We start from the raw sequence: 72,089 nt of genomic DNA, 5'->3' as shown, positions 1-72,089 counted from the left end.
AAGGTTGTGCGTGTTTGCCGAAACCGCTTCTCATTGGAATTTGTCTACGAAATGTGAAGAGGTCCAAACATTAGTAAAGGATTCCGGTCTATATCCTTTGGTTGAAAATTATGTGAAGCCAGATATTGTGACGGTCAATTGCTTCGTCGAAATGTATCATGGTGAATCAGATACCATGCACTTCCCTTTTGGCGAGATGACCTTGATCCCTGATGATGCTCAGAACATTCTAGGCTTGAGTGTTACCGGAAAATCAATTGCAGAAGGTGATCATTGTCCGGATATAAAATGGTCTAGGTTGCACGCTCTTACTAACAAGCCGTTTTTTTGGGACTACAAAACTTCTGCGGAAAGCTTCTATGTATCTAAGACTAGTAGGACAAAGACCATCAAGATGACGCTGCTTAAGAAGAAGTTTGAAAACACGGCGCAGAGAAAAGACAAGGATGGATGGGACCCCGCACAGAATCGGTATACACCTTCTACGTACCTGTTATTCATCTTGGGCCTAGGGTATTCCCTGACACTAGTGTCAACAGGGTTGGTGCAAACTACCTTCAATACTTGTATTTGTTGGAAGATGTCTATAACTATTCTTAGGGCACCGTGGTAATGACACATTTGATGACGGAGATGAGAAGGGCCTCTAAGGCGGTTACAAAAAAATTTGTCGGGAATTTCACTCTACTCTAGGTAATTTTATTTCTAAACTTATGTTCTTATTTATATGATTCACATGTACCCTTATCATGAACTTAGAAACAAAATTTACTGATTTTTATATGTATCATTTCACATTTGTATAGGTGTGGGCTTATGAACATTTCCCAACATTGTTCAAGGACAACCTCTTCTTGAAGATTATACCCATTGACGACCCCGAGGATCCTAGAGCCAAGAGATACCAGTTCAACAGCCATCTGAAGCCCGTTAACAATCGTCGACTGACAAATATGAGATTGGCTATGGACGCGATGACTAGCAAAGATGTTGTGTTCGACCCTTACAGGGAGGCTCGAGAAAACGGCCAATATTTGAGGTTTCATAATGTTTCATTTTACAATGGGCCTTTGTTCCACCCAAAAGGATACGTTATAGCTGATCCTCGACGTGTGATGCAGCAACTTAGATATAAATAATTACCCTGCTTCATGACAGCCTCTACTGAAAGGTATTGGCTCGACCTTTCTGTGTCCATGACAAGGTTGAGGGTAGAGTATGATCCAATTCCAGAACCAACACATTGGACGGATAGGTAACCACGTCGTTTGGTAGATGCTAGTAATTAGGAGCTTGTGAAAAACGGTGATGAAGTCGATCCCGCCTACATTGATAATTACTTGGAATGGTCACATCCTTTTTTCGTGCACCCGGACGACGTCGAAGTTCCACCCCAGAAAAACCCTCCCGTTCCAACTCCTACAAAGGCACCACCTACGATGGCCCAACTTAATAAGACCGTTGGGTTGTTAATAAGTATTGTTAATTGCTTAGTCGTTTAATTTACACATAATTTTATATTACCATATATATACTAATTATGTGTTGTATGTGTGAAACTAGTGGCGTCGTGTTGGCAAGTTGAAGAAGATGCTTAGTTGCAAGTACGACGAAGGAGAGGTGCTATCCATTGAAGAAATGAAGGAAGTCGTGGAAAATCTTGATAAAATTGAAGACCCAAGTGTAAGAGCTTTGAACATGTTTAAGCACGATTCAGTTGTTTGGTTTATGTGGAACATGTTTAAATTTCTAGTAAAATGTTTTCTCTGTAAGTTTTCTTTACACGAGAAGCGTCGGCATTCAAATGTTTAAGTAACACAACACCGGTATTGGTTCCAGCAATAAAAGAAATTTAAATTTCATGCCGCCATTTGTACCGGCACGGAACAATTTTTTCCAAAACCATGTCGGGCACAATGGATGAAAATGACCAAGTTTATATGTAGATTATGGGTAGTTCCGGCATTGAAATGTTTAAGTTCCACAGCACCGGTATTGGTTCCGGCAATAAAATTAATTATAATTCTATGCCGTCATGTGTACCGGTACGGAATACTTTCTCCAAAACCATGCCGGGCACAGTGGATGAAAATGACCAAGTTTCTGTGTAGATTATGGGTAGTGTCGGCATTTAAAAACATCATTGAATCTATGCCGGAATTCTAATTTTCTTACTCTTGCATAGTTTTCCAGAATTCCGGCATTGGATTTGATAAATATACAATGCCGGTATTGTTTATAAATTGGTTACAAATGCTCCATTTATTTCATTCCTAGATAATCTATTACATCTTTTTTGAAACTTTAAATTAAAACATACTAAAAAACATGGAATGGAGTAACTTTGGTTAAAGATGATTTCATAATCTATTTCCATTCCTTTTCAACAATTTCGGAACCTCTGAGCCTTTCGCAAATATCTTCGAAGACATCGTCTGGAATGGGGGTGTCAAGGACCATCTTCATTGGTTCATCTTCTCTTTCAACATATTCCTTTCCCTTCATATAACACCCATCACACCCATCAATAGGCTTGCATTGGCCCTTGTGGTTTTCTCTTGATTCAAAAACCTTGTCAAACCATTGAAATTCATCACACTTTGGGTAATTCAAACACCTTAGAAACATTCTTCCATTTTCAGCATCATCAGTTTTTGCAATCCAAAACCGGCGTGTCCCATTACAGCTTCTACATTTTGAATAAATAAAAGGAAATTCCATGGCTAGATGAGAAGGTGACTTGCAAATTTGACAGCTGTAATAATGACTATGTAAGAGAAGATTATATTAGTGATACGTTATAGTAGAGAAGATTTTAACTGTCCATATATAGTTAATAATATTGAATCTACTTACTTTGCAGGTAGAGCTTGATGGCGGTTTGGAAATAGAGCTTGTTGATGAATCTCCCATCGCTTGTGAAGCTTGATCCGTGCTTGCTTTCTCTATTTTTTGAGGCTTGCTTTCTTGAGAGAAAGATTTTTGTTATTTGGTGGGTGCTTTGTGTAAAATTTTCCAAAGGAATGGGGGGGTTTTATATAGAATGAAGCTCCAGCGGTCTTATTTTTCAAAAAACTAGCCGTTTTTTTTTTTGAAATTCACAGGTACCCGCATGGTCGCAGAATAACACTCACTGTCGGTAGTTTGTCCAGGCGTTGTACGATGTTATTGTATCGGTGCCGGCATAAACTGCAGATTTGGCAAAATCTCTATAAAGAAAATGTCAAGTTCCGACATTGATTGGTAACAGTCATCAATACCGGAAACAGGTACCGGTGTAGTAATTCATATTGGCTTCAATGCCGGTACCGTTGATTTAAAAAAAAAAACTAGACGTTGAGGTTTTTCTATATATAAAGAGAGCTAATACTTGGACCCAATTTACCAAAACTCATGTATTTTTGTGAAACCGTAAAACCTAGAAGAGTCATTTATAAATACCTTAGTATATAACCTACTCCCACATATAACAAATGGCATCGTTTGACTCCGAGGAAGATTTAGCAATCACCCAAGCATGGTACGCCGAAACTCGTCCTTCAACTATAGATAACAGTACGGGGGATTCCATGTGGTTGAAGATTTTTTACAAATTTACTCACGATTACGGTAACCCGAAAGGACGAACTGCTAAACAAATCGAGCAACGACATGACATCATCCTAAATGCGGTGGTTGAGTATTTAAAAATGAAACACCTAATCGAGCATGCTACCCGCAATATATTGTCCCCTCAACAACTCGTAAGCATCTTCATGATTAATTCGACATGATCCATTCTTTTCAATTTTAATGTAACAAACTAAGTTTGTGGATCGTGATTTTGTATAATGAAGCCGTGAAAGCGCGTTACTTACAGGAAAAAGGGGGAAGCATTCATGTTTGATGAAAGCGTGAACCACATGGTAACCAAAGTCACGGAGTACCATCAGCTGGTTGAATCAGAGACAGATTCTTCTTAAGAAGATTGATAGGTTTAGTGGTTTTTTGTTAGTTTTTTAGTGGTTTTTTGTTAGTTTTTTAGTGGTTTTTGGTAAGGTTTTGTGGGTAGATTTCTATGTAAACCCTCGCGATACTATAACTCGTCTACTTGGGTCACCAAGTGGTTTAAAGGCTTGATGCACGTGTTAAGTGCATTCGTGCTTCCTGCGACAAGGATTACATTTGAAATAAATTATAGTCCCGACTTACTTATGTTAACATAATTCAATACCGTCAAGATTCCCGCATAGATAGTATATATTTTACTATGCCGGAATCTAGTGTCAACATTCTGTGTGTAATAAACCATGTTCCGGCATTAAAATTATAAATACAGTGCGCCGGTACCCACTACCGGTGTGGTCGAACTTCCTCCGTTCAACGCTGGAGTTGAACATTCAATGCATAACGACTATTTTTTTAAACCATTAATGAGTAAAGAGCATTTCCGGCGTGGGATCTAAGTTAGTGACAACGCCAGAATGATAAAGTGGAAAAGAACCGTTGTGTCCTCATCTATTTAAAGGAATGGATACACCCATTGCACTTCATACCTCAAAAAAAAAAACTCCAACACATATCTCCAATGGCAAATCCATCACCAACTAACGATTTCATCATTAACATGGAAAAAGAAAAACTTAAGAAGAACAAATTATCCACTCCGATAGGAAATCAATCATCATCCACCACCAACTATATTGCGCTTATACAAGAAAAGCTTAAAAGGAAGGAACAAACCACCAAGTCAATTGCAACAATGGAAGAAGAGATACTCAAAAGGAAAAGAGAATAAGAGGAGGCAGCAATAGAAGCTAAATATCACAAAGAAACTAAAGAGATATACGAACGTGTAAAACAAGCAAAGATAGAAGCGGATGTCGAGGAAGAAACCGAATGGATTAAAAATTTCTATATAGTATCGGATCTCCCGAAAGATCACCGCCCTTTAAACATTTTTTGGGGTCTTGTTAAGAGTGGTCCTTATATGCCGAAGTTTGATGACGGTAAGTGCAAGAAACGCAAAATGAATTACGGGGATGAGTTTGTAGCGAATCGAACAATTGCCCTCATAAAATTATGTCGCAAATATAATGGGTTTCTCGCAAGATACGGAGGGAATAGGTATCAAGCTTGAGACGCATATACCAAGTGGAGAAAAGAGCCTTTTAGGCATTTCGAAGCTGCTTTGTTTCTTGAATCTCGTCCCAAGAAATGATGTTAGTTGTAATTAACTTAAGACCTTTCATTTTATGTGGAATGTTGTTTATGTGCTTAATGTTTTTATGTTTATTTCCTTAGTATTAATATGAAGGCCAATTTGGGTCAGTTTGCTTGCTTAAACCTTTTGGTGGTGCGTTAATAATGAATCAAGAAGATTGTTAGTAACAAAACATCGCCGGCACCGTATACATAAATTCAGTTGAATCCGTCAGACTACCGGCATAGATTATGAAAGTTCGACAACGCCGAAATTATGAAGGTTTGTTACCTTTCAACCATCATTAAAAACTTTGGAGTAACTGCCTTACCAATTGAAAATGTTTAAAAAACATAACAACTAATTCTAACTCCTTATTCTTCTTCATTGCAACTATCGCACCAATTATCCCCTATTGTATTACAAACTCCCTCATTCCATTTATGTGACGGTTACAAACTCCATTATTCCATAAAATTGACGGTTATAGAATGGAAACGGTTCCATCATTCTATTTCTTTGTTTTTATTTCGCTATTCCAAAAGAACTTCCAAAACCACTAAACTCCATTATTTGGTTTCATCCTCTGAACCAAATTCATTCAATTCTTCAATCCCAAAGAAGAATGGGTCATCGCAAACCTCCTGAAAAACCAAAACCTAATCCTAGTGGTAAGTCGAAATCAGAAGCATCTATTGAACAAGATGATGATGAGGTAAGTGATGTCTATGTTTATTGAAGCATGCTTAGGGTTCATTTCATAATATAAAAAACACAAATTGAAACTTGCATGTTTATTGTTTGTACTAGGTAAAAGGAAATTTGAATTTGCAATTTAGTGAATGTGAAATTAAATTTAGTGAATTGAAATTCCAATTTAGTTTCGGCATACAATTAAATTTGAATACAATGCCGGTTTATATGTCCTGTATCCCCCTTTTAATGCATGCAAGTTATTAGAATACCGGCATAGCAACCCTATAAATTTCAACGTCGGCACTTCTGCCGGCGGTATCGTAATGTTCAATATCCATGCCGGTTTTGATTATCTTATTTTGTTAAATCTCTGTAGACAATTCCCATATTACCGGCATAGGATTTTATTTACATACAATGACGTTACCGGAAAGCCGGCATAGAATCCTTTTAGATTACAATGCCAGAACATATGCCGGCGGTATCGTTATGTTCACCGACCATGCCGGTTTTGATTTCCTTATCTTGTTAAATCTCTGTAGAAAATTCTCATATTACAACTCATGAAACATTTTGTACGTAGGTCCAAAACAGCAAAAATGAAGAAAGGAAAGGGAAAATTTGTTGATGAAGGAAAACCTAAGTCTTCTCGGCCTCGACGTAGTCGAGATGATCCGGAACGTGGTAAGGTCATGATTCGGGAGATTCCCCCGGAGGGAGATACAAGCAGCGATGATGATGCAGAGTGGGAGAAATTTGTACCTCTTGATCCATCCCGAGCAGGTGGCTCATCCTCACATGGCTTAGGACAAACTGAAGTTGAAGCCGGTGAGAAAAAGGAAAAGAATCCACCAAAGCACCTCCCAAAAATATATGACATGATTCCAAAACGCAATGATGGCAAACACTGGGGTCATCCGAGAGATCCGAAACTCTTATTTGACTACAAGGACTCTTGGGCTTGTTATTATATTGTTTATATATGTTCAGGTGAATTGAAGTTTGGTTGGTGTGTTTTTGTAGGACCACAATAAAGCCTTTCGTGTTTGCCGCGATCAACAAATGGATACATGGCCTTTGGAATGGGAGTATGTGGATATTCAAGCGGCAGTAAGAGCATCTTGCTTGTATATCGTGGTAGAAAACTATGTGTCCACTGATCAAGTGACGGCGAATTGCTTCTTGGAGAGGTTTTTTGCTTCAACTGATACCATGCATTTTCCTTTTGGCGAGATGACCATTATCCCTGAAAATGTCCAAAGAATATTAGGTCTAGGGATCCTTGGAAAAGCCGTTAAGAAAGAAGATCACAGTAATACCCTAGAATGGTCCAAGATCTATGAGCTGACTAAAAAGTTGTCTGGTTGGGACGAGGTAACGACTAAAGAAAATATGTACGTGTCAAATAATACCATGACAAAGACCATTAAAGTCTTAAATCTCAGAGATTTGTTTGGGAATACGATGGGCAGGGAATTGAATGCCGAACAAATTCAGCAAACTATCGCTGCTTATTTGTTGTTCCTCTTGGGCATCGCAATATTCCATGACTCTAATGGTAATAGGGTGCATATGAACCACTTACAATACTTGGATCCCTTGGAGGAGGTTCATGAGTATTCATGGGGCACTGCTTTCTTGGCACATTTTTTGGCGGAGATGCGTAGATCTTCTAAGGCGATAGCCTGTCAATTTAATGGGAATTTCACTGTATTACAGGTAATGTGAACTAGTTATTTTTTTTCCAATTAGTTCTTTTATTATACATTTCATTGGAACGATCTTTCATTGGCTTAGGTGTGGGCTTATGAACACTTCCCAACATTGTTCAAGGAGTACAAATATTTGGAGTCGTCAACGTATGGTTTGGAACCACAACATCCTGTGGCTAAGAAATAATTTTTCGACAATAAACTGAAGCCCAATAAAATAACTCGGTTACTCGCCATGAGAGAGGCTTTGGACTCTATCGTTGTCGAAGATGTTGTGTTTGACCCATATAGGAACGAAAGAGGAGTTCACTCTGCAAGGCATGACAATGTAGCATTTTATAACGGACCATTGTTTCATCCAAAATGATTTGTTATGCATAACCCTCGCCGTGTGATGCGCCAACTTGGGTACAAACAGAAAAAACTTACGGGTAAATCTGATGCCAAATTCTCTCGTGACTTTCCTCAATGTCTATCAGATGAACAACATAAGCTGGTAGTTTACAAAACAACTCCTCTACTTGTACATTGGAATGAAAGGGAAGAACAACAACTAGTGCTGGATAGGGTTGGTTAGGAATCGGAGAAAAACGGTTATGAGTCAGAACCAAGCTTCCTCAGAGGTCATTCGACGTACTCCCATCCTTATATTGTACGCACGGCCACCGAAACAGTGCCTCCACAAACAGAACCTCCCTCCACAACTCCTGAAAAACTTACTGTACTCGTACTTCAAAAGACCCTCACGTTGTTGGTACGTAATTCTGGTTAACTTCCTATTATTTGAATGTATATCTATAAACTTATAAAAGTTAACATACTAATGGAAAAATATGACAACAGCGTTCGCGGCTAGGAAAACTGGGAAACTGGTTAAATGCAAATACATAAGAGTTTTCCTAAATTTAATTAACCACTAAACCTGATTAGTGAGGGGTAGATTAGGAATTAAAAAAATAATTAGATAAGAGGTGACCCTGATTTGATATTTGGATCCATTTTTTGTATTTTTCCTCTATCCCCCAATTAGTTTTGATATCCCCCAATTGCGGGTTCCAAATTAGGCACAACAGTGGTTAGAACAAAAATTTAATTATTTCCTTGAAACAAACAACTGAACAATTCCAGTATTTGCTTTAATAAATTATCTGAAGAATATTTTTTTTAAATAATTTTAAAACAAAATGTATAAAGTTTAATAAAGCAATCTAGGAGATCTATTCTGTAGAGAAAACAATCTGATATGGATAAGAATTTAAATTACCACAACAATAATAAGGTAAATCATTAGGTGAATAATGCAAAAGCTATTGAAGTTGTTCAAGCAGTTGTTAATATCTTTGACATGGCCAGAAACCTGGTGAACCATGAATAGCTTTGTTGAATAGATTTTTTGTCTTTAAAGCAGTTGTTAGTGAAAAAGATTTGTCATCTTTTTATATTTATTGGTTCCAAGCTAATTGAATGGTGACTATTGATGAACATGAACATTATTTGATGAAATTCAATGACACCCGAAGTATAACGTGACATATAAGAGATCTCTGAGAATTGCAACCTTACAATGTCCAAATTAACTAATATACAACGAAAGATTTCATGAGAAACTCATAACGATGTTAATTTCCTAAAAAACATCTATTTCCCATGCGTGTTCATCAACAATACAATTACTTATTAGTTGATTTTATTGGAAACTCTTTATACGTGGCATATCACAATGACCAATATCCTCTCATCTATATCGTTCTTTTTTAACATCGTACAACTCTTGCTTTAATGCTTGATGTCGTCAACATAGTTGAGGGTCTGACAGTCATAAACATGTGAGAACAAAAGGAACACCATCCACATTGACGCGGTAATTAAACATTTAATACATATTGGGTTGGAAAGAACAACATCTATGTGGTTTGTGATACGTCAACTGCATACAATTAAGTCTTTTCCATAATTATTCCAATGATAAATCGGATATCGATCTTCGTCAGAAAATATACAATTATCATGTTTATGTGGGTGATTCGTTTCCAGCAACCATATGGACCATGTACATTGCATTCTCTTAATGTATGAAATAGAACTGGGTAAGCTTTTTCATGTGAAAGTTTAGCACAAATAAATTCGTGAATTCGTTCCACTCTTCAGATGCTTAAACAATCATGTGAGGTAATCTACTTCTTGAAATTCAACCGTGTAGAATTAGCCAATTCAACAACTTTACCCAAGGAAATTCTTCTTTGATTTATTTTATTAGACGATATATTTTCAACTTGAAAGCGCCAGTTATTAGAGCAATAATATATGGAGCATATTGTTACTGTAGATGTTCATCGTTGTTTTTCGGTTAATTCGTATTTGTAATCACTATTGTAAAGATATATGGGTGATGATTAAAATGTGTAATGGTCATCAAATGTTAACAGATCTCGAAAGTATGTCTACCAAATATTCTTTACAATAAATACTCTTTTGAGCATCTAAGAAAATAAAATAACCTAAATTAATTAAGCTTTGGTAATAGTCATACATATGAATCTCGATGCTTTTTTTCAAGTTGCTAGTCGCCACTGAAAACAAACAAATTATTAAAATATATAGGTGAGGACGCATGGGGCGCTTTGAATTCAAATATGTATTTCCTACATTCAGTTGTAAGTATTATCGATGAGCTAATTCATGGTTAACCTTTTCTCCTTGCTAATTTATAATGGGTAATTCAACATAAAACTTAATTTCAATGTCATCTTGGTTTATCTCATTTTCTTCCTGATAATTCATAAAGCTTGCTAACTCAAAAACGGATAATCCCTAAGTTCACTTTTATATTTTGAAATTTAATTTAGTCTATAAATGATCAACATTTTTAGAAGATAAGATTCTAAAGTAATTTAGTATAATTTAGTATGAGTAACCTATTTGATTGCCTACTATTTAAGGAATTGTGACACATTTTTCTTTAACAATTGTGCCAATTGTGAGGCCCTTTTTCAGTTTTTTTTCCCCAATGGTGTTGGTTTAGCACCATATGTTTTTTATTGAAATTTTGATTAATTTTAAACTCTTAATAGACTTTAATATCCATGTATCAATGGACTAATTGTTCAATTAATTCAATTGTAGTTTTCATGTATGTCTTTCCATTTTTATTAAATAAAAAAGGTACTCTTTTGAAAGTTAATCGTAACATGATCTTAGATTACAAATGATAACTACATGATTATATTAGTCTCTTTATATTAATAGATGCATTTCCGAGCATAGTCCTTGAGTTCTATATTCTTTTTGAGACATTACCAATAGCTCCCTAAACAGAAGGACAATGGTGTGGAATAGCAAAATAAAACACTGCATGAGAGGAATTGCACAAACTCTGGTTCGCAGAACGGCAATATAACAATACAAAACACTTCAAATGCATCCCCATTCATCGTTGTTTATCTTTGAATAAACCTTATATCTTTGTCATCCTAGTCCGCATCGCAGCTACAGTCCCCTAAAAACTTCTGATGCACCAAAATGTGGTTCTTAATCCAAGTTTTGGCCAGTACAACTCTTATGTGTGTACATTTTTTTTGGCCAGATATCGAAATAGAGATACTCTTAACCATCCTGGAAAAAATCTGGATGCGGAGATCACTCAGTTCTCCATATGGGTAATTCATCTTTCCCATGGTGTAGATCTTGAGTAATGCATTCTGCACTGCCTCCCTCTTCTTTTCCCAGATACTTGAATCGGTAATGTTGGTGACTTGAAGATAAATTTCTATCAATATATAAGTTTGATAACAATAAATAAGTAAGTATACAATTTATACAACATAGTACACATATTATAAGAGGAACCCGGCGCATTAAAGCTAATAATCCTACATTAGTTCAAACATCTACCTGATTTCTACTCCAAGGGAAGACTATTCTCTATCAAATGCAGAGGTAGTGGAAGCTTGTTACCTTAATCTGGGTTAGATGTTTTTATAGTTGTAATTGACACTCACTTTAAAACGGCGAGAAGAAGAAAAGAAAAATTATCTTTCAGTATTTGTTTTTCTTCCTGAACCCAAATAAGAAACCGTGAGGATCAAGCAGGTAACAGACTAAAACAAATATTGAAAGACAGTTTTTCTTTATGTAAAAGACTAAAACAAATAGGAGATAGCTTTACCCTAGGATCAAGCAGGTAAAGGCTAAAACAAATAATTGTGGAGGTAAAGAATTCAATATTATATAGTTCAAAGTAATCATTACAGATCATAGCAGTCTCAGAAGTACTATTGAACTATAAGACATCATAGTTTAACCACGTTTGCACCTCTCGAGATTTTGATTCCTTCACTGCATTCTCGAAAATTTGAATGTCAAGCCTTATTATTCTCTCCACATTCATCAAACCAAGTATCTTCTTTGGGACAACTTCTGCATTAGAGATGGAAAATTAGTGAGATTCTCTTCCAAAAGGGCACCACATTTGAACAAATTATATTTATAGAGCATGATATTTACTGAGATATATCTTAGTCCAACAAAATTGCTACCATTTACAACCGCACTAAAGATAAAAAGTCTTCCCAATCCCTTGCAGAACCAACAAAGTTTCTACTTTGGAAGAGTTGATTTAACTGTCTCTCTCTAAGACAAAAAGAAATCTAAAAGCAAGTGGAGTAACAAAACACTAAGTTCCAAATGTAAATCAACTTTGCTTTACAGCCTTTACTACTGCAACCTAATATCATGTAGTTGAGTACCGAATGTGGTTTCCATGAGTTCAGTAAACTTTGCTGCGAAGTACCATAAGACACACAGCTTCAACAGAACAAACTTTTCTAATATCGCTGGATTGTCAAGTATTGATGTGAATTAATGCCACTGGAACAGTAAAAACCGACAACTCTTGAAGGCAGAAGAATGTACAATTTCCTGATCATTTCTTATGAAAAAAATGAAATGTGTTATTCTCGACCTTTGCTCTACTTTTAGTCCTTAGTGTATATACTTGATTAGATGACATCATTAAATACCTAAGAACAACACTAATACCATCGGTCTATATTTAGTCACACAGTGTATCAATACATATAAGCACTTCAACTAAAAGCAACTTGGAATTTAAACAATTTTCAATTTGTAACCAACTGTCATTGGTTAAAAGAGGACAAAATTATTTTAACCCTCGATAATCTTCACATGTTAATGACTTTATGATGCTCCTCAATCATGAAGACACATTTATAATGATGTGATGTATTTCATGATATATGACGATAGGAAAAAATAATGTAACACTGTTTTATTAAAAACGACATGAAAACAGCCATAAAGTTTAACATCATGGCCGACCCTATAGTTAAAGCGGGGAAAGCCTCGCTTGAGGCCACAAAATGATAGAGGCCACAAATTTTAAAATTTTTCTAAACCCAATGAATGGTATTATATATGTGTACAAGATATGGGTAACAAACGTCCAATGTGTGTCATGCCCAGGCTTGAGCACGTCATGCAATCTGTCTATGCATACACCATGTGCACATGCAATCAGGCTCCACACATACTTCTTTTTATCTTTGGAAAAGGAAAATGTTCCGTACATACATGCAAATGGTATTTGCGTATTCCCATCGTATACTATCTTTATTGTACTTAGATATACTCTACCTATGATGTATATCATCTCGTTACCTTAGTAGGGATATTCAATCTAACTTGTATAAAAGAGAAGAATTTGTGAATGCATATTCAATCTAACTTGGATTTTTTTTATTTTTTTTTGTGTAAGTTGAAATACATTCGAAGAAAACTAACGTAGAGAGTTAGAAACACTAACATCAAAAAGAATAGAGCCATTGAATGTTGGGATATTAGAGACGTACCGAACGTTTAATTTATCTACTTCTAAGGCTTGAATTGTACATGCCGGAGGTTCGTCAACCCAATCAATAACTGATCCGAAAGTTTTAGCTTCCTTAGCTAAGTTATCAGCTACATTGTTTACTGATCTAGGAATAAAGAAAAAACCCAAAAAATTTGAACAACAACTGGAGTCATGTTTCACTTCTTCCATAACGTTTTGGTTTTGCCAAGTTATTTGAAATGGTAATCCATTTAGATAGTCAAAAATATTCTTGTAGTCCCCTTCAATACTGAAATCTGACATGTTTTGCTCTCTCGCCCATTTCCCAGCTTTAAGAAGTCCTAAAACCTCTGCCTCTTCGGGTGATACTGCTGCGACTGGACCTGCTCTGCCTTGCTCAAATATACCTGCATTATTTTTAAGAATTAACGAAAAACCTGTTGGTTCATTTTATAAAATTCATGTTGCATCCGTAATGAAAAACCGGCCGGTTAACTTGGATATTAAAATCTTACATTTCCCTATTATTTACCATATGCCTATTAAAAAATCAAAAGAGAGTTGATCTTAGGTGTTTATTAAAATCTCACATTTCCCTACATATTATCACAGATTCCCTACCAGTTACCTATTAAATATCTACAGAAAAAATTGATCCCAGCGTGTTAATCGTGATTTTTTTCCCCGGTGAGCAGTGTTATTCTCCCTGTTACATTATAAAAAAAAATCGACTTAAGAGGCCACAATTTATCTTTTTTATTGAGGCCACCAAAAAGTCAGGACCGGTGCCGTTTAACATAAAACATAGCATGACATTATCTTTTAATTTTATTTGACTTCTACTAGTCATTTAACCCGAAACCAAATCTACATGTCTTTGAATTGCGCCCGACTTCCCATAGTCTTTCTTCAGTTTTTTACACATATAATACCTTCTTTGCATATTTTCATTCTATTTTGGTCCCAAATTTTATCCATGTTTATACTGTATTTTTGTTGTAGATGTTATTCGCACGTTAATATCCTGAGTTCTTGGTGTTTTTTTTTTTTTTTTACTTTTCATTCATCTTTGTGATATTGTTTTTCAAATTCTTCCGTTTGCTATGTTATGTCACCCGTTTTCCTAATAATGTAATCACTTCCCTGTCTATTTTTTTTAATATTTTCTTCTTCAAAATAATATTAGAAAATAAAATAAAACTGCCCATTGTTTTTAACGCTAAAAAGATATCTTTGTAGTTCTTTTGCATTTGGCCCCTCATTAGTCTCTAAATCTTCTCTGAAAGTTTTTTCCTGTAAATAAGCTTCTTATCAGTTGTAGAAAGTTTTCTTACATTCTCGATTCCGTTAGCGTCGTCTAATTGTAAGAATTAGCTAAACATGATTACACTCCAGTCTTTGTCTAATTCTTGATATTGTATAAACAACTCATTTTTTTCTTCACTTTTCGTTGTGCATGTAATGATCATTAATCCAATCTTTTTTAGATTCGTGTAATGATATCGTACCCATACCATTGTCCATGTATATACTATTTCAAGTCATATTTGTCATCGGAATCCATCGGTCTTCTAAAATACGGGCGCCAGGTGTAAGGTTTGAATTTGTTGTATCGTACCTAACATTGATTGTTTGATAACGATGAGTTCTTTGTCTATTGATCTATGTTGTACGAAGTCCGAACCATCTTTTTGTGGAGAAGAATTTTTCTTTTTTTATTGTTATTGAAAAGCATATTGTTTATTGTTTTCAAACTTCAGTTGTAGTACGAAACTATGTTATTTTTCGTATCTGTGAAGCAGTAAACCTTGTCCTTTTTTTTTATTGGTTTATTTCCAGGTCTATGTAGCAGTAAACCTTCCAATAGTAATACCTGAAACGGATTTCAATTTTCCAATAGTAACAATGTTGTAAATTATATGTATCTTATAAATGTCACATGGAAAATACAAAGTTAGCTCAGTTCTTACTTAGATATAATGTGGTGTCATTCACTTTTTTCGCACTTTTGAAATTTATGAAATTAAATTTGTGTTCAGGAAGCCTTGATTTCTGATTCACCAATGCATAGTTGCTTTACTTTGGTGAACCTGTTAAACCACGGAACCTGTTTATAGTCAACAATTCGGAAACTTCCTTTGACGAAGAGAGATTAACCTTTCGACGGAATATAAATTCCCTTCCATCATATAGGTTTCAAATATTTCTAACAGCTGCTTTGTACCTTTGCATTCATCTGGGTTTTCTGCGATTTGAAATAAATATATATTTCAGCATAATCATTAAATATCGTACATAATTCAAGAGATATGTATCCACAGAGAGGATTTTCTTACCTTTTCATCCATTAAGTGTCGTTTCAGTGCATACACTTCCCTTTTCTTTCGATATCCTGATTACCAAATCTTTAAGATCCTTGTCCTGACCACCTTCTTACTAACTTGGTAAGGATCTAGGTAATCAAACCAAGTATAAGCCATGTTTCCTACTGTTTTATCTGCTTAAATTATCGTAGGTAGAAGTGTAATTAGTAAATCTTTAGACCACTGATTAAATTTAATATTTATATGCATAAGAGTGATTTTACAAGAATATGGTTGGAAACCTTGGTCGTTGCTCCGGTTATTTTCTCCTGCCATGTTTACCAGTATCAACGTTTGTTTTTCTAAAATAAGCATCCTTTATATTAAGTATTATTAAAAATCTCGTAATCTAACGATTTTATTTGACATACAAAAAAATAATGAGAAGGGTACCTGGGGAATCATGTGTTTTTCCTCGCAAAAGAGTCTTTGGAATATGTTCCGAGTACGCCATCGTGTGTCCTATATATAGATTCCAAAGAGGCCTTGTTAAGGAAATCAATGTTTTCATATTAGAACTGTATTAAAATTTCCCAATAAATTAGTGTTCTAAAATAACAAAATTTGTATTAGGATTGGCATTTTTAAAGTGTTAAGTTTTGAATCCAAAAAATTGTGTTAATTGAGAAATTAGAATAATCCAATCTAATTTGGAATTATATGCCAACCAATCACATTTGTCGATATTCCTCTGCAGAGGTCAGGGTTCATAACCACCATCGTTTATTATTTCAAAACCTAATTTAAATGAATATTCGACAATTTATAGATTACTACGATTCCATATAATTTTCAAATGTATGCATACTCTGAAAAATTCAAAATTTACAGGTACTGGTGCCCACGGGCGTTATAATCTCTTATTATTCAAACAAGGAGATATGAATTTTGAGAATGTGAACCGTATTATGATAGACTTTGTTGAAGCTATCTGTAGCCTATATAAAAATGCCACATGTTTGCTAGATGTGATTGAGTTTGCATTTTCAAAACGACATAAGCTTATTGGAAAGCTAAAAGATTTTTTTTCACGCCTATTTAGTGGCAGTTTTTTTTCGATTTGATCATGATGGGAGAGAAATGATATAACTTTTAAATTAATTAATACCAACTTCTAATAGCACAGAGTATCCCCTTGATTCTGGCAGAAATATTGTCATCTCATACACGAAAACAAGTTTCGGGGAGTATTATCCGATTAAATCGAAAACATATACTCATAATAATTTCTGGATTTTAACAACACCAGTTGAACTGTAGATAATGACTTTAAAATCCATTTTTCTAAGTCCTTCAATAAAAATAAACTTGTAGTCTTCTTGATATACAAATTTAACTGAACCATGGGTTTTGTTGGTTATAGCAAAACGCATATAAAATATGCAACCAATCTCCAATGATCTATAAGGCCGACGAGATATCCATCCACCTAAGAATGAAATTATGAACACTTTATTTCATCAAAATAAATTACGAAGACTAATGAGATAGGCTAACAAGCCGGATGCGCACCCTTTGATATTTATTGTCCAATTCCAACTACAAGTGGAACTATTTTAAATTTTTGAAGATTTACCATGAGAAATTCCTCTTGGTGTTTGCAATTGTTAATATCATAATAACGATACTTTGTATATCCCTCTAAGATCGATAGGGAAAAACCAAGTCAATTGGCTTATATGATTCTTTTTAAGAAAATAAAGAGATCACTTTCGTTGTTAAGGAATCCATGGTTTCCCTTAAGAAATGGAAATCAATGGTTTATTAGTAGAAAAATAAAATCATAATTGGCAAAGGTTTGTTTAAGCGATTACCGTAAAACTACGAGGAAAAAAATTGGCTAAAATTTCTTAGAATGCCAATTTTAACATTTCCTTCTGCAGAATTGATGGAGAAAACTAATACCGGTTTGTATATACGATACAGCAAAATTGCATCAACAAAAATAAATAAATGTGCATATCGAAAATACACTTCGTGGTTGATAGGTGATTTCTTGTCTATAATATAAGGATATATTAATTAAATACCCTTAATTTTGACATCCAATAGATATATCCTTATACAACAATAAATATACCCCTCTCATTCAAAAACCTTATCCATATAAAAATAGATTACCTTTATACCCTCACTTATACAATATTTTCTTTTATTTCAAAATACAATTTTTTTTCTATCAACTTCACCGCCATTATTCCACCGCCACCATCCCATCACCAACAGCACCACCACCACAACCACCACCACTTACTAACCATCACCACCACTTACTAACCATCATTCCGCCGCCGCCGCCGCCGCTTACTAACCATCATTCCGCCGCCGCCACCACCACTTACTAACCATCATTCCGCCGCCACCACCACCACTCCACCGCCGCCGCCACCACTGCCAAATTTTGGTGTCAACAAATAAAGTAGATCCAAAATTAAAAGTTCAATATAACTTTACTATCAACAACCAAAGTTGATCCCAAAATATGGTGTCAACAACCAAAGTTGATCAATTTCCTTCGTTGGCACAATAAGTGAAAAAATACTCCAATTTCTTGGGTCAACAATGAAAGTTGATCCCTGTGAATGGGGTCAACAACCAAAGTTGATCCCAAAATCTGGTGTCAACAACCAAAGTTGATCAATTTCCTTCATTGACACAATAAGTGAAAAAATATTCCAATTATTTTTTGTCAACAACGGAAGTTGATCCAGTGAATGGGGTCAACAACTAAAGTTGATCCCAAAAAATCATGTCAACAACCAAAATTGATCACATAATTGATGTACTAAGATTAGTGAACCCAGCGTGAATCAAACACGCATTTTCTGAGTGGAGTCAGTAGTGATACCATTACACCACAGGTTCGTCTAACATTTAAAAGAAAAAACAAAAAAAACCACCATTTCTTTCCTTGCAAAATTTAATACCTACGCCAGGCTGAACATCCATGCATGCTTCCATGAAGATAATACTGGCACCAAGTTTCATGTTTGGACACTATATAACTTCCGACGAAGGGAAACCATCTCGTCCATACTGAAATAAAAATATGCATAACCTATTAAACTACAATTTCTTAAAAAGAATAATAAGCAAAAAAAGCTCGTGATGATATGGTACTATTCAAATCATCTCTAACATTTCAAGATAGTAGCTGCACTGCCTTGGCAGCTTTCAAAGCATGTGCCATTAGACATAGTAACGATCATCATACCACAACAATAATACCAACATCCTACGAACAAAAACAAAGTGCATATAATTATCTCATGACTAAAACAAGCTAGATTACTATTGTAGCAATGTTGATGTCACCATCTGCGTTATCCCTCTACAAATGCTTCTACACCAACACCACCAAATTTTGTTACCACCACCACCACTCTCACCACTACAACAAAATCCACAACCGTCACCTCCTGTGCAACAACATCCACCACCGCCACAACAAAAACAAACACCATGACACTAGTGCTCAACATCCACCCCCACTGCTGAAATAGAAATATGTCTAACCTATATACAATTATAGTTTCTCAGAAAGAAATAAAGAATGAGCACAAAAACTAGTGATAATGTTTAAATTTAATGGTACACCATTCAGATTATGCATATCGGTCATTACCTTCAACAGTTGACGGAGTAGTATACACCAATTTATAGTTCCATACCCACCAACAATCACAGATAACCTCCACCACCATCACCACCGCGACATCCAGAACCACCAATATCTTCATCACTAATTTTAAAATTTTAATTAACCTCACCACAAACAACATTCCAACCACTTCATCAAATATATCATTCCAACCAGAACCACCATAAATTTCATCGTTCTTACATCTTTCCATCTGCAATACCGCTAATCAATTTTGTTGGTTTCCGACAGTTGAAATCTCAGATCTAATAATTGATAAAAAAATTCATCCTCTCTTCCTAAACCGATGGTGACAAATCTTTAAGACCTGTATGTTATTGTTGATTTAAGGTTCTCCAAGCGAATTCCAGTTGATAACAAAATGAATCTGATATTTCTGATTCGGTACAAAAATTCAATCGTTGATTCGTCGATCTACATGGATTGTTTACGATGTGGTGATGGTGCTGGTGGTGGTGGATTTGGTGAAAGTATAAGGAGGTGATGATAGAACTGATGGCGAGATTAGTGGCGGCGACGACGATGAAGATGGTGGTGATGGGGTTTGGTTAATTTTTCGTTTTTATTGAGAACAACAGAAGTTGAAGATACGAATAAGAATATAAGGTCAAATAAGGATTTATTAAAAGTAAAGATTCCTTTTAAAACTACGAGGGTATAAATATCCATGAGTAAGTGTATTTTTGAAGCCCATAAGAAAGAGGGATATTTATATAATTCCGACGTAATATAAAGCAAAACGATTTGGTTGGTGTCCCAAGTAATTTTCGTTACTTTTTCATTGGTCATAAATGCCCTTCCGTGTTTCTGACTACATAGCCTACATCATTGCTAGATCTGGGTGAATTTTATCAAAACGAGGGGTATTTACATAATAGTTATCGTTGTTTCTTCTTCCTTCTACCATAGCCAGCGAAACACAATCACCACCATTACAGAACTCTTCCAATCTCATTTTATCCCGCAAAACACCATGACCCTCCTCCACCACCACCACCATTACCGTAACCATAAAAATTACATCGCTTCTCCTTCAAGGTTTTCTTTCTTTCTCTGCGTATTCGCAGGATGTAGATTTGGAGAAGAACCCGAGGGGTGTTCTTTGTTTTGTCAAAACTACCATTACCACGATTTCTTCAGTTTCATCTGCTCCCACAAACCACCACCACCCTCCTCCTCCACTAACATAACCGACAAACTACTACCCTCCTCCACCACCACTGACCAGTAACGCTACTACAGAATTTTTTAGAATGAAAATCAAAATTGGTGTGAATTGAAAAATTGGTCTCGAATTCAATTCAATTCATACCATTTTTGCGTGCAAACATTTGACTAAAAAATTAATCAAAATAAAAATAGTCACTTGTCTCTCTTCCTTCACCACTACTTTTGCCGACACCATCACCACCACCGTAACAACCATTACCACCAAATCATAAGCAAAACATGTAATGATAATGAAATAAATAATTAGAAAGATTCCCTGATCAACCTGTGGAGCTTCACCCATAATCCTAACAAACTATTCTTCACTAACAATTGATTGAAGCTCTACAGAAACTGGTTGGAATTAGTATCCAATGAAGAAGACGGGGAAGAAGAATCTAGAATATCTTCATTTGAAGCGGTGATTCTAACCAAAAAGTCGATGGTGAGAAAGCCTGATGAATTATAAGAAATTATCTAGGAAGAAGAAGATTAGAGGCGAGAGTCATGAAAAATGGAGGAAAGTATGCCCATACGGCGTAGCCAATTGAAAACTGAAAAATGTAGGTCTACATTACCCCTCTATAGTCTATACTCACCGCACTTGCTAAATTAGAGCACCAATTACTCTTTCGTTGACGCGTCCCGGCGTCCGTATAATTGACCAGCAGTTGATCTTTCTTGACTTATAAAATTTACGAAATCTGACACCAACCATAAGGTGAACCAGCCGTCATTTTACCATTTTACCTCTTTGGTATTCTTATCAAAACTCATCGGAAATTCATACATGCAAGATTTACATACAGTTAGGGGATGTGGGTCAAGTAACTTACCAATCAACCATTAAAAATGCCCCCGTCCAAATTGTATTTACGATAATAATATTTCATTTTTCTCATTTTTTTTTTGGTAAGGATTTACACAAGACAAAAATCACCGCCACCACTAAAAAGATATCCCATAAAAATTAAATATTTTTACAGCAATGTCGTACCATTATGGTACGAGTTATCTATTTGGAATTGACGTGATTGCTTTTCCTCTTGCCAGTGCCTAAATTATATTGTTAGACAATTATTTAATCAAAAATTGAGACATAAAAAATACAACTGATTGCGTTAGTTCTATCTTATTCAATGTCCGCTAAAAATTTGGTATTGCCGTCTTTGTGAAGATATTCCTTGCTAATAGAAAATATTAGCTATAGCACTAATACCCCTTCCGTCCCCGTGTCATTATGGCACGGGCAATCCACTAGTAAAAAAATAAATCAGAAACCGATTATAAAAATCACATGACTTTCACCGAATAGACGAAGATACCAAACTTAATTGGACGGAGGTTTTTCAACCAAACTTAAAGGAAAACAAATTACGATAGCACCAATTTTGGTGATTACAATTTCATTAGAGGATAGAAACTATAAACCATCTTTCGATAGGTTTGTTTTTTTCTTTCCCATGGTAAAAAAGAATAAGAGAAGAAAGGAAATGAACTTATTTAATAAAATTGGTTACCAAAGCTCTATAAACATAGAGCTTGTCTTTCTAGAAGAGATCAACAGACTTTAATGACACACAAAAGGAAAACAATAGGATTATCCGTAACCATATTGTCATGGTCAGGATTACCAAACTATGTAAATTTCATTAAATCCCTTATAGAGAAAAAGAAAGATACCAATCACCATAAGATATTAATGAAGTGATCAATTAAGCTGTATAAGAAAACGGGGAAAAAAATAATGAACAAATAAAATTCACTGAACATGATTCGTTGACATCGTGCTCATCCCATGTTGTCGGGATAGCAGTGCTTTTGATCTGTAAACACGAATCTACATAAACACAAAATAGAAGTCAGTAAGGAGATGTTGAATCAAACGTCCACTAAAACCTATAAAGTTAATTTAATAACAAAAGTTGAAGTATATATCATCTCTTTATATTGTTTTTGGATTTTGGATGTTTCTTTTGCCTTGCGACTCAGTGTAGAGTTTGTTGATAACGTTTCGTAAAATAGAGATAGAGAAGATAAACAAAGTAAAGGGGAAGAAGAAGGGAGAAATTCTATTCATTAGGGTATGTTAGACAAACTTTAGAGCCTTTATTTATAGGGCTAGATACAAGGACATCCTAATAATAAATGAGATTCACCCTACATATTCTTAACATAATTACACGTTTATAACAAACTGTATTAAAATTTCCCAATAAATTAGTGTTCTAAAATAACCAAATTTGTATTAGGTTTTCTATATCTAGACTAACTCAATTTTTTTATTTATTATAAATCGACTTCTCAAACCAATACACCTAAGTTGACTTGAATTTGGGTGTGCTGTATTTTATAGTGCAAACTGGTCTAGTATTTGACTTGTGGCATATGGGTGATTACCTTTATCCGTTGCATGCATTTTACCCCACATTATTTGAACCTAGTTATTATTCTTTTGTTTTTCTTTAACAATTGAGATTTTTAATAAGAATAGCCTATTGATAATTACATATTGTTCTTGAGATTTTTATCAGTAGCATTGAGCAAAAATAAATGCAAACAAAAATTTGTTGTACACTGGAAGTCAACTACATGCACACTAAAGCAAGTAACGATCCATCAAATACCTAAACAAACACAAAAAAGTGAACCGATCATAAAGTTTCCCATAACATTTATTTTGTGTGTAACTAATACGACAACACCTTTTTCACATCTTTACACCAAAAAAATTAGTAAAGAAAGGCCCTTGAAAATCTTTCATACCATAAATACCCATAATCACAGCTAAGAGAAATTTTCAAACATCATTAATTTTCCTATTCCCCACCGTCCATTTAATTTTTGATTATATATATGGTTATAATCCCATGGAGAAGATGTTTGAATACATCCTTCACATATCCAGCACTATACCTTTTTGTTTTTGTCAATCAAAATTGGATCGTATTATAGGACAATCACCCAAATCATTTTTAGAGCTTATTATGGGAATCTGGTAGCTGTTATATGGACAATTCTTTGAATAATATGTATGTGTTTGTTTAGTCCCTGGAATCTGTAATAAATGCAGTTAAATTTTGTCAGACAAGCATAGAAAGCTAATACATTTCGGTACCTCTTGCAAGACCGCATCTTTTCACTGCAAGGTCTATTTTCCACGACGTGCTTGCGAGGAAACTCGTAAATCTTGAAACAATCGCAAACATATACTAGATCACCGCTGCCATGGTGTTATAAGGCTAAAATTGATATGCATGGTAGTTTATATAAACTTCCCCCCTTTTTATGCATTTTTTTTAGTGGTTTGCATCAATTTACCCCATGTGTATGTATCTTTTGTGGTGGTTTTCATCAATTTCCCCATATATTATAATTTTTTGTGGTGCTTTGCATAATGGCTATGCATTAAATTTTAAAAGTCACCATCGGATTTTTTGTAAAAACACTAAATTATATACTGTTATTTGTACTCGTTTTGTAAATTTTTTAAAATCCTTTCCAATGACACAAAATTTGTAAAATTCCAAAGCACGGATTTTTAGATATGTTATGTTAAACTTTGGTTGCCAACTATAACCCTGAAAAAATAGGATGTATAAGGAGATATAATAATTAGACTAAAAAGAGGGACATTTTAAGTTTTTCAGCTCCCAAAGACTACCACCAAAACCAAATCCAATCTTTTTATTATATTGGACATTTATGTTATGTTTCATTTGACAAAAATTGACCATAAAATGGACTCCCTCCCTACGAGCCCTTCGGACCATCCGATCGGTCGGCCCAATAATATTTTAGGATGATACAAACATTTGGTGCAAACATTTTAGAACAAAGATGTCGCACTAATGGCATGGTTGTTCGTATATTTGATGAAGAGACTCTTGTTCCACAGTTATAATTTTATACAGTACGTTGGGAAGATGAGACATGTAGAATTGGTTGTTCTTCTTATGGAAAAGGTGCATTTGACTGCTGCGCATGATGTCCATCACTTTCCAGGAGCCTTTATCTGTTTTCTCTCTCGCATGATGTATCTGCAATCATATTGTTCTTTATCAGTGATGATCATTTTTTGGAAGCATGTCGTCTAAGGACTAAGGAAACACGGAGGAAAGCATCAATGGTACTTAATAGTCTTATACGGTGTACCCGTATCATTTTTATGGACTAGGTTACAGCTAAGAGAAAAGTTTAGGCTATAATTTTTGCCTTTCCTGTGTTGTAACCCCTAGTCCATAAAAATGATATGGGTACGCCATATAAGACTCTTGTATTATGGTTTGAAATCATTAGACGTGGCACATTTATTTATTTTCTTTTTTGATAATCAAGATATCCATCCTCATACGTCATGGGTTGTTTCTCGTCCAAAAAACACGTCCACGGTAAAGAACTGCATTTCTTTTTATTTTAAGAAATGAATTACTCCAAAGAGTCCTGGCCAAATCCAGCTGTGATAAATGTCATCCTGGAATTATCTCAAATCAAGTTTCCATGGCTCTCATTTGTTAGATGTAGGGCTGGCAACGGATAGATATCCGGCGGATATTGGCAGTTCCGATAAGGTTAATGTTAAGGATTATCGGATATCCGGTATCCGATAATATCCGGCGGATACCAAAAATTCTAATTCGATAAGGTTAAGATTAAGTTATCGGATATCGGATTTTTATCCGATAAAATCCGGTAACTAGGAAAAAACCTAAAAACTTGAAAAAAAACAGAGTCTATCTTTTTAAGTTCAAAATGTTCAGTGAAAAGTATAAACCCACACAAGTACAATGTTTAGAATTTACTCTCAGTCTAGTAAATGCAAAAGAAAGTATACAACAGGCTACAACAAAGCCAAAAAACAATGTCTCCCAGTCTTAGTGTGGTCTTGCTTGGCTGCCTGGCATATTGCATCAACTTCACCCAGTCCACGATTTCCATATTTGCATTCACAAATCACAAAGAATCGATTGATAAGAAAATTCTGACATCCAACATTTCAGTACCACAAAGATTTCACCATTATAAACAACATTGCAACACACATACCCACATGTTAACCAAGCAAAAGATATGCAATCTAATAAGTGACTACAAAATCTGGAGGTATAATACTAGTATTGCATGTCTGCATTATATTGTAAAGACTGGACGATAGGCTTTCACTAACAAAAAAACGACAGCATATCAAAAACAAACCTTTTAATCTTATGGTCTGAGTCATACATTTTTACTCATCCAACAATGCTTATAAACTGGACTCACAGAGGTAACAAGGCATAAAACCCTATTTACAGAGGTAACCAAGCTTTCACCACTTAGTGTGTCCCTATTTCACAACCTCCCCTCTAACTTTACAACACCTGTGCCCTTAAATTTGTATTTTTCATCAGCACACACATATTTGTCAACACACCACTACTTTAAGATAAACTGAGATGATGAGAAATTGAGAACATAAACTATAAATCTAAAACATAATATGGACAACATGGACATTTCAGTAAGCAAAACAACATGTCAACAACTATATGATAATCTACACAAATAGAAAAGGCTGATATAGAATCCACTATATGGTAACAAACTCATACTAAACAATAAATAACACAATGATTTTTCACATGATAGTCAAAGATATTGCATTTAAAAGTTACAGCTTTACAAACTCATATTAGTATATTACCCTATTGCTTCCTTGTCTTGAAGACCCAATGACTGACATATGGGGTTGGCTTGGGTTGGAAGTTGATTCATGATCCCAAATTTCAGAATAACATATACATAAAAATCTGAAAGCCACAAGGCAACATTGCTTGATGATGTAAGTGTTATAAGCTCCTATTCACTTAGATGTAGTGACATAACAAGATTTGAAAATACTGAAATAAAACTATAATATACACATTCTAACACATATCCCTAATTATTCTTTAAATTACACAAAGATAAAGGCTAAAGCAAAGAAACTATGGGTACTGTGACTACTGTCACTTTTTTTGTACTTAACATCAACAACTCATAGCATAACCAAGACACCTATGGTTGTTATTACATGTTGAAGGTTCAATACAAACAAATTGAACTGCAAATCACACATCCACAACATCCATAAAGCCATCCATGAATTGAGAATCTTTAAGAGACATGAGAATACAACATGTGGCTAAACTTCACAACATTTTTTTTAATCAAAATACTAACACTTGAAGATTACAACTTACATTCTTCTTCTTTGCTGCTACTGGATTTTTAACACCTTTCTTGGGATCCTGCAATAAGCAAATGAAGTAATGGATATGATACTGAGGTTACAATCTGAAAAGAGATCAATACAAATCGAAGCGAATCAATCTAAAAGATTAGCTGAACAGAAACAACAATATGACCAAGAAATCATTCAATCACTTCAATGGCTTATATTCAAACATGAATCAGAAAGAACTTTTCTTTAAAATCAATTGAAGTTGTGTAAACCCTAGAAGAGGGAGGGATTTAGATCGAGATGATATAGAAAAATTAAACCCCTAACTATCAATGGTAAGTTATTCTTCGACCTCATATTCCATCTCAAATCTTTCATCCGTAGCCCTAATTTTTTATTGCAACACATAAACCCTAATTTCGTAAGAATTGAATATATAAATTGAACAAAAATCATTAACAACATAGAGGGGGGAGCGAATCAATACCTGATTAAGAGATTAATTACTGGAGAAGTGAGAACTGAGTGATTAATCGAGAGGGGGGAGAGAGACTGAGACTGAGAAGAGAAGAAAAAAAAAGTGAATCAGAAATGTCTTCTCTCGACTCCTCGATTAATAGGTATGTGAAAATTACTAGTACGCCCCTACCCTATCGGATATCGGATATTAACCAATCGGATAGAGCCCAATCCGATTCCGATAGGTTAAGAGGACATATCCGACAATTTATCGGATTCGGATATCCGGTATCCGATATAATGGATAAAATCCTATAGGATTTCGAATAATCGGAAACGGATCACGGATATCGGTTATCCATTGCCAGCCCTAGTTAGATGGTTACCTATAAGAACCTTACTATCTTTGCTTATAAAAATACAGGCTAAATTTCACAGTTATCAAATATTCCATCGATATTATTTCCCCCGAATACAACGTATATGAAGGCACGAAAACAATGGAATCGATTTACCTAAAAAATAGATGTGGTGTTGGTAGAAAATAGAATACCAAAACAGAACAAAAATAAAATGAGATCTTTACTATTTAGTCCAGAAAACCCGACCCGGATTACTGGCTGGTCCAGCGGGATATAACAATTAATGGCTAGTCCAATAAAGTTTAAAAACATGTTATTTTACCTATATTCCTTGGACCACGTGATGTGTACAGTTTCCGTCCGTTTTCTTTTCATTTTTTTCCAGTTGCATTCTCTATCTCTTCTGCAACCTAACTCTCAATTGAAAAACGCAAACTGCTTCGTCTTTCTTCACATTCAGAAAACTGCTCCCGTCTCTCTTCTGCAACCTAACTCAATTAATCACCATTATCAGAAAAAGATCGAAAAATCACCATTATCAGAAACAGAAACTGCTTCTTCTTTCAGTATCTGACCTAATTTTCATTAAATTCAATTGAAGAAGAAATGGGTACAAGTAGAAAAATTAAGAGGACGATTACAGAAGAAATTACTGAAGTATCTCCATCACCAGTGAAAAGAAGAAAGAAATCTGACGATGATTCACCAACAGAAGCGTCCCCTGCTTCTAAATCTCCTACACTATTGAAAAGAAGAAGCAAATCTGTCGATGATTCAGCAACAAAAACCTCCCCTACTGCTAAATCTCGTACACCAGTGAAAAGAAGAAGGAAGTCTACCGATGATTCACCAACAGGAACCTCCCCTACTGCTAAATCTCGTACACCAGTGAAAAGAAGAAGGAAGTCTACCGATGATTCACCAACAACAACAGAAACCTCCCCTACTACTATTTACATACTGAAGTATTTTCTGGTTATGCATCAGTTTTTTTTAGATGCATAATACATTATGCATTATTTTTGTTTTAGCTGCATAATGTCTTATGCATTACTTTTTTTCACTTTTCTGGTTATGTGTCAGTTTTTTTTAGATGCATAAGACATTATGCATTATTTTGTTTTAGCTGCATAATGTCTTATGCATTACTTTTCTCACTTTTCTGGTTATGCATCAGTTTTTTTTTAGATGCATAAGACATTATGCATTAATTTTTTTTTTGCTGCATAATGTCTTATGCATTACTTTTCTCACTTTTTCTGGTTATGCATCAGTTTTTTTAGATGCATAAGACATTATGCATTATTTTGTTTTAGCTGCATATTGTCTTATGCATTAATTTTTTCACTTTTCTGATTTATGGATTTTTATGCACGTGCATAATGTCTTCTGCATCATTTTGTTTAGTGCATAAGACATTATGCAGTGCATAATGTCTTATGCATTACTTTTTTTTCACTTTTCTGGTTATGCATCAGTTTTTTTTAGATGCATAATACATTATGCATTATTTTTGTTTTAGCTGCATAATGTCTTATGCATTACTTTTTTTCACTTTTCTGGTTATGCGTCAGTTTTTTTTAGATGCATAAGACATTATGCATTATTTTGTTTTAGCTGCATAATGTCTTATGCATTACTTTTCTCACTTTTCTGGTTATGCATCAGTTTTTTTTTAGATGCATAAGACATTATGCATTATTTTGTTTTAGCTGCATAATGTCTTATGCATTACTTTTCTCACTTTTCTCAACCAGCTCCACATATTACAGATGCAAAATTTCAAATCCTCTAAAGTTGAAAACGATGTAACCTCATATGCAAAATGATATTGCTTATGGTATACATGAGAATAGATGGAGAAGTCTGGTTTGGGAGCAACGTCAGACATGTTAACCCTGTAAATGATCAAAAAATTAACTAAGTCTCTGAATGGATATAAGTTATACATATTGATATGTATTGGCATCTACTGTATTGCACGATACATACTAAGAGCGCAAGCTATATGTAGTACGTATTGGTATGTAACATGTAGAATAACTAAGTCTCTGAATTCCTATAAGTTATACATATTGATGTGTATTGGCATCTACTGTATTTTAGTAAGATATATTTGCAGGCTATATGCAGTACGTATTGGTATGTAACATGTAGAATATATTTTACAACATATCAATATGTTTTGTGTTTCATCTTCTATAAATAGAAGAACTGCAGCTATATCAAAAAGAGAATACAAAATTACTACACGATCTATCTAACAAAACAAACCTATATCAAAAACTACAGTAAAACAAACCTATATCAGATTACAAAGAAACTAAAACAGAACAACAACAGAGAAAAGGTGATTATAGTAACATACCTTGTTCGAATCTAAGATTAACCTAATTCGATTTTAAGATACCTAATTGAAACACACAAAAATCACAATGTAAATCGAACGGAAACTGAATTGAACAATGTAAATCATCACAAAACTGAAATCATAAAAGAAAGATAACAATGTACATCATAGACAACTATTCTGATAGAAATCGGATCAGAATAAACCTAATTATTCATCAACATTCCAAGAACAACAGCAGAGGAAGATGATTTACGAGATAAATACCTTGTTCGAATCTGATTTCGAAGCACAGATGATTTACGAGATAATAGCTGTGATGAGCCTAATTGAAAGACGCTACCAGATACTGTGATGAACCAAAACGCAGGAGCAGAGAAAACCAAAGAGAAACAAATCTGAGATGAAAAAAAAGAGAAAGAAACTGAATTTGATTTGTTCGTGGAGTTGCAGAAAGGGTATTTTTGGTACTTTTGAAAAACTTGTCTTGTGTGACCCGCAGGTTTTGGACTAGGGAATAAATATTCTGGTCCAAAAACATGTTTTTGGACCAGCGGATAATTTTATTCTAGGGATGGATTAGAGAGTAACAGGTACTGGGTTTCCTGGACTACCTAGTAATTCCTAGAAATAAAATTAAAGACACATGGTCCAGAAAAACAGAAACAAAGATCAAACGAATATATTCTTGATATTCAATATAGACACTCTTAACAAAAATAAAATTGAATCTTAGTGCAATCTATTTATGAATGCTCGTCTACGTCCTCGATATTAAGGTCAATCACTGGCATGTTGTCATAAATTTCTTGGGTAAAGCTGATCTTTGTATAGACATCTTCGTCGTCCTTGTTCATTATAATGACCATCTCCATGGGTTCTTCGCTTGTGGCATTGGACAAATTGGACGGAAGAAAACGTTTTAATTATCCAAAATAACCCTTTTCTCGTAAAATCTTCCAGAAATATCACATAAATAAAACAATACACAAAAATAGGATTCATGGACATATATAAACAAATTTGAGTATTTATTTACTATCATATCACTAAGGTCCTGACTTTTTATGCATAGTCACGTTGAGGAGTATTACAGTCAGCTAATTTATGTTACAGTCATCTGCCTAGTTGGATGAAATAAAAGTATTTATACGGGAAAATAAGCACTTTACAATTTTAGAAGCCCTAGCTTTCTGAAACCTGTAACATCGATTGATCATTCAAGAATATCTGTTGAAGAAGCAGGAAAATCTCTCGATTCCTCTTAAATCTCTCGCTGCTAATCCAACTTGAGGTACGATTTTTTAATTTTTGATATTTTGGTGTTCAAAACTAGGGTTTACTGAGGGTTGTATGGTTTCATAACTTGGGTTTCCTAATTTCTTGGTAATTTAAAATTAGGGTTTGAAATATATATGCACGAGCAGCGACTGAAGAATCACTAGAACTCCTACACCGATTAAGAAACCTTTCTTTGTGAAACATACCAGTAGACAGCTTACTAGGGTATTTTCAGGCGTTAGATTCCAAATACCGATTAACATTTATGTTTGGGGAAAGGATTTAAGGATTTAAGGATACCAGTAGAAAGCTTACTAAGAGAGTTTTGCCACTTTTTCCTTTTAATTTGGGGAAAGGATTTAAGGATACAGACATATACCAGTAGATTATTGAGAGGTTTTTTGAAAGTGAGTTGATATATTCATTGAACAAAAACTAAAAGTTACAACCATAAGAAGTTTTCCGGTATGGAAACTAGGTTGATCAAACATCCACCAGTGTAAGCACGCATTAGCCATAGCGTCTGCTGCTCTATTTACAAACCTCCTAAATGGATTGAGAGTATGATGTAAAGCTTAATAAAATAACCTTTAGACCACTAACATTCTTGTCCTCCCTCTTTATAGTCAACTTCTATTGCACACTTTTGTTTGGTCATCTGAACCTCTTTCAGTTTTCTTGTACTTTGTGTGCCATGATACATATATAGAGCTTGTAGCAACAGCTATTAGTGGTGTGTTAGGCCAGTATAAGTTTATTCCATTAATATCCACTCATCTCAGCTATCTTGATTGAACTAATGACTTTATAGACTCATAAACATTTATTGAAATATCTGGATGCATGCATAATGGATTGTGGTTGTGGATATTTAATATGTCTAAAGCCTCCTACTTTTCTTGCGTCAACCATGTGATCCCTTGAAGACTAATACGTGGATTCTGTTAATCAATTTTGTTTCCAATCCTTGAGCTTTCAGTTTTGGATTTGCTCTCTACATTTTTCTTCGTTCTATTTCATAAAAAAAAATGCCCGTGTTCACTTCTACATCTAATCTTTTGAATTTCTTTTTGAGTTTCAGTCATTACGGTTCTCCTATTTTGGGTGTGTTTCCATCTCTAGTCGACTATATGACTATTCTTTCACTGAAGGTGGTCATGTTTCACATGAAAAGAAAAAAAATAGTAAGAAAAGTCAAGGTTAACATAGTTGGATCTGGTTAACTTCCATCTCCAATGGTTTTTCCGGCAATCGCAACCAAAAATGATAAGCTTTTATCGTCTGTGAACTTTCATATTTCTTTGAATTATAAATGAAATATGGATCAAAATTTTTTTGTAGTGAATATCGGAACAAAATTAGGTTGACCCCATAGCGCTTTGTCACTAACAATGGGTGACATGTAGTAGTTGTCACCTTCATGGATTAAGTGCTCAATCTGTGTACTATGACTCGCACCTGCTGTATAATAAAATCATTTTCAGTATATTCATGCATGGGTTCATGAATTCATTTTCCTAATCGAACCTTCATAATACTTCTGGATAGTCATAATAAAAGTTGAAATTGGGGATTTTGTGAGTTGCAGGTTGAAAAGGAAAAGCAATAATGTCAGTGATGAAGGAAAGGTAAATAGGTGTCAATTGGAAATAATATTAAGGAAGGATTAAGGCCGTTGAATGCAATTATAATGGTAGATTAGGAGTCTAACTTAGCAATTGTTACGGAAGATTATGAATTACTCCAGCTTGCCGACTGTAAAAAAACTACGTGAGCAGTTGGCAGACCGTGCATCTAGAATCATTTTCTGTTGATTTGGTACAGTGAAACTTTGTGTACCCTAATCATTTTTTTCCCAAACAGAATCATAACGAGCAAAATTACTTCCTTAGCGATATGATTTTATGTTGTTACTTGTTTGATACATTTGTACAGCTTGAAATTTGAGTGTTTGTTAAGATTCTCGGATAAGTTCAGTCGTCCACTCACGTATGCCTGTGTTTGTTGCTAAGTCAGATTAGTATAATGTAGTGCCGAAATTGATGTGCTTGTTGGTATTCTTCTAAGTGTAAGTTTCAAAAGGAATAGTAATACATACTTCAGTTGACAAAAATTTAATAACTAAGTCGAGAAACAAACAATGGGCGACTTCTTTCAGTTTTTGCGCAACAATGGAAATCTCGTTTTGTTAAGTATAAGGGCATCATACGTGTCTTCCTGAGATGCTCCCATCGCAGTTTTTTTTATATTTTTTAATGAATTGTATTCTTTTATATTTCAAAGCCTCAGCATCTTTAATTATCTAGAAAATATTCTTTTAACTGGGAATTTTGCTGATCAGTTGTGATATGCGTGTACTTCCAATTCTGTCAGACTTTTATTTCTCAGTTTTTGTATTGATAACTAACTAACCCACATAGACAGTTAGCTGGAGAATCATGATCCGGGGGTTTTATGTTCAGCGTTCTCGGTTCATGTATTGCACATGTAGTAAGACTTGAGTAATATGATGTTTCCACTTATTGGGAATCCTTTATTTGAAATTGAAATGATTTTGGGTGTTTTTTTTTGTATATAATTTTCTCATGTTGTAGTTGCATTTATCCGTAAATGTGTATCGATCGGACTATAAATTGCATTTGTGTTATGTATGTTAATTGTATGTGTAGCATTCTTACGTTGTTTTATAACTAGAACTACTATTCTTGAGATCATTACTAACCCAAAACTATTGTCACAGGTGCCAAGTTATGTGTATTCCTGGAGAGGTTCCAACAAAACATAAAGATTCAATGCCAGTGGTGAAGAAAAGGTAAATAGGTGCAATTGGAAACACTATTATGGCAGTTTTATTTGATTAAGCCTACAATATCTAGTTTTATCCTCGTATAGTAATGAGTGTAATGACTTCTGCACAAATGTTTATCAATGCAATTGTGTTTTGTACGACGTATATCCACCCCCAGAAATACAGGGATGGCTACGGAAAGATTACGACTTACTCCAGCTTGTTGTCTTTAAAAGAACTACGTGAAAAATTGGAAGACCATGAGCAACCCATTTTCCGAACAACTGCAATTGGGCATCTTCTTGACATGCCAGAAGAACAATCGTGGTCTGGGGCGTTAGTTAATTACTTATTGTCTAGGGAGTTTGCCTACCCTGTTGTTCCCAGAGAAAAGGCCGAAGAAAAAGTCGTAGAAACATGGTTCAGGGTTTGTGACGAGGAATTTGGCTTTGGGAAGGTTCCTGACAAGAAATCAGGCTCTATAAAGATTTGTGACAACCCTTTTGACAAAGATCTCTGCTTTGGGAAGATCGAGTTTACTTTGATTTCTGGTCTTAGTTTTAGGAAGCCAGATCAAGCCTTCATTTGTCCAGCGGAACCATCTACCCTTAAGACAAGGTATTTTTCCATCATTGACAGCGTAAAAGGTTCTCATCTGAGAGCTTTTATATTTGGCAAAGAGGTTGAATCTAGTTCAAAAAAGAAAGAACCTAAAAACACAAAGGTTAAACTTGAAAGTAAAAACAAAGTCATAGTAGCCGAGAAAAGGGTTGATTGTTCTAGTGAAGAAAGGGTCAAAGTGGCTTTATTGTATTTTATCCACTTCTTCCTTCTGGGGCATGCAAATGATGATAATGTCGAGGATGAGTTCTGGCACCTTGTAGACAACCTTACAGAGTTTAACAAGTACCCTTGGAGGGAATTAGTGTATGACAGGACCATTACAAAAAGTAGGTCTGCGTTGGTCTATCAAACCAACAATTACAAGAAGGAAGGACTACCGACTTTTAAGTCTCAAGGATTGCTGCATGTGCTGGTGGTAAGATGAATTTTCTTGATATAATGCATTATGTGTCTAATATAATAATCGAAGCTGTGTGCGTTGTAGGTTTGGGCCCTTGAAATTTTCCCAGGACTGCTTCAGAAGTTTGTAGAAAGAAAAGATAGTATAGGGTGGCAGCCACATATCCTTACTGTGTTATGCAACGAGCTTGTCCACCACCAAAGCATCGTTAAAACGTTGAATTCGGTACCAGTAAGTCCCAGAAACTATATCTGCTTGAAAATTAGTACTAATATTTTGTAAAATTGCGTGCTTACTCAACTGACGCAATGAATTCTAGGCTATCCGTGAAAGCATTACAGGGCATACATATGATTCTTTGGAAGAAATGCTCGAGGAAGGTTTAGGTCCCCTCAATAGTGTCGTATCGGATTTAGAGGAACATGCCAACGAGGATTCGGAGACGAAATCTTCTTCACCATAGAAGCAACCTAGTGTTTCATGCTTTCCCACAGCAGGTGTGGATGACCAGGTTCCAGAGTCGAATCCCAAGGATTGTAGTAACAAAAATGCACCTTATGGGGCACGATTTGATGCCGATCGTTTGCAGGAGGTAGTCAAACTTTTGGCTGACATCTTTCAGACGCAGAGGGAGGCAGCTGATGTCTCAAAAAAACTAATGGATAAGGTCGATGACCTGATTAAATCGCAGAAGACAGTGATGGCGAAGATTACCTTATTGGAGAATGATGTTGCGTGCTTAAAGCAAAGAAATGACGAGGAACCTCCATTCGAGGGTGATTACCATGATGAGGAAATGTCTCACCGTAATGTGAGTCGCAACCTGTGCGAAGACACATAATTTAGTAAAGAAGATGCCGCATTTCATACTCCTTCAAGGTGCAGGAATTTCATACTTGATGATAATGATATGGGAGGGGAAAACGATAAAGAAGGAACAGAACAACATGGTGCTGATGTTGCCTCCAACGATGTGAGTAAACCTCTTGTAACTAGTTTTTTTTTTTTTATATACAAGTTCGTAAAGGATGTATTTAGCGTGATTCTGGCCTACTCTTTATTAATTGGTTAGTAAATATCATTTTCATTGTGTTGGATATGTAGGCAATTAACATTTCAAAGAGCCCAAAAGGAAAAAAAAGAATGCATCGCGAACTCGAAGTATTCAGCAACTCCAATGATGACGACGACGTAAAAATAATTCCTAAAGCGGCCAAGGTTAAGAGGGAAATAATCCCTTCCAGATATAGAAGGCCTCCATTTACAAATGATGGTCGTAACCAAAAGAAGCCTCGAAAAAAGGTGGAAAGCAAGGAGTCTGTTATCAGGAATAATATGAAAACTCAGATAACTGACTGGCAAAACAAAGAAGATATAAATGATCTATTCTGTTTCTTAGACCAAAGGTTAGTCTCCCTAATTTTTTTGTCTTCTGTTACATATCAAAACGAATTCATTAATTCCTTGTTTTCGGCGTGTCTATGCCACAGTAAAATACATGGAGAATTCTATAATGATAATGGTATGTCATTAGTGAACTGTGAAGATTTATCTAGACTACTGGATCCATCTGGGTGGCTAGGTGATGAGGTAAGTCAATTACATCATTTAGATATTGGGAAAATTTTCAGGGATGGTGAACTTATCTCTTTAGGGTCCACCTGCAGGTTATTAACAAAACACTGTACCTGTTGCGAAAGTCAAAGTACTTCACCGGGGCAAATCATACCTGGACATACTTCGACACGTATATGCTTGTATGGTTGTGTGAAATAGTTACCGCAGGATATATTTCTTACTTTTTGTATTAATGCATTATGACTTAGCCTCGTTATTGTGGAACAGAAAATTCTTGAGAACAAGAACGACAAAGTGATGGAAAGAATCAGACTAGGAATTTCTCCGAAACATGATGATGCTCGTCCACTCCCTTGGGATGCGGTTTCTACAGTATATGGTGTGCTTAATGTTAAAAAGACACACTGGGTAGCTCTCACCATTAAAATGGCAGAAAGGAGAATTACAATTTATGATTCCAAGATACCGCCTCGTACTGGTAAGAATACCAACATTTACGAGGAAATTGAGATTCTCCGTGAGTATTTGCGAGGCGTGATGGGTTCTGGTGAATGGCATTGTATATTTTACAGCAAAAATCTCCCTCAACAAACAGATGGGTAACTATTTACTTGAAATTCTTGTTTTGTTTTCTTCCTTGTTTAGTTGTTATCATTTTTTTTTTAAATAAACATATATTTTTCCAAACATTTTGAGAAAGTAGGAGAAATGATCCAAGTAGAAAATGAATAATATATTTGATCATATTTATATTGCAGGTCCTCTTGTGGTGTCTTTGCCATCAAGTTTATTGAGCATATGATTAGGGATATTTCCTTCCAGAAAATCGAACAAAGTAAAACTCCTCAATTTGCTGTTTAAGAAACAATTCATAGAGGTGAATGGCACAAGCACTGAATAATTATCTCTTTTATTTTACCTTAGATTGTCTCATCTAAGATAATGTGTTAATTCTTTGTGCAGGTTTCATCTGATTAGTGGTATGAAGAATGTTGGATCCTTGAGTAGTATTTTGGGTGCAGTCTGCCTGGCTAGGTATTGACCAGTTGTCACCATGCAACATGCATACTGGTTACCAATTCTGTAAACTAGGTTCCAAAGAAAATTAGTCTCCAGCTGTTTTTAATTGCTGAATTGCATAAATCGCCAATTCTGTTTTCAATACTTAAGAAAGTTCTTGATTATTCTTTCATCAAAATTGCTGATTTTTATTCGAACGTATATAAGTGAAGTTATTTTATTTAATTTGTGATATCATATTTTACAGTTATTGATATATACATTCATCAGCATCGAATTGAAATGGAATTGCACTACACCAAATCAACGATAGGACAACATTCAAACATCATTAGACACACAAAACACTCTTACACCATAGTAATGATATAATAAAACGTCATTGTCCTGTTCAATTCCATCAGAAAAGGTTTGAGAATGCAAATGAACCGACTCCATGTTTCTTGGGTTTCAGTCAAACAAACATAGATGGCAATGGGAAACATGCCATTGTTCCCATCAACTGAAGAGGCAGTCAAGCCTACGCCCCTATACTTGCTCTTGAGTGGAAATCCGTCCAAAGCTATCAAAGGTCTACATCCATTCTTAAATCCCTCCAAAGACGCCTTATAAGCGATACACAGTCCTTGAAACTCATTGGTCGTGTTGTCTTTGGACCAAACTGCTATGTTCCTCGGGTTGATAACCTTAATCTGGTGGCACAGCTCAGGTACTAACCTAAATTCAAACAATTGCATATCAAAAGAATTATGTTAAAGACATAAATATCTATAATTAATGAAATCGACACTTCTAATATACAAAAGGTAATAAAGTTACCTGAAACTTCTTTCATATGATCCCAACCCATGTATCTTCTCAAGGCACATATGCCTTGCACGAAGAGCAGTCCAGTAGGATATCTTGACCTTTTTCTTTTTTAAGACCATCTTCTGTATTGTTGGGGGCTTAGTACGAAGTCGTTCTTTCATGTAAGTCAATACGATACTAGTAACCCATGCAACAACCACATCCTCATCCATTTGCGAAGTTCAGTCTTCTACGCGGTAGGCGTGGGATGTCTTCTTCTTCTTCAGTGTCACTAGGTATAGCTGAGTTTTCTGAACTAGTATATCCTTCGCTGAAATAATTGTTATCTTCACATTTATTCCAATCGGCGAACCACCTGTACTGTTCCCTCCTACTATCATCGTCATCAGAGTCAGCACCTTCACTAAGAGGAGTAGTATCGAATGTCCGATTATAATCCGGGTATTGTTCAGCTCCCCAAGGTAATTTTGGACTGCTAAATGGGCTTCTTTCAGCACTTTCGTATGCAGCCTCATCATCACCACTGTGTGTAGGGACAACCCTGCTAACAGTAAAACAATCTTTGATCACCACATAACTAACAAAATCTAAATTGTACTGTAATACTTAGAACAAAAAAAAAATTACCACCAGCAATAAAAAAATCAGATCAACATACTTACGTTATTACTTTGCGTTTGTGCATATTGAATGCAGAGTTAAATCCAAATCGATACAGCAAGAGTTTATGATTTTAATGCACCAAACCCTAGCTACCGGCAGAAGAAAGAATAAATGTTGTGCCTAATTTGTGACTTCTTTTTATACTGATTCAACCTAACAAATCTACATGTTCTTATCTTTCTCCAAAAATTAAATTAAAATCTTTTCCAATTAATAATACAACTTATATTAGTTAACTTTCTAACCCAATCCTAATTACTCCTATATGCATATATAAATAATACAATAGATTCAATTTCCATTTACTTCTCTATTATTCTCTATTATACCTAAAATTCTGCGTATCTCCATTTATTTCTCTATTATTCTCTATTATACCTAAAATTCTGCATATCTCTGACAAAATGACTAAATGAGAAATAATAATAAGAGGACAAAATGAGAGAATATAATTAAGGCAGAAACGTAAGAGTACTGAAGTTTGAGATAAAACTAAATAATGAGAATATATAGAAATAAGTTTGACTAAATAAGTAATGAGAATAGAAATGATCAGACAATAACTGTAATTAGTTAGCACAATTGTCTAATATAGACTTTATAAACACCAAATATAGACGATGACTGTAATTAGTTAGCACAATCGAAGAATGAGGATTATTAGTTTAGGACCAAATGCATACCGTGCTAGTCTCCGGGAGCGCTTTTCCTGACTGCAACGACTATAACAGAACAGCAGCTACGCGATGGAGAGGGGACATCGATGAGACTGCGAAAAATAAACTCAAGAAAATTGCCATCAATGCTCAAACATTAGAGCATAACTGCGGGTACGTCAGTACCAAAGTATAACAATTTAACTAATGTGGTCTTTGTGGACCTTGTAGTCCACACTGTACAGCTGAACACAACAATTTCCCATAGCAGTTTAACTAATATGCACTATAAAAAACACCAATTGGTTTTCACAATGCTGGAGTACACTGCTTAATCGGTAACATATCGTTTACCCACAATATCAATCGCCAATTGACTCTGCTAATGCCTGTCAAAAATTATTATCTCATTGTTAGTTCCATATACCTGTACTCAAAAAAAACTTTAACTCTTATGAAGAACCATTACTAAAACGTTAAATAAAAAAACCCGTGGAAGTCGGCAAACACAAATACTTCCTTGAAGCATTTTATCAAACAGTAAATGAGCAATAATGTTTTCTTTTCGTTTAACAAAAAAAATCATAATGGATCAAAAGAGGAGGTCTAAAAATGTGAAAGAAGAGATACAAATCCCAAAGAAAGAAACAAACATACAAAACAAAAAAGCAAAACAATTGGGAGCTGAGAAGATTAACTATAATTTTAATCTTTACTTTTTCTAACCTAATCAAACAAATGAATTTTAATCTTTATAAGGGAAAAGATTATGTTGTTTGGATTTCCTGTGTACATACCGCAAATGAATTTGGCACGATCAAATAATGGTCTGGTAAGAAATTCGAAAGACAAATTGTGGAAGAAACCCATGGACAAGCAAAATTGAACTTGTAATCAAACCCTAACTTTGATGGTGTCGCCTTAGACAGACATCATATGATATGAAGAAGGAGAATAACACAAAAAGAAGAAGAAGGAGGAGAGGAGGACGAGGAACAAGGGGTAGACTTAGCATATGATGATGTGGTATACTTCTACGAGGAAGGAAGGAAAATGAAATAAGAACGAAAAATTAACAGGGGGTTAGTCGTGGGAGAGTTCGAGAGATTTTAATGTATTTAGGGTTTCTCTTGTTAGTCCTGAGGGAGTTTGAGGGAGTCTCTCCAAATCTCCGTTAGTCGTTGGGAAGTTTAGAGGAGTCTCCTAAACTCTATAGAAAACACCTGTTAGTCGCTGGGGAGTTTAAAAAAAGCTCTTGAACTCCCTGTTAGTCATACAACCCTACAATACTAGGAAGTTGGTTGCTTTGGGGAGTTCGAAGGAGTTTTTAGTGTATTTTGGTCTCACAACAAGTCTCTCAAAAGAGTAGAGATTTGGGAAGGAGTTTGGTGCGTAGAAAACCATAGGAGAAAGAAGAGGAAACGTTTTTTTCCAGGTATGTTTTTTTTTCTTCTTTGATCTCCATGATTGTTTATAATAGTTTGATTTGTGTACTATTTTGATTGTTTTTCATATCTTTGATCTCCATGATTGTTTATTTTGATTGTGTGTATAGTTTTTTTTTGTGGGTACTCTCTCTCTGTCAAAACCCTAATTTGTGGTTCAAAAGATCTTGGTAAGAAATTGCATGATTTGATTATAATGATATCTTTAAATTCAACCGTTTGAATATGATGAAATTTGAGTATGTCGTAGTTTACCTTGTTATAGAAGTACAGTAAAATTTTCACGCGGATCAGGTCACATTTGCTACTGCAAATCTTGCACAATATATGACTATGGTCTGCTGAGTTTAAATCCCGAATAGGGGACTGATTCCTATTTATCTCATTCTACGCTTATCGGACAAAGCTGAAATTTTAGTATGATGTTTGTATATATGAAGGTTACCTACTGTAGAAATTTCATGAAGTTCTGATCACTTTAGGTACACCAAAGTGTGAGAAATCCGGAACTGAATTCTGTATGCACGTATTGAAAGTAGTCGGGTTCTGAGTAATGTATCTTTTTAATGAACCGTTGGAATGCTATGATTTTTGAGTGTGTTGTGGAATATTGAGTTGTAAGTGTACCAAAAAAATTTAAAGAGGATCAGGTAAGTATTGGTACTGCAAAGATTGGACAATCTGAAACTGTGTTTCGGTGAAACAGAATTCTTTTACAGCTATCTTCATAATTTGTTATGTCATCATGCATTAATTGGCTTGCTACTTTGCATGGGTGTCATTGAGAATCACTATCACTTGTTAAGTCATATTATTTAGACACATACTTCTCTTCTATTCTATATGCCAAAGTTCAATACAGTGGCGTACTTCATTCCGTATTGGCGTGTTTTAGCCAATTCATACGGTGCTTTTGTTGCAAGGAGTTGCTAAGGGATTTTCTTTGATTAAAAATTTGGCTAAGTAGCTCTGCGTGTTAGTACTGTGTAATCTAGTATCACATTTTTTTATCATGTTTACATTAGACTGTTTGGTGTTATTACTATCCTTGCTTTGTTAAGTTCTAGTATTAGTCTAAGTACTAATGTAGCTAACATGTCACACCATAGAATGGAAAAATCCAGCCAACCTGCTGAAAACAACAAGAAGAAAAAGAATGTTAGGAAGAATAAGAATACGGAACCGGAAACGGAAGTGACTACGAATTACAAACAATGGACAACTCGAGAGACTGAGAAATTATTGGAACTGTTGGTAGAAGCTACACTTGAGAAGAAGAAAGACACTAGTGGATGTTTTACTAAGAGAATAGTGGAAGAGGAGATACTTCCAAAACTTAACCAAGCATGTGGTTGTGACAAATCTTTGAGAACTATAAAGGGAAACATAGATGGCTGAAGACTAGATTTGGTCAATACCAGGATTTGTTTAAATCTTGTACTTCTGGATTCGGTTGGGATGATGCTAACAAGATGATTACTGGATCCGACGAGATGTGGAACAATTACTTTGAGGTATGTGTGTGTTACTTACTGAAAACTAAATTTGATATTTTTTTCTTCTATTTTGTGCAGAGTTCTAATTCATGCTTTATCCTTTTTTATTTATTTTTGTATGTTAACAGAGCCATCCAAACCAAACTAACTTAAGGGAAGATAATGGTAAAGACTATGGTGACTTGCTTATTGTTTTTGGGAATAAATGTGCTTCTGGAAAAGTTACAGTTGATCTTACCCATGAGGGTACAAGTGCTAGAACCTGTGATAAGGAAGATGAACAAGATGATTACTTCGATGTTGATTATACTCAACGAGAGCAATATGATAATGCTTTTAACGTATCATACGTGGGATATGGCTTAGAGGAAAGTGATGAACAAGATAAAGATGAAACTCAAGATATGAACACAAAGAAAATTCCTGTCAGAAAAACGGCACCAAAGAAAAGACCAAGGTGTGACATTGGTGACTCTTCTACATCAACTAATCCTACTGGGCAGTCTGATTATCTAGAGAAATTGATTGCCAACAGTTCATCGATTGCTTCTTCTATTGATTCAATGCATGCTCTTATTGCGAAAGAGAAAGAAGACCGCAAAATTGAAAAAGAAATGCGCAGAATTGATAAGGATAAGAAAGATAACCAAGTATGGGATCTTGTTTATGGCATGAATGAAATTTCTTTGGAAGATAAGCTGAAAGTAATTGAAATGCTGGACAACAATCACAAGAAGAACTTATTCATACGTTTTACTCCTGAAGAGAGAAAGTTGTGGATTGGTTCAAAGTTAAAAGCATAAACCTGTCATCTTTGCAAGTTTCTATTAGGTTTAATGGGCTTTTAGAGTTACAACATTTGATCGTTTTTCTTCATAACTATTAGTATTTAATTTTTCTTTTCTCCTAGTTGAGAACTTATTGTTATGGATTGCTACTAATTTTTATGGGTTGACATCTTTATGGTTATTATGATTGAATTTATGAACTTTATATTCTATATGCTTATTTTCTATATACATATACTTTTATGCTTTTGAAATAATGATGATTCTAATAAAAAAAAGTACTTTTATCATCTTTTTAGGTGAACATGTCTGATTTGGATTTATCTACTGATAGTGAAGATGAAGCCTTTGATACAGAAGAAGAAAGCAGTGATGATGAAGAGGTAAGCAACAATAATGAATTTGAACTATCCATATTTTTGAATATACTTTCAGCGGTGCATTCATGGTTGATGGATATAATCAAGCAATTGCAATACATACAAAGTCAGCGTATTGAAAGACCAATGAGACGCCCAGTTACTTTGTTTGGATATAACTATATAAGGAGAGTTTTGCGTCAAGACCCAGAAGACTTTCGAAGAAGTTATAGGATGTACCCTGATATTTTTCTAAAACTATGTTGTATCATTAGAGAAACTACATCATTATGTGATACAAGATGTGTTTCTATTGAAGAAATGCTTGGTACATTTTTACTCGTTGTTGGCCAAAGTTCACGATATTGCACAATACGTGACACATTTGGTCGCTCTCGGTGGACAGTTAGTAAAAACTTCAACAGGATGTTGCGAGCTTTAAATTCTATAGCTCCGAGGATGATGGCTAAGCCAACAAGTGCAACTCCATTTAAAATTCGTGAGAGTACACGATTTTATCCTTACTTTAAGGATTGCATTGGAGCTATGGACGGTACACATATCCCAGCAATGGTAGAGAAAGAAATGCAGCCGTTTATCGGAATCGACATGGAATTACATCTCAAAATGTGTTAGCGGTTTGCAACTTCGACTTGGAGTTCATATACGTGCTCAGTGGATGGGAAGGGTCTGCTCATGATTCGAAAATACTTAACGACGCAATGACAAAAAGAAATGGACTGAAAATACCGCAAGGTAATTTTACTTTTATCTAATGTGAAGTTTTGAGTTTTTTGGTTAAGTTATATTCGGGTTCTACTTGACGAAGTTTTCTTTTTGTGTTTTATTCAGGTAAATATTACTTGGGGGATGGTGGGTTTGCAAACCGACGATATTGTTTAACACCATTTCGTGGCCAACGTTATCATTTGAAAGAATTTTCTGGTACGGGTAATCATGCGAAAAAGGCTGAAGAATTATTTAACATGCGTCATGCTTCTTTGAGGAATGTAGTTGAAAGATTGTTCGGTGTTGTGAAGTCTCGTTTCTTGATCTTTAAGTCTCAACCTCCATCTCCGTATCAGGTGCAAGCGGAGATAATGACAGCTTGTGCAGGCCTACACAACTTCTTACGAAAAGAATGCCGTTCAGATGAGTTTTCGGTCGAGGAAGAGGAAGATAGCCATCCATCAACGCTTGTAAATGACGATGAAATTTTGACACAATAAACTCAAGAACAACAACGTCAAGAAGCTAATGCATGGAGAAAGAGTATAGCGGATGATATGTGGAAAAATGTTCGTGAACAAAGGGAGTTAGAATTGTATGGAGACCGTTAAATTGAAGGGAAAAAAAATTATCTCGTTGCACAAAATAACATACTATTGATACAGAGATATGATCATTTTCATTTATTTTTTTCTTTTGATTAAAGATCAATGTTCTTTGCAAATAAGAGTTTATTGTTTCTTAAAAGAGAATGAGTTAGGAGTGAACTCTCTCAAACTCCCTCTAATAAACTCTCTCAAACTCCCTACACTCCCCCAAACTCCCTGAACTCAAAAACACAAAACTCTCTCAAACTTCCTACACTCTCTCAAACTCTCTCAAAATCCCTGAGATTTAAAATACACTCAACTCCCCCGAAATCACTCGAGGACTAACCCCCTGTAAGACGTCAAAGTGCAAACTTTTGTGGACCTTGAAAGAGGTGTAATAGAGAAGTAAGGTTAAAAAAATTAAATAACACTATTGGGATGATGACCTTAGTTTTAGCCCACGTGGTGCTTGTCCGGCACCTAAGGTCCGGACACCAAGTCTAATGGTCCAGATCTTCCTGAACATATGTGACTCCTATGTGGCAACTCATATTTGGGATTTTTAAAAGGTCCAGACTTTAGCAAGAAAAAGTCCGGACTTTTTTGACCTATTTTTTTAAAACAAATTCCATTGTAGTATTTTTTAATAATCTCAAAAGGTCCAGTTAGAGGTTCGGACTTTAAATTGTGGACCTTAATAATAAACAAAATATCTTATTTATTTTTAACTTTAGTCATTTGATTAAATAAAGTTATGATTTGATTAAAAATACAAAATAAAGTTTGATGCGACACAATCATTTTTTTTACGGATGTAGCTACACAAAAATCAAAAGTTATACAACAAGCAAAAAAAAATAAAAATAAAAATGAATAAATAACTTTTCTACAAAAAGAAAAAAATAGTTTAAACATTCTCCTTGTATTCCTAAGTATAAATTTGGTCTCATTCGCTTTACCCTCCTTACTTAAGCCGGCACTCGCGTTAACCAATTTATTTACCCATAATAATATTTGAAAATAATTACAACAAACATGAAAGGTCCACTAATTTTTAGGACAAAAATGTAATAAAGTTATTTGTTAGGGGTAAAACTGGTACACAAACCCATGTTCATGTATTAATTTATATTTCCGATATTTTTGAAAGACACCCAAAAATGCCATATATTTGTTAATTACGCCGAAGAAAACTTGTCAGTATCCACATTATACAGATGTTGTGCCATTCTCAGTGTAAATTGTCATCGGCTCAAGATCACTTGAGACACATTGCCAGATTTAATAGTCTTTGCTAGTCAACTCCTGAGCTTGAACCACTGTGGTCTCCAATCCCTGATCAAAAAAACCTACAACCTTTACCGAGTTCTTCGCTGCCCATGCCTACTAACAACAGAACTGGTACACCGACCTCTAGTCGGATCTCATGTCCTGAAAATCCTGGGTATCCGTGTTCTCAGCGATTTAGAATCTGAATTCCATTTTGTTGGAATTCCCTTTTAAGTTAGTTCGACTCCTGGTGAAAGTGATGTCAAGATGATGTAGTGCAGAATATTACAGAAGTCTACCTAGCATAAAGGGAGTGCCGGTCCGTCGTCGTTAACAATTCAAATCCAAGGCACCTCTGGAATCATTTTTCTTTATGGCTCGTTGGTATTAGTTTGGGTAGTTTAAGATAATTTAGTTAGGAAATAAAGAATATGTTGCACCTGGTGGCATGAAATCTTATTCTCTTTATATGTTTAGATTTTCTATTTATTTGGTTAGATTTGTTTAGATATTTTAGTGATATTGTTTTATTTTTTAGGTCACGCGATTGAATCTTTTAGTCTTTATAAAAGGCTGGATCGTTTATTTGTAAAGGCAGTGAATTAGAGATGAATAAAAAATCCTTCCGGTTGAGAAGTTTTTATAATAGTGTGTTGATTCGATCGTTACAGTACTAACATCCTACACCATTTGGTATCAGAGCAAAATACGATAGTGGAGTATTCATGGAAACAAAATATGCTTACATATTTTTATTATTCTTTAATTTATTTTAATTATCTAGCAAAATATTATATCATTAATTAAGTTATTTTAAATTATTAAGAATATTTTAGAAATATAATTAGTTATTTAGGGATTTTATATTAGTTTAAAAAATATCTATTATATTAGGCAATAAGTATTTTGATAATTTATTTATGAAATATTTGGTTATTTGAAATGGAGTTATCTATATAAAGAGCTCCATGTATTTGGATTAAGGAGAAGATTTTGATCCATGAAAAGTAGTGTTTTTCCTTGAGAGTGGCATCTCGGAAACATGTGGTTTTAGTATTGTTTCTATTCAACGCTTCCGCCCTGCATCAGTTGGTTCAGAGATAGGCAACACTCCTACATCATGTTTCGAGGAAGAGATTATGGTGTTGTTCGAAGAGCCGCTCTCAACGATGAGAAAGAGCAAGTGGTAATAAATGATCTAGAACGGAAGGTTAAGGCGCTCACCCTCCAATTGGCTGAAATGCATCATCAGCAAGAGCCCCATCATGGTCCTAGCCTACAACGAGTGGAGGAAGTGACCGGTGATGAACAAAAAAACCTCGTTGGCGACAAGGAGGAAGGATTTCAAGGAGTTGCACATAATCCGCGAGATTCATTAGAGTCCGGGTTAAAGCTTGAAATCCAAAGGTTTGATGATATTTTTTATTTTTCTGTAATTGAAAAATATCAAGTTATTGTAGATTGGACTTCCCCACCAATCTATGATGTTTACTCTGATGATAAGGTTTCAGTATGTTCCAGATGCGTTGATCCTTATTTTATTAAAGAAATATGTATGAATAGTCCAGTGCAAATGTCATTATGTCCGTTTATTATCTTGCGAAGGTTAAATTTGCTGAAGAGTTATACGAAGTTTCATCAAATGACCAAAAATGCAAGCAATTATACCTGCAAAATTCGAGGACGAATTTTTTTTGAGAAGGGGGAGAATGGTGGAGTATTCATGGAAACAAAATATGCTTGCATATTTTTATTATTCTTTAATTTATTTTAATTATCTAGCAAAATATTAGATCATTAATTAAGTTATTTTAAATTATTAAGAATATTTTAGAAATATAATTAGTTATTTAGGGATTTTATATTAGTTTAGAAAATATTTATTATATTAGGCAATAAGTATTTTGATAATTTATTTATGAAATATTTGGTTACTTGGAATGGAGTTATCAATATAAAGAGCTTCATGTATTTGGATTCAGGAGAAGATTTTAATTAATGAAAAGTAGTGTTTTTTTTTGAAAGTGATATCTCGAAAACATGTAGTTTTAGTATTATTTCTATTCAACGCTTCCGTCCTGCATCACAAGAATTCATTGAGTTTCTGTACTTGCTATAAGGATCTTCTCTTTAGATACTGTGGATCCTTCACCTTGTACTATGGTAGCACTCACATCACCAAATAAGCATATCTCAAAAGGCGTTGCAGCTCCTGTCCACACAGTAAAAGAAAGAACGTATAAAACGAAACACATAATTCAAAGATGAGCAAGGAAAAGACCTAAGATAAAGAAAAGACCCGGAGCATAAAATGTCTAAAGTAAGAATCAAAAACACCACCAAGTTACTTCCTCCGTTTCTTTTTAATAGACTGGTTTTGTTTTTAGAAAAAATTAAGAAAATTAAGAGAATTAATTATTGAAAGTGGTCCTCATGACACTTGTCAATAAAATAAGTGAAGTGAAATGGTCCCAATGACACTTATCAGCAAAAGAAGTAGAGTGAAATGGTCCACATGACACTTGTCATCAAAAGAAGTTAAGAGAAAAGTGGTCCCAAAAAATTAAAATAACATTTGACTTTCCCAATTAGGAAATCAGTCTATTTGTATGAAACATTTATTTATAGAAACCATCCTATTAAAAAAGAACGGACGAAGTATAACACACATATTCTAAAATACTACTGGTAGCGTTGGATGGGTATGATCACGACATACACATTTCGCAGACCACATGATATTTGACGTTAACTTAAAGTAACACCTAATCCCAAGCGGTAGTATTCATTACTACGTGGACTAAATAACCACTGCTTCCATCAATTATTATCAACTAATAAACTTCCATTGATAATGGCTCCGAGTCTCAAACTACTAAACGACATTGATTTTATCTCAACGACAATCACAAGGTACTAAGGTTCACTCTTTTTAAAACATATAAATCAAAGTTTATTGGAAGACTAATTAACCATACTTAGGCAACTGTCCCAGGAAGTAGTTCACCCTGTGAGTACGCCTTCGAGTGGCATGCAAGATCTGAATTTATCCACTGGCAATGGGGCTTAAGTTGTTATTGATGGTGATTTTTAGTTCAGGGTGAAAACTGTAAAAGTCTATCTACCTGACTCGGCATCAGATGTAGTAGACATTGATATGTCTATATTCCGCAGGGAATTTGGAGAATATATCAAAATCCGACGAGCGCCTATGTCTCTCTTCATATTATATTGAAACTCAAGCTCCTAGATGAATCGTTCACTAGTATAGAGCCTAATGAGTATATAAGCTCCTATCTGCATTACTCACTAATGTCGGAGTCTGCCGAGTATTTTTCCTATGCTACGTTCCCCGGCCGAACCCTTAATATTGATATGGCATGACAATTTGTGTTCACTCGCAGCAGAGTTGCACGAATTTCCAAGTATCGAGGTTAAGGTCCTCGCATAAAAGTACTCAATCAGAAAGCATACTGCTCTCTGGAAATAAACTTAAAGAACTCTGTGTCTACACAAAAAATTCAATCAATTTTGTGATAATTCACAAAATTCAAATATTACACTGACTAATTTGCAAAAATTAGGGTTTTGCGCCTTGCCAAATATATTTGACCCCATTGGTTGAAATTAAGCTTAGGCGAACTAAGCAATTAATCCGCCATGGATTAGTAGGTGCAAAATCCTACCCAAAATCAGAAAGGAGTCGCGGAATAGGAGCAGCAATAGAGGGAGGTGTGTCCATGCCTTAGGCCACCCGGCGCCATTTGCAATTGGCCACGCCCCATGTTGCCCGACCGGACCTATTTCCTGTCGATCATTCAGGTCGCCTTAAATCCGCCACACGCTGGCTGGGCACATACTTGCCGGCCATATTTCCCATCGACCAATCAGGTCGCTTTAAATTTGCCACATGCACACTAGAAATGTGGCCACGCCCATGCTTGGCCGGCCCTCTTATATTAACCAATCAAGTTGCTCCAAATTTGCCACATAATTAAAAGAGGCAAACTGCGCCAAATGGTAACAAAGCCATTGGCTTTCCAAAAACCACACCAATGCACTAAACGAACATGCCAAACGTGCCAATGAGCTGAACGGCATGCCAATATGCCACTCCGTCGCGCCAAACGTGCCACTTTCTGGCAGCATGCCAAAACATGCTAACGTGCCGTAAATATCGCGCCTACGTGCTAACCTATCTCCTGTTCGTGGCCAACGCCATGATGTGCTTAAATTAGGGTTTTCTAGTCATAAGCACGGCTCTGCTTTAGGCGCATTAACAAAAACCCCTAGTTTCCAGTTATAGCTCAAATTACGCCACTTTGGGCCCCATAACATGCCACGAGCCATGTGGGGCCAGGAAACCCTAAAAATCGCGCGATGCTATGGCCACTCATAACCGCCCTTGCTCATGTGACCATCCCCACGTTTTGGCTTCACCATAATTTCTTTGGCGGCCATGGCGCCGTTTGCACAAAAAACGTCACCATGCCCAAGCCCTAGCTTGTCCATGCCGCCAAACCCTAATTTTGGCAACGACGCCAAATCCTAGCTTGGCCATACCGCCAAGCCCTAATTTTGGCCACGGTACCCAAATCCTAGCTTGGCCATGCTGCCAAGCCTTAATTTTGGCCACGACGCCAAATTCTAGCCTTGGCCATGCCGCCAAGCCCTAACTTTGGCCACGACGCCAAAATCTTAGCTTTGGCCATGCCACCATGTCACTGGCATGTGCCAATGGCTCCACTATGCTATTAAAAGATGCCAACAGAATGTGGCCATAATTAGTGGCAAACCTTTCTCATGAGCTACAATCTCAGCCATCCAAATTCGCCACCGAATCGACAGGCCTGTGGCAAGTCTTAGGCAACCAGCCAAGGCAAGCCTAAATAGCATCACTTGCTATTTTGCTGCGGTAAGTATTCTGACTTTGACTTGCCACACATAGAAAATTGTTACACGTTTTCCACGAAAACATTCGAGACATCAAACATGTCACAAACTGGGGGATACTCATCAGGGTATTGGTCTGGCGGTTTACTGCGTGCTGCGTGCAACACGCCCATTATAAGAAAGTGTCAGAAAGCAGGGCAGTTAGTGCCAGAAAGAAGTAGTGGGTGTAAACTGACCCGTCTCCTTCATAGTAGGAACGTGGTTTCTGACATTTACACACGGCCTCACTTCTCCATCACCCAATCATTCTCACTTTCTACGAAATCAGGGTGCATTCAATATGACTTGTATAAGTAGGCTCTACCTATTTTCAACTAAACGACAACAGTTTGGTTAACAACACAGTATCCAGAAAACACCAAAGAACTGATAACTTACATTACACAAGCCAGTTCCACATTCTGATACAAGTCATAAAATAGCCACACCTTCAGAATTAACCATTTGGGTCTCAACACCTTCTTCGCTTCCCTCCCTAAGACCAACCCTTCTCCTTCACTTTGTAACCGAAGCAAGCCTGGAATGGCCATTTCTTGGTTTAGGTCAGGATTTTACAGATTGATCTCTCGAATCTAAAGTACTCCCTTGCAGTGCATTTGTCTAAGGTTTAGATTCGTTTCTCATCCACACACCCAAATTTACCAAAACCGGCAGAAACAGTTTTTACCCATAAAAAATTGGCGACCATAGTGGGAGATTAAATCTCTCGGTTGCAAATTCAATTCTCAATTTCATTTCCATCCCATTTGGTCTTACGCCCAATTCAATCGTTAATTGAAACCCATTTCAGTCAAAGATTCTTTCCAGATGTATTCAGGTCATTCGAACCTTTCAGAAGTAATGAATAGATGGAAGCCAACTACCATGGAAGACATGAAAAAAATGCTAATAGGATATGGTTGCCATCCAAGTCGATATTATCAGACGGCAAAACGAGACGCTTCGTATCCTGAAGAGTATAATAAGACGAATGTGGGAATCAGCAAAGGCTTATCCGAAGGATCCCGTTAATTTCAAAAGTAATATGAAGTATGTTAAATCTTTGGATAAATCTTGCACCTCTACCAATGAGGATGCTGACGGAGCACGTAGCCACATCATAAGGGAGCAGCAGAATAGCGGCCAATTGGATTCTGCCAACACAGAGAGCCAGGACAATTTCACAAGACCAGGGGAGGAGACTTGCCAGGTGCGCCACAACATCTGCAAGACAAAGGTAAAGAGCCGGCCTATGAAGCTTTGCTGGAAAACATTTATCTCCAAACCCTCGCAGAAGTTCAAAGAGTTGTCTAACAGTCCGCAACCACGACTGCTTTGCTGAAGAGAGAAGCACCTGAAAAGGAGGAAATCTACCAAGGCGCTTATGGAAACGAACATTGCGCCAATGAACAATATCCATCTCATCCACAGCGTGTCACCGTTGCTGACGCAGGACCCTCAAGGGAAATTACCTTCAGCAATACGGTAGAAGCAAACGGTCCGCTCATGAATCGATGATCGCTCAAGCGTCAGTTCTGCCCTCAAAGAGAGCTTCATGCCAAAGCCTGCAAGAATTTCCGCCACAGCAACTACTAATGCGGGAGAAGCCAGACTCAAAATATCCATGCTTCTCGTTGCTTATCAGAAGAGTTATATGGTTACTGGAAATTTGGGTACGAGAGGGAGTAGTCCAACTACCCCCGGTAGGGCGTCCACCAACTGATCAAGAGATGCTAGATTCAAGATATTTCCACTATCACAGGTTTATTCATCATCCTACCAACGAATGCAATGCTCTGAAGCGCATTTTCCAGGAAAATATTGATTCAGGGGAATTACGCCTGGGGACTGGAGGTTCTCCGCCTTGTCGCGGATCGACATAGAGATGTTACAGAGAAAATAAAGGATGACTGGGGACTTCTCGCAGCCAGGATTGCATCACACGATAAACTCGGATTTGCAACCTGAAAATTTAGTTTTGTGGAGAGACCCCTAAGAAAATAGAGTATGTGGCCGTATCGGACGAGAGCAAAAATAGAATGGACAACACCAATATACCATCCGCAAGCGCAGTCAACACGTCCCATGGCGTTACATCCTCTACCACCAACACCAGAATCATCCCCTCTGACGTGACGCCTCTTATTACCAGAGCCAGAGCCGCCGCTACTCCTAATATTTATTCGAGCATGACGCCTCCAATCATCACCAGGGATGCCACCACTTCTTCGTCAAGACGAGAGACTGGAGGATCTAGAGGAAACTAACCTTCCCATTACCATTATCGATTTAATGGAGAGACAAGAAGTTCTTGCCAAAACTCAGACGGACATGGACACAACTCAGAAGGAGCCTCTTCAAAGTAACGCTCCAGAAGCCGCTCCGCTTCAACGTTTCGCTCCAGGGGACGCTTCAACGTTTCGATCCAGGAGCCGCTCCGCTTCAATGTTTCGCTCCAGGAGCCGCTCCGCTTCAACGATTCACTACGGAAGCCGATCAGGTTCAACGTTCGCTCCAAAATCCGCTTCAAAGTTCTCTCCAGAAGTCGCCACTCCTCCCTGTCAAAGATCGTGATCACATCCAGCCAAGTTTCGTAGTTGTGGCCACTTTTTGATCCATCTCGCCAAACTCGTGGTCGTGGATAGTTTACTCTCCTACGCATCCAGCCAATCCCTTTGTTTCCATGGACGCCCATGCAATTCCAGCCAACCTATTTTGGTTCCCACTACAATGTAGTCTCTTCTGCTTCCAAGAACCGTTGTTGTTCGTTTGTTGATACCAGCCAGAGCTTTACCATAGCAACAACCACTACAAAGGTAATCCATACTTCTCCATATTTTAGTTTCATATGGAAGAAGTAATAGTGTCACCAGTATGGATGAAAGATGATATCTTTATCATGGTCAACTCGCCGACCATACAAGATAGAAATATGTAAACCAAACTTGGGGACTGAGGCTCTACACGGAATCCCTTCACTGTCAAAGCTCAGGGAGACAGGGTCAACCCAAAAGTCATAGACACGACAAGGTCATTTATTCTTCAAAGGTGTAACGTAAGGATATCATCACCTCTCCGTCTAGAAGGCGCTTGCAACACTTTACGAGGCCCACGATGAATCCCAAGCCTACTCAGAGAAAATAACTTCAGTAACTAAAGAGAAGTGCGACTGGGGACTGCTCATCGCAGTCCATCCCAGACAACAATCAAGCATTCATGAGATAACTCCAGAGACGCGACTGAAACATTTTTCTTGAAAAGAAAGATGGAGCCACGATTAACGAAATAACTCTCTCACTTCTACCTCTTCGTTATCCAGAATGTTTCGTCCATGTGATGTTCCAAGTATCCTAGTATCACATCCAAGAGAGTACAATAAGCTTGTATAAAATCCCATAGGCGTGGATTCAAGGCGATGCAATTAAAGTAGGCTACACTTGGGTACCGAAGCCTTCTTCAGGTTTAGAAGTTTAAATTCAGTCACCACCTTACCAGAAGTAGAAGCACATCTTCCACGAGAAAATAGGCTCAACATAATTACACATGGGGACTACCATCATGGGATGCCTTCACTTCCCTCAACTAGGTTATTTCTGATTTCAACATCATCACTGTCGAAGCTTTACGAGCCGCAGGAATTCTCAACATGAATCCGTATACATGCATCAAAGACTTCAAAAGCACTCCACAGAGATACGTTCACATATCCGGCCACGCCATCGGATCTAACAGAAGTATGACTGGGGACTGCTCATCGCATCCCATTTCGTACAATAGTCTAAGATTCAAAAGATGGTTCAAAGGATGTCGCTTGGAACAAAGTCCTTGAAGACTTGATAGCAGCACATCGGCAACAGAACGCCTTTCAACTCATCTATTTCACCCAATGGCTCCGGAAGATTTCGACCATACAAGCATCCACATCATATCATCATCGCAATCAGAAAGTCCGGGCACCAAATAAACTAAAGTCAAGGATGGACCAACAACGCAACCACAATCTCCAAGATTAGCCCTGAAATGATCATTGCCGGTCATATATTTCATCCATCCATCCCAAGAGTGCAATGGAGTTTGGTAAATTTTGAAATCCACTGGAGAGGTTAGATATTCACTCTTCTGGAGTCGGAACCTTATTACACATTCTGGAGAAGATCAATGGTACTGTTGGGTGGCTACATGAGCAAAATAGGAGAGAGCACCTACCTTGAGTTTTCCTGGATCGCCTTGCTGCAGATGAAAGCACGGAGCCGGGCGAGCAAAAAAAAAACAGAAGAAGGTCGATACCCCTTTTCATACGAACGGAGTTTCTAGAGTTTGAACAAAAGAAGGATTCCTTCTTGCTCCATGAATGGGAATAGATGACTGGCGCACCGCACTCATGCTCCATAGCCGGGCATGCAGCGCCAAGATCACGCTCCATATCCGAACAAACAACGCGCCAAGATCACCGCTTCATAGTCGAACAAGCAGTGCACGAAGATCGCCGCTCCACGACCTAACTATTAGCGTGCCAAGATCACCAACCACTCAGACTTGTAACGCTCCACAGCACCAGCATCCTCTGGCCAAACCATAAGTACGCCAACACTCCACATCACCAACATTCCGTGGCTAAACCAGAAGTACGCCAACGCTCCATAGCATCAACACCCTGTGGCCAAGCCAAAAGTACTACAAGCGTCAGTATCGTAGCAAATCCAGAGGTACGCCAAGCACCAGCACCTTTTGGCCAAGCCGCCAATGCAAAGATCATAGATTACTCATTCCTCTTTCCAAGGTCAGTCGAATTTTTCACCACCCCTTCATGTCCTGCCCTTTCGATTAGTTCTCCTTGTCTATCAACATCTCATGCTTACCCCGCAACAATTCCACTATTACGTGCTAAGCAGGGGACTTAATGTTGATGGTGGTTTTTAGTTTAGGGCGAAAACTGTAAAAAGTCTATCTACCTGACCCGACATCAGATGTAATCGACATTGATATGCCTATATTCCGAAGGGAATTTGGAGAATATATCAAAATCCGATGAGCGCCTATGTCTCTCTTCATATTATATTGAAACTCAATCTCCTAGATGAATTGTTCACTAGTATAAATCCTAATGAGTATATAAGCTCCTAGCTGCATTACTCACTAATTCTGGAGCCTACCGAGTATTTTTCCTATGTTATGTTACCCGGTTGAACCCTTAATATTGAAATGGCATGACAATTTGTGTTCACTCGCAGCAGAGTAGCACGAATTTCCAAGTATCGAGGTTAAGGTCCTTGCATAAAAGTACTCAATCAGAAAACATAATGCACTCTGGCAATAAACTTAAAGAACTCTGTGTCAACACATAGAATTCAATCAATTTTGTGATAATTCATAAAATTCAAATATTACCCTGACTAATTTACAAAAATTAGGGTTTTGCGCCTTGCGCAATATATTAGACCCCGTTGGTCGAAATTAAGCTTAGGTGAACTAAGCAATTAATCCACCATGGATTAGTAGGTGCAAAATCCTACCCAAAATCACCAAGGAGCCGCGGAATAGGAGAAGCAGTAAAGGGAGGTGTGGCTATGCCTTAGGCCAGCCAGCGCCATTTGCAATTGGTCACGCCCCATGTTGCCCGACCGACCCTATTTCCTGTCGACCAATCAGGTCGTCTTAAACCCGCCACACGCTGGATGGGACCATAATTTCCCATCGTCCAATCAGGTCGCTTTAAATCCGCCACACGCACACTAGAAATGTGGCCACGCCCATGCTTGGTCGGTCCTCTTATATTAACCAATCAGGTTGCTCCAAACTTGCCACAGTGTTAAAAGAGGCAAACTGCGCCAAATGATCACAAAGCCATTGGCTTTCCAAAAACCGTGTCAATGCACAAAACAAACATGCCAAACGTGCTATGTTGAGCCAATGAGCTGAACGACATGCCAACATCCCACTCCGCTGTGCCAAACGTGCCACTTTGTGGCAGCATGCCAAAACATGCCAACGTGCCGTAAATAGCGCGCGTACGTGCTAACCTACCTCTTGTTCGCGGCCAACGCCATTATGTGCTTAAATTAGTGTTTTCTGGTCAGAAGCACGACTCTATTTTAGGCGCATTAACCAAAACCCTAATTTCCAGTTATGGCTCAAATTACGCCACTTTGGGCCCCATAACATGCCATGAGCCATGTGGGACCAGGAAACCCTAAAAATGGCGCCATGCTATAGCCACTCATAGCTGCCCTTGCTCCTGTGACCATCCCCACGTTTTGGCTTCACCGTAATTCCTCTGGCGTGGCCATGGCGCCGTTTGCACAAAAAACGTCACCATGCCTCCAAGCCCAAATTTTGGACACGACGCCAAATCCTAGCTTGGCCATGCCGCCAAGCCCTAATTTTGGCCACGACGCCAAACCCTAGCTTGGCCATGCCGCCAAGACCTAATTTTGGCCATGCCGCCAAGCCCTAATTTTGGCCACGGTGCCCATATCCTAGCCTGGCCATGCCGCCAAGCCCTAATTTTGTCCACGACGCAAAATTCTAGCCTTGGCCATGCCGCCAAGCCCTAACTTTGGCCACGACGCCAAAATCTTAACTTTGGCCATGCAACTATGTCACTGGCATGTGCCAATGGCTCCACTATTCTATTAAAAGATGCCAACAGAATGTGGCCATAATCAGTGGCCAACCTTTCTCATGAGATACAATCTCAGCCGTCCAAATTTGCCACCTAATTGACAGGCCTGTGGCAAGTTTTAGGCAACCAGACAAGGCAAACCTAAATAGCAACACATGCTATTTTCCTGCGACAAGTCTTCTGACTTTGACTTGTCACATATAGCAGACTGCTACACGTTTTCCACGAAATCACTCGAGACATCAAACATGTCACTAACTGGGGGATACTCATCAGGGAATTGGTATAGCGATTTACAGCGTACGGCGTGCAACACGCCCATTATAAGAAAGTGTCAGAAAGCAGGGCAGTTAGTGGCGTCAATAAGTAGTGGGTTTAAACTGACCCGTCTCCTTCATAGTAGGAACGTGGTTTCTTGAATTTACACACGACCTCACTTCTCCATCACTCAATCATTCCCACTTTCTACGAGATCAGGGTGCGTTCAATATGACTTGTATAAATAATCTCTACCTAATTCAACCAAACGGCAACAGTTTGGTTAACAACAACACAATATCCAGAAAACACCAAAGAACTGGTAGCTTATATTCCACAAGCCAGTTCCACATTCTGATACAAGTCATAAAATAGCCACACCTTCAGAATTAACCATTCTGGTCTCAACACCTTCTTCGCTTCCCTCCCTAATACCAACCCTTCTCCTTCACTTTGTGATCAAAGCAAGCCTGGAACAACCATTTCTTGGTTTAGGATAGGATTGTACAAATTGATCTCTCGAATCTAAAGTACTCCCATGCAGTGCATTTATTTCTTATCCACACGCCAAAATTTACCAAAACCGGCAAAAACAGTTTTTACCCATAAACACTTGTTTTAGCTAGTGATCGTGACTGATTTCCCTGCTTAGATTAACCCGCTGGCAAACCCGGTATCACCCAAATCAGACTGTTACCATCGAGGAAGTAAAGTTTGTAACCGTAAACATAAATACTGAGTAATACACTATTGTTGTTGAAAAATGCACATGGTAGGACAGTTATTTGTTGGACACTCTCTAACAGGCAGAAAAATAACAAGTTGGATTGTGTGAGTCATCAATTCACATGGATGAGTAATATTTGCCCAATGCTGGACTGAACAAAAGGGTGTACCAAACACACCTTGTTAGCAACTGGTGATACCCTCTCATATATTTGGACTGAATTATACCTAAGTTGTTAACAAAGCATGATCAATTATTTATATTTAACCTAAATATTCGTTGTTAGAGCATTGCTCGGTCGAACTCGCATGCGTTGCTATCTCAATCATGTTTATCAATGTTAGTGATCAAAACTATAAGTCTTGATTTCTAGTCTACTATAACTAAGGTCTCGGACTAGGATATAAAGTGTAGTTGAGCTCAAGAACTCCATGGAAATCATCATACAAGACGAAGGACTACTCAAGGAACTGGTGGATCTTCATCGACTAAAATGTATGTGGAGACCTTATCTATCACTCAAAAGTCTATTTATCTCCTATCTTGAGAGAAAAGTCGTTTTGCTATACAGACTTAGATTATACACATTTAGTATTTCGAGCCGAGTTTACCTCGCCTATCTATTTTTCGAAATATGTGTTGGTAAAGCTTTCGCTTTAGCCAAGTTCATCTTTACCTAGTGACAAAATTTATGTTTTGTTTCAATCACTTTGAAAATTGCTCTAACGAAAAATGGTTTGTGAATAACAACTATATAACGTCCTCTGAGAATGTTTCAATGATTGAAATGAGAGTTTAGACTATATAACCATTTGGAGGATATAAGCATTGTTGTGGAAACACATATATGTATAAGTCCTTATTGCTTGAACCGAAGTTTGCGAACTTTGTTGATCAAGTAAACCGGAGAAGTGCATGAGCTAAGTCCGCGAACCCAGTCTGCGAACTGGCGAAGTTCTCAAACCCGAGAATTTCTGTTGGAGTTTGTAAACTCCATCCGGGAACTTAAGTCCGCGAACCCAGTCCGCGAACTTGAGTAGGTTATGTCTAAAAACGATGTTTAGTGAACTTATCTTTATAAACTAAGGAATGCAATTGCAAACCGTGTATATAGAGTTCATGAACCGATTCATGTGAATCAAATCATTTTTGCTTCAATTGTGTCTTGTGTAGTACATGAGATTTCCTTGCAATTGAACAACTCTCTAACTAGTTCATTCGATACATTTGAACTAGTTATGGTGAAGAAGAATATGGTTGATATGAAAGTGATCATATGGATAACCAATTGGTTAACCATTGTTGAACCAACTAATGTAAAAATTTGGGTACGGTTACACAAGCCCAGGAACGTGCATTTTATTTGTGTATAATAAGCTATGTTTTCGATCTAACGGTTGATAAATATTATCTTGAATCTAATCATATTTTCATCTAACGGTGAATATTGAATGCTTTGTTACCAAGCTAACATTGATTGTAAACCCTGATTTGAAAGACTATATAAGGGAGAACTCTAGCAACTGGAAAACTAATCCCTAAACATTCTGTGTGATACTAGTTGTGCTAAGCTAGAGTCGATTCTTCTTTAACCTTTGGTTTCTTCTTCTAAACCAGATTAATGACTTAAAGACTTCATTGGGATTATGAAGCCAGACCGATACTACTTTTCTTGTAGTTGTGTGATCTGATCTCGTTGTTTCTATCGTACGAGTACAATTTTAATAATTGGCTTGAGATTTCTATCTCCGATAGGCAAGATAAAAAGTAATCACAAACATCTTCGTCTCATCGTTTGTGATTCCACAATATCTTTTTTCACTGCGTCGATTAAGACTATTGTGAGGTGATTGATAATACTAAGCTGTTCTTCGGGGAATGTAAGACCGGTTTATCAATTAGTTCATGTTCACCTTGATTTATCAAAAGACGGAACAAAACTCATAGGTATATTCGTGGGATACGGATTTATCTATTATCGTAAACTTTTCTGTGTGATACAGATTTGTTTATTAAAGTCTTCGACTTTGGGTCGTAGCAACTCTTAGTTGTGGGTGAGATCATATAAGGGAATCAAGTACGTAGTATCCTGCTGGGATCAGAGACGTAGGAGCATAACTATACCTTGGATCAGTGTGATATTGGTTGGGGTTCAACTACAGTCCGGACCGAAGTTAGTTTGGAGTAGGCTAGTGTATGTGGCGTCTTAATACAGTGTGTGTTCAATCTGGACTAGGTCCCGGGGTTTTTATGCATTTGCAGTTTCCTCGTTAACAAAATTCTGGTGTGTGTGTTATTTCTTTCCGCATTATATTTTGTTATATAATTGAAATATCACAGGTTGTGCGTTGTTCAGTCAATTAGAATATCCGACCTTTTGGTTGTTGATTTAAATTGATTGACACTTGGATATTGGTCTTTGGTACCATCCAAGTTATCTCTCTAGTATTTTATAAAGACTCGCAGATTTCTATTTGCTTGAGTATATATCAAATCGATAGATTGAGATATAAACTCTTTGATATACTTTTTATCTAGATTGAGTCTGACTGTCTAGTTGATTCTCTAGAAAGTATATTGGAGTTTGTCCATACAGATTCCTAAGAGAAATATTGGGTGTGGTTGTTAGATCCCCGCTTTTTCAATTGGTATCAGTGCAGGCAAACACATTAAAGACCTCATAAGTCTGTGTGTAGCAATATGAGTATATAGACATTAGTGTTATCTCAATAAATGCACCACCAGATCCAGGGATTGCAGAAATCTCTTCTATGACTGATTTAATAAAATCTGTAGAAGAAATTCTATCTAAACCTCCACCAGGTTTAAAATCCCTTGAAGTGTTTTCAGGGCTTGAAAAGAAACTTGAAAGCTTATCTCTTGATGTTGAGTTATATCTCCAGAAAGAACAAGAATCTCTTGACAAGCTAAATCAAGTTATGAGGAATAATATTCATGTTGAAGTCGACATTGATTTACTAATTAATGAGAGAAATGCTCCTCCTCTGCGTAATTCAATTAATTGTAACAAACTAAACGAATTACAAGAGGAGTTTAAATCTTAGTCATCTGAGTATATCACTTCAAAGCATGAATCGATTTATTGCTAAATTCCTGACACTTACTATCAAGATAGTAGTATTGTATTCTTTTATGAAGAAGCTAGGACGTCTCTTTTTATCAAAAGATTTTCCCTTCGCAGTACTAAAAACTATCTACATAACCTGTTTTTTATAAGTTGGAAAACAAGAAATCAGAAACACAAATCTTTTTGGGTTCTCTTGAAGTTCTTTAATAGACTTATCAAAACAGTTCCTTGGGTGTTTCTCAACACTACAAGATGTAAGAGTTGTTGGAAAGAAACTCTTTCTTGGTGCCATGGTGAGCAAAACTTTGTTCACCTCAATACAACTTGATTGTGTTGAAAGTGCATCCTCACCAAGAAATGCCATGTTATGTATACGGTGAGGGAAGCACAAGAACTTGGGCACACATATTAAGTTGGGTATGATTTTGAATGTTTGGTAATGCTGTAGAATTCGATCGGATTCTTCTAAAAAGTTATGTCTATAAACTTGAGCAAGTTTTGTGTTTTCTTAGAGTAACGATCCATGTACCTTGCTTATTGCTTATCGTTCATTTCTACCTAACTTGATTTATGTTTAAGGTTCTTAAACGTTTAGGTTTGAAAATAGTAGTTCGGGATGTTTGGACTTCATGGTACACCTACCAGGTATAAATAAAATCTTTTGAAATCAATATCCAGGGGTTTAAGTTCGCGGACTTGAAAATTCGTTTACAAACCAGTATGCATACTTAACGTCGATATTCGGTAAACTTGTTTTGGCCGTAACTTCTTCGTCCGAACTCGGAATGACCTCATTCTTTTTGAATTATCCTTCTAGTTGAATTATCTTCAAAATAGAGACGAGAAACCTTGAATTTGGATGAGTTAAGATTGGTATTTGTCCTGTCTCTTGTTTTTGAGTGTTTTGCTCAGTTTCGTCGCACTTGTTCCACTTCTCTTGGACTTGGGCACTTGGATTCTTCTAGTAATACTATTTTAAGCTAATTTGTGTCTTTTAAAAGAATGTTGTTTGTGAATCACAAAGAAGGAAGTTCAAGAATGGGCAGTTGTACGCATTGCTATGGGATTCTTGAATGTTCACAATCATCCTTGGTGAACTATGGTGCATGGTCGTTAATAACTTTGTATGTTCATCTTTGTTAAGAAAATCTTTTTATACGCCCTTGGTAGTTATTCTTGGTGTAAATCCGGGCGAAAAAGATTGATTCTACCCTCTAAGGACAAATCATCTTATATGTGCATTTGAGTTTTTCTTGATACCTAGGAAACTTCTTATGAGAATTTATTCTTTTTTCTGGGAAGGATTACTAGAGTTTGGAATATCCATTATTGTGATTACACATAGCTATGTCCAAAGTTTTCATCTTCATGTTTTTAGATTTATTGGTTTAAATTCTAAATTTGTTTGGAAGATGATTTTTGCAGTATTAATCTTTATAATTTCATATATTGCAATATTGTTATGGGATATGTGTGTTTACGCCCGTGAACTTGATTGTCCCATACTTGTCAAAAGTAAAGTCGTTCGTGAGTTGATATGTATGTATTGATGAAAGAATGAATTGACTTTTGACAAATACGAAAGTTAAGCCTATTTATGTCAACTTTTGATGGAAGATAGGTTAAAATCTTTTGTGTTCACGGATTATGTCTTTTGGATGTCATTGTGCAAATGGTTATGTAAAATAGAATGAATCCTTGATTATTACACAATATTAGGTCGATCTCCGATCCACAATTTGTGTACATATTGTGTTTTCCCATAAGGTGTCTTATGTTGAGCTCTATCGACTGAGTCATTGTTTTGGCATAGTTGTTGTTCCATGAGATACTTTGTGTCGAGCATGACCAATTAAATTGATTAATTTTGTGATTAGTTTGGTTGTGTATTTTGATTAGATTAATTATGGGTTTTCTTGTGATTAATATAATTGAGTTTTTTTAAGTCTCCATAAGTTTACTTGTGTTGAGCATTTCCGATTAAGTTAATCATGAGTTCTCTTATGATTAATTTAATATTTTGGATTCAAATTCATACTTTTATGTGATTTGTTATGTCCAAATAAATCCTTCTTTTATTTTTGAAATTAAGGTCGCTCTTGTTGTTCTTTCGGGAATGACATTATATGGGGGAGAGTTCTTTTGAACTTGTGCTTAATTGCCAAATCTTTGTGGGGAATGCGGCTGTGGAATATTATAGGGGTTATATTGTATCTTCAAACTCCTTGATGAATGCATTTAGCTTCGGCTTTATGATTTCATCTAAATAAGATGATATGTGCTTTCTTTTGGTCATGAAACATCTCTTTCGGAAATTTCATTAGGATCCCGTTCTTGTACCTTTGCCAATTTTATTGACAAAAAGGGGGAGAATTAATATGTAGTTCACACTACAAATACATATGTTTTTGGATCATTATGTAAGGGGGAGTGGTTTCCATGTGAGATGGGGTATTGACTAAGGGGGAGTGACATATCACCATAGTATTGTTGTTAAAGTTGTGATACAATTGAACTTTGACGCTGTGTAATGATACTATGACAATGTATAACAATGATTGAGAACTCTTGTTTTCTCGTTGTTATAGATACAGATTTTCAACAACGATGATGCTAAACTTACAAGATTTGGGATCATTGGAGTACTTGGAAGTGACGAAGATTTCGAGTAATGTTGAAGATTAGGCATGTGGGATAGCAGCTACAAAAGTTTTTTTTTTTTTGTATTCCATATGTATTGATAGTTTTGTCACTAAAATTGACAAAGGGGGGCATTGTTAGAGCATTGCTCGGTCGAACTCGCATGCGTTGCTATCTCAAGCATGTTTGTCAATGTTAGTGATCAAAACTATAAATCTTGATTTCTAGTCTACTATAGCTAAGGTCTCGGGCTAGGATAAAAAGTATAGCTGAGTTCAAGAACTCCATGGAAATCATCATACAAGACGAAGGAATACTCAAGGAACTGGTGGATCTTCATCGACTAAAAGGTATGTGGATAGTTGAACTTATTTATCACTAAAAAGTCTATTTATCTCCTATCTTGAGACAAAAGTCGTATTTCTATATAGACTTAGATTATACACATTTGGTATTTCGAGCCGAGTTTACCTCGCCTATCTATTTATCGAAATATGTGTTGGTAAAGATTTCGCTTTAGCCAAGTTCATCTTTACCTAGTGACAAAAGTCATGTTATGTTTCAATCACTTTGAAAATTGCTCTGACGAAAAATGGTTTGTGAATAACAACTATATAACGTCCTCTGAGAATGTTTCAATGATTGAAATGAGAGTTTAGACTATATAACCATTTGGAGGATATAAGCATTGTTGTGGAAACACATATATGTATAAGTCCTTATTGCTTGAACCGAAGTTTGCGAACTTTGTTGATCAAGTGAAGCGGAGAAGTGCGTAAGCTAAGTCTGCGAACTCAGTCTGCGAACCCAGTCCGCGAACTGGCGAAATTCTGAAACCCGAGAATTTCTGCTGGAGTTTGTAAACTCCATCCGGGAACTTAAGTCCGGGAACTTGAGTAGGTTATGTCTAAAAACGATGTTTAGTGAACTTATCTTTATAAACTAAGGAATGCAATTGCAAACCGTGGCTATAGAGTTCATGAACCGATTCATGTGAATCAAATCGTTTTTGCTTCAATTGTGTCTTGTGTAGTATATGAGATTTCCTTGCAATTGAACAACTCTCTAACTAGTTCATTTGAGTCATTTGAACTAGTTATGGTGAAGAAGAATATGGTTGATATGAAAGTGATCATATGGCTAACCAATTGGTTAAATATTGTTGAACCAACTAATGTACAAGTTTGGGTACGGTTACACAAGCTCAGGAACGTGCATTTTATTTGTGTATAACAAGCTATGTTTTCGATCTGACGGTTGATAAATATTAGCTTGAAAAATCAGGTTTTCATCTAATGGTGAATATTGAATGCTTTGTTACCAAGCTAACATTGATTGCAATCCCTGATTTGAAAGACTATATAAGGGAGAACTCTAACAACTGGGAAAACTAATCCCTACACATTCTGTGTGATACTAGTTATGCTAAGCTAGAGTGGATTCTCCTTTAACCTTTGGTTTCTTCTAAACCAGGTTAACGACTTAAAGACTTCATTGAGATTTGTGAAGTCGGACCGATACTACTTTTCTTGTAGTTGTGTGATCTGATATTGCTGTTTCTATCATACGAGTACAATTGTAATAATTGGCTTGAGATTTCTATCTCCGATAGGCAAGATAAAAAGTAATCACAAACATCTTCGTCTCATCGTTTGTTATTCCACAATATCTTTTTTCGCTGCGTCGATTAAGACTGTTGTGAGGTGATTGATAATACTAAGCTGTTCTTCGGGAATATAAGACCGGTTTATCAATTAGTTCATGTTCACCTCGATTTATCAAAAGACGGAACAATACTCATAGGTATATTCGTGGGAGACTGATTTATCTATTATCGTAGACTTTTCTGTGTGATACAGATTTGTTTAATAAAGTCTTCGACTTTGGGTCGTAGCAACTCTTAGTTGTGGGTGAGATCATCTAAGGGAATCAAGTACGTAGTATCCTGCTGGGATCAGAGACGTAGGAGCATAACTGTACCTTGGATCAGTGTGATATTGGTTGGGGTTCAACTACAGTCCGGACCGAAGTTAGTTTGGAGTAGGCTAGTGTCTGGAGCGTCTTAATACAGTGTGTGTTCAATATGGACTAGGTCCCGGGGTTTTTCTGCACTAGCGGTTTCCTCGTTAACAAAATTATGGTGTCTGTGTTATTTCTTTACGCATTATATTTTGTTATATAATTGAAATATCACAGGTTGTGCGTTGTTCAATCAATTAGAATTTCTGACCTTTTGGTTGTTGATTTAAATTGATTGACACTTGGATATTGGTCTTTGGTACCATCCAAGTTATCTCTCTAGTATTTGATAAATACTCGCAAATTTCTAGTTGCTTGAGTATATATCAAATCGAGATATTGAGATATAAACTCTTTGATATACTTTTTATCTTGATTGAGTCTGACTGTCTAGTTGATTCTCTAGAAAGTATATTGAGTTTGTCCATACAGATTGCTAAGCGAAATATTGGGTGTGGTTGTTAGACCCCCGCTTTTTCACACCCCTGCAATAGAATGCCGAACTGGTATTACAATAGCCAATACAACGAATATCCGACTGAGTTTCAAAATGGACGTTACTACTTTGACCATAGCGTGAATAGTGTTTGGGAACATCAGACTTTTGAAGGTTATGGTCCATACCATGGTGTGCCCAATTACTATCCATAGGCCCACCGGTCGTACGATTCTTCTCTACTGGAGTCCGCATGTAAGTTAGCCGAGTCGACACAAAAGTTACTTGAGTCGACACATAGTTCAGCTGAGATGAATAACTTAGTTATGAATAAAAGCAATGCAACGTGTGAACCTTCTTTCCTAGATAAAATCAGGAAGTCATGTGAGTCGACTCAGAAAATGTTGTTAGAGGCCTAGGAAAGAACTGCTCAAGATAGTCTTAATTTCCAAATATAGTGTTTACAATAGTACCCTTGAAAATGAAGATAGTTATTTGCATAATCAAAATGACGAGGATATAATTGGTAACACTACTTGTTGTTTAGATGAGGTTCAACCATTTTCATGTTATTATAATGATTATGATGAGGATAATGTTGATGAAGAATTTGAAATAAATAGGCATAGTGATCAGGAATTTGCTACTCCAACTGAGCTTAATAATAATATTATTTCTAGTTCAAATCCAAATAATTTTAATAATTATTCACCTAATCAAAAGGACGAGGATTTGACTAGAGATACCCCCGTTTTAGACGATGTAGTATTTCCTTTTGATTATGAAGCTAATAATGGTTTAGAGGAACGAGTATATTTTGAGTCTAGCGATTTAGAAACAATAGACTTAGAAAAAGAAAATGAACTCGTCGAGATGAGTGAGGATATACCTGACTTAGAAGAATCAATTGACCATTTTTCTGAATTAGATGACCTTGAAATTAGGGAAGTTGTGACTAGTCTTTCTAGAGACACACAAAACTCCTTGTGCCTTAACTTTAGCTCTTACAGAGATCCCTCACTTGGGACTTGACATATGTGCCTCAACCATTTTACAAGATTATCTTCATACACGTTTTCCTGAACCTAGTGATGTCCACAAGAAATTTCAGTTATTAGAAACCCATCCTCTGGTTCATGTGGTTTACCCAGGCTATGATACCCATATTGACTTTGTTTTCCCACCAAATATTTTTCTTCCAAATGTGGGAATGTTTGATTTTCAAATGTGTCGAATATTAAGTTTTGAGACTAAACCTAATTACTTTAGGAGATTAGAGTCGACATACTTGTTTAAGGAAGATCACCACTCTCATTGTTGTCAGCTGTGTAAGTCAAATATGATTGACTTAGAGTATCCTCAATTATTCAGGTTATTGTTATGTGCTTCTAAGTTTTTATTTGAGTTTTTCCAGACTCTAGAACCTGAACATTTGGATCTAACCTATGAGGAAATGCAACCCATGAAAATATTTTATTTGGACCCAGTTATAGATCCTGAACCTTAACCACAAATAGATGTAGCTGTCTTAAACAAGAAACTAGACAAGGGTGTGCTTTATTTTTTCATTTTCTTGGCATGTTGCAGATTCCTTTTACTTGTGATAGCTTTATTTGGTTTTGATGACCCACAGATATTTCGGCTATTACTTTATGATTTTATAAGGTGACTAATCCTTTCTTAGTCTGGCTGAAGACATTAAACTTAGCACTTCTTGGGAGGTAACCCATTCTCATGCAACACGGTAATATCTTTCCTTATCTCTTTTGCTTCAAATGGTAACAGTTTCTCCTTGTTCATGCTTTTAATTTGATCTTTAGAACATTGAGGACAATGTTAGATTTAAGTTTGGGGGTATAGGAGAAACTTTTTAGTTGCACAATTAAACTCCAGAGCCTAGAAATTATGCTTATTAAGGATGACACTAACCAATCTAAGTGGATGAAAGCATTTTTGTTGTAGGAGTTGAGGAACCAATCTGACTAGATGGCAACATCTAAAGAGTCTATTCATAAAAGGACATAGCTCAGGTGTTAGAAATAACATGATAGTTTCACCATATCTCGTTGAGTCCTTTTCACTTCTGTTTTTATTTTGTTTTGTTTTTAAACTATGTTTCTCTAAGTGATTAGGTGGGACTCACGATTCAAGTTGTTGCCAATGCTAGGGTGAATTCAAGTTGTTACCAACACTGGGATGACGGAGGAAGCCATATTTCATACGTGTGGTAATTATATTTAATTCTTTTTATGACTTTTTGCATTAATTTGATCGTTTTATGATTTTTCTTAATTAGTTTTGAAGTCGTATGATGATGTATGCTTGGTCTAAGTGCTTTTGATGCATCATGCTAGTGATTTACAGTTAATCTTTTTAAAATCTACCCTGGCAAAGAATTAGAGTCAATAAACAAGAGCTATAATTGTCTAAGAATTGATTTTTGAACCACATATGAGGTTTGGTGGAATCCTGAGTCTCAGTAATCTCTCGACATTGTGACAAACCTTGTGTATATATTTTCTTTATTTTTATTGTTTTCTATTATTAAGTCTGAAATTGAGTCTACACAAGTCCGAGTTGAACGAACTTTATTACCCCTTAGAAAACTACATCAATAGACATTTGATGTAGACTCGGAATGTTTCATATTGATCTATCGATCACTTGAAAATTGCTTTGAAGCTAATAGTTTGTGTGAGACACCTATTGTCGTCTTCTAAGAATGTTTTAATGATTAAAATGAGAGTTTAGAACAAATTAACCATGATTGGATATAGCACAGTATGCGTACTTGTATGCTAACTGTTGCAAGTCATTCCAAGTCCGGGAACCATAGTATGCATACCCGTATGTGTCCTGGTTGGTTTAATGAAAGTCCGGGAACTTAGTATGCATACACGTATGCGTACCGGCGTAAGTTCACGTCCGGAAATTCAACTGAGTTTGGAGGTATGTGTACCCGTTCGCATACTGGCGAACCCAAACTTAGTACGACCACTTAGGTACACGTACCCGTTTGCATACTTAAGTAGGTTATGTTCTAAAATCAGTTTGTTCATGAACTACATTTATATAATAAAGAATGCAATATTTTGCAAACCGTGGCTATAATGTTTATGAATCGATTTGAGTGAATTAAAATCGATTTTGCTTCAATTGTGTCTTGTATACTTCTATGAGAACATAGGCAATTGAACAACTCTAGAACTAGTTTCATTTGAGTCATTTGAACTAGTTATAGTTAAGATGAACAAGGTTGATATGAAAGTGTTCATATGGCTAACTTCGGTTAACTATTGTTGATCCAACAAGTTGTACACGTTTAGGTACAGTTACCCATATCTAAATGAAGTTACTTTTCATTTGTGTGTAACAAGCTAATTTCGATCTAACGGTTTAAAGATATTAGCTTGAGTCTAATCAGGTTTTAATCTAACGGTGAATATTGAATGCTTTGTTACCAAGGTAACATTGATTGCAAACCCTTATTTGAAGACTATATAAGGGAGAACTCTAGCAACTGGGACACCTAATCCCCACACCTCCCGTGTGATACTAGTTACGACTAGAGTCGATTCTCCTTTAACCTAGGTTTATCTAAAAACATTATAGGTTAACGACTTAAGACTTCAATGGGATTGTGAAGCCAGACCCAACTGTAGTTGTGTGTTCTGATCTTGTTGTTTTCCATCTACTGAGTATTATCTTCTCTAAGATTTGCTTGTGATTTAATCTCCGATAGGCAAGATAAAAAGTAGTCACAAACATCTTCGTCTCATCTTTTGTGATTCCTCGATATCTTGTTTCGCTACCATACGATTAAGATTATTGTGAGGTGATTGATATTACTACGCTGTTCTTCGGGAATATAAGTCTGGTGTATCAATTGGCTCCTGTTCATTTTGATTTATCAAAAGACGGAACAAAACTCATAGGTATTTTTGTGGGAGACAGATTTATCTATTCAATATACTTTTCTGAGTGAGACATATTGGTTTATCAAGTCTTCGACTTTGGGTCGTAGCAACTCTTAGTTGTGGGTGAGATCAGCTAAGGGAATCAAGTGCGTAGTATCCTGCTGGGATCAGAGACGTAAGGAACGCAACTGTACCTTGAATCAGTGTGAGATTGATTAGGTTTCAACTACAGACCCGTCTGAAGTTCATTGGTAGTAGGCTAGTATCTTTAGCGGCTTAATATAGTGTCGTGCTCAAACTGGACTAGGTCCCGGGGTTTTTCTGCATTTGAGGTTTTCCTCGTTAACAAAATTCTGGCGTCTGTGTTATTTCTTTTCCGCATTATATTTTGTTATATAATTGAAATATCACAGGTTGTGTGTTGAATCGATCAATTGGGAAATCCAACCTTTGGTTGTTGATTTAAATTGATTAATCCTTGAACACTGGTCTTTTGTACCGTTCAAGTTACTACTCTTATATTCCATCGGGCTCACAAATTTTTATTTGCTGATTGCAGATTGAATTGAGAGATAGAGGTAAAAACTCTTTGATATACTTTTCAAAAGATTGAGTATGACTGTCTAGTTGATTCTCTTTAAAGTATATTGAAGTAAGCCCTCTCAGATTGCTAAGCGAATTGTTGGGTGTGGTTGTTGTACCCCCCGCATTTTCAATTGGTATCAGAGCAGGCAAACACATTAAAGACCTTATAAGTCTGTGTTTGAAGCGATCTGATATGGACAGAAGTGTTATCTCTATAAACGTACCACCAGTCTTCGATGTCTCAAATTACTTATGGTGGAAAATTTATATTCGTGCCTTTCTTCAAGCGCGTGATTTTCAATCATGGGTTTATGTAGTTACTGGC

The 72,089-nt window shown here is 36.3% G+C and overlaps 3 protein-coding genes and 1 pseudogene across 14 annotated transcripts; 2 read left to right on the top strand and 2 right to left on the bottom strand.

Annotated features, from left to right (window-relative positions):
• Positions 1–17,732: 17,732 nt before the first annotated feature.
• Positions 17,733–20,112, bottom strand: LOC113302603. Its single transcript, XM_026551548.1, has 3 exons — positions 19,427–20,112; positions 18,729–18,837; positions 17,733–18,192 (listed from the first exon to the last, which is right to left on the bottom strand). Exons 1-3 carry the CDS (start codon positions 19,653–19,655, stop codon positions 18,150–18,152), a joined length of 381 nt encoding a protein of 126 aa, XP_026407333.1. The 5' UTR covers positions 19,656–20,112; the 3' UTR covers positions 17,733–18,149.
• Positions 20,113–31,117: 11,005 nt separating this feature from the next.
• Positions 31,118–37,908, top strand: LOC113302601 (sentrin-specific protease 1-like). Of its 8 annotated transcripts, XM_026551544.1 has the most exons (11): positions 31,148–31,338; positions 32,914–32,953; positions 34,066–34,137; positions 35,222–35,368; positions 35,457–36,110; positions 36,242–36,543; positions 36,628–36,727; positions 36,805–36,894; positions 36,983–37,314; positions 37,474–37,592; positions 37,679–37,908. In XM_026551544.1, the coding sequence occupies exons 5-10, from the start codon at positions 36,048–36,050 to the stop codon at positions 37,574–37,576; spliced, it is 990 nt and encodes a 329-aa protein (XP_026407329.1). In that variant the 5' UTR covers positions 31,148–31,338; positions 32,914–32,953; positions 34,066–34,137; positions 35,222–35,368; positions 35,457–36,047; the 3' UTR covers positions 37,577–37,592; positions 37,679–37,908. The 8 variants fall into 8 exon arrangements, with proteins under 8 accessions (XP_026407324.1, XP_026407322.1, XP_026407321.1 ...); XM_026551542.1 differs by lacking the exon at positions 32,914–32,953; XM_026551541.1 differs by lacking the exon at positions 32,914–32,953 and having other exon boundaries at positions 34,066–35,368.
• Positions 37,909–37,947: 39 nt separating this feature from the next.
• Positions 37,948–40,918, bottom strand: LOC113302602. 5 transcript variants are annotated; one of them, XR_003336970.1, is made up of 5 exons: positions 40,662–40,918; positions 40,089–40,253; positions 39,892–39,977; positions 38,555–39,086; positions 37,983–38,452 (listed from the first exon to the last, which is right to left on the bottom strand). XR_003336970.1 is itself a non-coding variant. In XM_026551545.1 (4 exons), exons 3-4 carry the CDS (start codon positions 38,755–38,757, stop codon positions 38,086–38,088), a joined length of 570 nt encoding a protein of 189 aa, XP_026407330.1. In that variant the 5' UTR covers positions 38,758–39,086; positions 39,892–40,253; positions 40,662–40,918; the 3' UTR covers positions 37,948–38,085. The 5 variants fall into 5 exon arrangements, 3 of the variants coding, with proteins under 3 accessions (XP_026407330.1, XP_026407332.1, XP_026407331.1); XR_003336971.1 differs by having other exon boundaries at positions 40,223–40,253; XM_026551545.1 differs by having other exon boundaries at positions 37,948–38,452; positions 39,892–40,253.
• A 3,496-nt stretch (positions 40,919–44,414) lies between these two features.
• LOC113304731 lies at positions 44,415–45,238 on the top strand (annotated as a pseudogene).
• The last annotated feature ends 26,851 nt before the right edge of the window (positions 45,239–72,089 follow it).

This window comes from Papaver somniferum, chromosome 8 (genome assembly GCF_003573695.1).
Source record: "Papaver somniferum cultivar HN1 chromosome 8, ASM357369v1, whole genome shotgun sequence".
NCBI lineage: Eukaryota > Viridiplantae > Streptophyta > Magnoliopsida > Ranunculales > Papaveraceae > Papaver > Papaver somniferum.
Note: the sequence above shows the minus strand (reverse complement) of the source record. Positions and strands in the feature narration are given on the sequence as shown.

Coding starts and splice junctions, on each gene's coding strand:
- LOC113302603 (XM_026551548.1), bottom strand. CDS start 19,655: ATGGAAAGATGTAAGAACGATGAAATTTATGGTGGTTCTGGTTGGAAT. Junction 18,838..19,426: donor TACTCCGTCAACTGTTGAAG/GTAATGACCGAT, acceptor TTTTTATTTCAG/TATGGACGAGATGGTTTCCC. Junction 18,193..18,728: donor GGATGTTCAGCCTGGCGTAG/GTATTAAATTTT, acceptor AAAATTTGGCAG/TGGTGGCGGCGGCGGTGGAG.
- LOC113302602 (XM_026551545.1), bottom strand. CDS start 38,757: ATGGATGAGGATGTGGTTGTTGCATGGGTTACTAGTATCGTATTGACT. Junction 38,453..38,554: donor TCATATGAAAGAAGTTTCAG/GTAACTTTATTA, acceptor GTTTGAATTTAG/GTTAGTACCTGAGCTGTGCC.
- LOC113302601 (XM_026551536.1), top strand. CDS start 34,220: ATGAGTGTAATGACTTCTGCACAAATGTTTATCAATGCAATTGTGTTT. Junction 35,153..35,221: donor GATTGCTGCATGTGCTGGTG/GTAAGATGAATT, acceptor TGTGCGTTGTAG/GTTTGGGCCCTTGAAATTTT. Junction 35,369..35,456: donor AAACGTTGAATTCGGTACCA/GTAAGTCCCAGA, acceptor AATGAATTCTAG/GCTATCCGTGAAAGCATTAC.